At 53.5% G+C, this 68142-nt stretch overlaps 3 protein-coding genes across 14 annotated transcripts; all 3 read right to left on the reverse strand.

The window, feature by feature from the left end:
- Positions 1-21100: 21100 nt before the first annotated feature.
- On the reverse strand, positions 21101-25401 carry SMIM41 (small integral membrane protein 41). The gene is made up of 2 exons (XM_036992356.2): positions 23829-25401; positions 21101-21234 (listed from the first exon to the last, which is right to left on the reverse strand). Exon 1 carries the CDS (start codon positions 24228-24230, stop codon positions 23958-23960), a length of 273 nt encoding a protein of 90 aa, XP_036848251.1. The 5' UTR covers positions 24231-25401; the 3' UTR covers positions 21101-21234; positions 23829-23957.
- A 481-nt stretch (positions 25402-25882) lies between these two features.
- ATG101 (autophagy related 101) lies at positions 25883-31923 on the reverse strand. Of its 6 annotated transcripts, none has more exons than XM_017662136.3 (3): positions 31834-31923; positions 28814-29141; positions 25883-26741 (listed from the first exon to the last, which is right to left on the reverse strand). In XM_017662136.3, the coding sequence occupies exons 2-3, from the start codon at positions 29063-29065 to the stop codon at positions 26337-26339; spliced, it is 657 nt and encodes a 218-aa protein (XP_017517625.1). In that variant the 5' UTR covers positions 29066-29141; positions 31834-31923; the 3' UTR covers positions 25883-26336. The 6 variants fall into 6 exon arrangements, with proteins under 6 accessions (XP_017517625.1, XP_017517621.1, XP_017517623.1 ...); XM_017662132.3 differs by having other exon boundaries at positions 31817-31907; XM_017662134.3 differs by having other exon boundaries at positions 31796-31875.
- An 8080-nt stretch (positions 31924-40003) lies between these two features.
- NR4A1 (nuclear receptor subfamily 4 group A member 1) lies at positions 40004-60722 on the reverse strand. Of its 7 annotated transcripts, XM_017662140.3 has the most exons (8): positions 60524-60661; positions 56541-56659; positions 44072-44949; positions 43123-43252; positions 42691-42842; positions 42167-42531; positions 41903-42081; positions 40004-40837 (listed from the first exon to the last, which is right to left on the reverse strand). In XM_017662140.3, exons 3-8 carry the CDS (start codon positions 44945-44947, stop codon positions 40581-40583), a joined length of 1959 nt encoding a protein of 652 aa, XP_017517629.1. In that variant the 5' UTR covers positions 44948-44949; positions 56541-56659; positions 60524-60661; the 3' UTR covers positions 40004-40580. The 7 variants fall into 7 exon arrangements, with proteins under 7 accessions (XP_017517629.1, XP_036848304.1, XP_036848303.1 ...); XM_036992409.2 differs by lacking the exon at positions 56541-56659 and having other exon boundaries at positions 42167-42528; positions 60524-60722; XM_036992408.2 differs by lacking the exon at positions 56541-56659 and having other exon boundaries at positions 60524-60722.
- Positions 60723-68142: the final 7420 nt, after the last annotated feature.

Raw genomic sequence — 68142 nt, forward strand, 5'->3', positions numbered from 1 at the left:
GCCCTCAGGGAGCTGCCTTGCACATGGGCAGGAGCATATGAAGATACCCTGCCTTGGTGGCCGGTGCCCTCCAGGAGAACACCGCTCTGCTGAGCACCCCCGTTCTCCACCCACGCCCAGCTGGGTCCTCAGACCTCAAAGCCTTACACGGTCTGCAGCAAGGCGCTGAGGAGGAGGAGTGGGGGGTGGCAGGCAGCACTCCCCTCTCCAGGGAACTGCATGCTCCCCAGGCCCTGAGAAACATACCCTTTAGGTCCAGAATCTTAAGGCCCCTCATCCCCTGTTGCCAATCCCCTAAACATCTCTCTCTGAGGGGCCCATAGCAGCCCTCCAGGCTGGTAGGACCAACTCTGAGCCTGCTCAACCCACTGTCTCCATCCCCCATCTCTCCCCCATTCACCTCATGAACAGACCCTCATCCTCTTGCCGGCCCAGACCCCAAATACACCCTATACCACTATTACTATATGCCACACTATTCTGCATGCCCTACGCTACGGACTGCAGAAGAGAAGACCAGCCAGGTGGAACACAGCGGCTCCCTTCTCCGTGTGATGGGGGCAGGTAAGGAGAGAAATATCTGACTGAGTATCTGCTCCAGGCCAGGCACGTGGGGTGTGGAGGTGAGCAGCAAGTTGTGGCCCCTGCCCTCACAGGATATGACAGTTTGATAAGACATTTTGATAAGACAATTGAAAAGGAAAAGAATGGTGAGATTTACTGAGCATTTATTATGTACCAGACACTGTTCCAAGCACTTTACGTGAAGTAAAGCATTTAATTATACCAAAACATCCTCTAGTTGGGCTCTGTTATTATCTTTGCAGATGTTATAGTGGGCCGGGATCTGGCCTCTGGAGCCAAGCTCAAAGGAGCAGGCAACTGGAGTTAGCAGCTAACTCTGCCTGTTTTAAGTGTTGGATAAAGTTTCATTATCAGTGTAAAGCATTTCTCTCTTCCACCATTTGCAAAACAAAAAATGCTTCTTCCCAGAACCACCGGGGCAGCAGGGAAGGGGCATTGTCAGGTGGTGCCATCTAGGGGCAGAATTGTGCATTGCAGAGGTTTAAGCCAGAAAATGGCCAACTTGCAGCGACCCAGAGAGAGTAATTGCAGAAAATGGTCCATGAGGTTGCCAATCACCAACCACTCCTCCACCACGTGTGTGCCATTCAGAACTGTAATGATTATTGCACAGCTGATCTGCTTCATGTAGTTACCAACCAGGAGACAGCTCACCATAGAACTGTGTCACTAGCACGTTGTCATTTTATCAGGGATCCTTTTTTAGCATGAACTCATATAACTTTAAGAGTTCTGAAACCTGATTATCTAACAGAGGGCTTCCTACAGTCTCTAAACACTTGCTTCTGGAGTTAGGTAGACTTGAAACGATAACCTCACTGGGGGTTTAAGGGAGGGGGCATCACTCACAATACTGGTGACATCCTTTTCCTTCGACTGGGTGGTAGCTATGTAGATGTTCATTTTCTTATTATTTAAGCTTTTTATATAATATTTTATAAATATGAAATACTTTATTTAAAACGCATTTATTCTTTAAGACAAACTTCCCAACGTTTGAGACCAGCTCTGTACCACACCGGTGTACAGAACACCCGCAGTGACTCACAGCAGCCCTGGAGGAGAGGCCCACAGGGAAATCTCAGCCTGTAACCCTGCATCAGCCAGCCCCGGCACAGAAGCAAACCCTGAGATCTGGAAGCTATGTGCGGCTCTCTCCTGAGAATGCTGCCCCTTGGGCTACTGAAATTTAATGTGCAAAACTACAATGAGTATTTTTCTCACTTGAAAAATAGCAAGCACTGCTATGTGCCAAGTGCTGTGTGAGGTACTGGGAATCCAAAAGTGAGCTGGCCATGGCTCCCTCCAAGAGAGAGGTGACTCTGTCTTGAAAATAAGTGCTGACCATAACAACAAAAGGACCAAAGGGACAAGATGGAAAATGAACCTCAGGGACAAAGTAATCACTTCCACCTGGAAGTGGCTGCTTGGAGGAAGACATATCAAGCTGGGCCTTTCAGAGGGCTAGGGATTGGATTTGCTGGAAGGAAGAGACACAGTCCAGGAGGAGGGAATATTGTCAGGAAGAGCCCGGGAGAGGATCCACAGGTAGATTTGGGGAATAGCAGGAAGGAGACAGATTTTGGAGAAGGAATCCTGGATTCTCAGGCCGGGAAGTTGCTAAGCTCCCCATCGTGGCAGGCCTTGGAGGAGTTTAGACCAGACTGAGCAGGAGTGGGGAACCACGGGGGGTGTTTGAGCAGGAGAGTGTCCCATCAGAGCTGCAGCTGTGTACTGGGTGGTCAAAGCAGGAGCAGCTGGAGGCAGGGAGACCCTAAAGCTAACCAGCGGTCTGGCAGTATGAGTAGGCCCGTGCTGGGAGGGGCAGCAGAGGGAGAAAGGAGTCCCACCCTGGGTATACGTCTGCCAGCGAGTCTGTCCAGCATGAGAGGTCACTTGGCAGACCCTCGCCCTGCCAGAGGAGGTGAGGGTTAACCAGTTCAGAGTCAAGAATGCTCACCCAGTTCCTGCCTGACTCCACCTACTCCTCAGTCCTCCTCTCTCGACACCTTTCCTGCACCCTCCGTTTATGCACCTCATGTCATCCTCACACATTAGAGGGAGGCAGACACAGCACCCACTGGGCCTGGAGGGGCCACAAGAAAGGCTTGATGAGAACCCAAGCCCCACCCTCAGGAGCTTCATCCGCACAGGCCAGAGGCAGCTCTACAGGAAAGCTGCCATCCATAGGGAGCTTTCAGGAGCCCACAGCGCCCTCTCGTCCCACCAACAAAAAGTCCCCCCACTCATCTACCTGCTCAGGACTGGCCTCACTATAAGAGATGCATTGCTCAAATTCAAAACTTTAGTCCTTGTAATGGAGTGAATGGGGGACCCCAAAAGACAGGTCCACATCCCAGAATCTGTGAATGTGACCTTATTTGGCAAGTGTCTTTTCAGATATAATTAAGTTAAGGATCTTGAAGTGAGATCATCCTGGATTATCCAGATGGACCCTAAACCCAACAAGTGTCCTTATAAGACACAGTACCAGAGACATGGACACAGAGAAGGAGAAGCTGGTGAAGGAGACACACAGATGAAGACAGAAGCAGAGACTGGAATGAGGCAGCCACAAGCCAGCAGTTATTATTCTACTGATGCACAGATAGGTCAAGTAACTCGCCCAGGGTCACACATCTTCCTGAGTGATGGAGCTGGGATCAGTGCCCAGGTTCCTGCCTAAGCCCTGAACTGTTGCAGCGGCCCCTCCCATCAGCTAAGGGCTCACTGTTTTGTTTCTCTTGCAACATTGCTCTACTTCCTTCTTTTGGAGGATAGCCTTGTAACCGCCCCTTTCTGCCTCAGTTGCTGGGAAACGTGAGTCAACACTGGCACTCCAGTACAGCAAGGGGACTACCCCCTCATAGCCACCAGTTTTGCTTTCTTCCCAATTAAGGGGCCCTCGTTTTGTATGCTATCATTAATGATAACCTGCTTCTTTCTAGAAAGAATGTAGGAGGCAACATGTATCAAAAACATAACAGTAAGACCAACACATAGAGCTAAAATGCTGGGCTCACAAAGCAGAGACTGTAGAAGGCTGATGAGACTGGCAACAGATGCTGTGATTAAGCCTCAAGGCAGCCAGTGCAGAAGAGGAAATCTGATCTCTTACTATCTGCAGGAAGCAGGCTATTTTCTCTGTGGGAACAAAGTTTTCCCCTTATATAAATTCTAATGGAAACTGCTCACATGGGCCTTGATAAGGGAACACTGCGTGACGAAATCAACTATGTCCTGAAAAAACCTTTTTGCAAGCAAAAAGAAAATGTATTTCACGTGACTGTTGACCAACACTGAGGACACAGCCCCAAGTGATACTTGGAGAAAGTCCTCCAGGACAGGGATCAGCATGTCCAAGGACAGACTCTCCCCAGGCAGGACAGGCCAGTCAGGGCCAGAACTCAGAGACCTGGACTTGGCTGGAAGCTCGGCTCTTCAGTGCTGTCCCCTGAACCAGCTTTGATTTGTAAGGAACTGGTTGTTCCCTGAGGGCAGATTCCAGCCTTCCATGTCTGCAACCTGGCCCCCTGGCGCAGTGCCCTCAACAGCTGAGCTGGTTGGCAAGGTGGCCAGGCAAATGAATGAGTCCCGCACCCCCTCGCCTGGTGTGGCAGACGCTTCCTTTGCCTCCTAATCTCCGTTTTCCCCACCATACAAGTAGGGGGGCCCGGGCTTGCAGGGGGGTATGTGGGTGCCCACGGTGCTGCCCAGCATCCCAGGCAGCTGGGTGGCCACCTGAGTGTGGCCAACAGGATGCGAATGGAGGTCATGAGTTCAACCTCCACCTCAGGGGCACACCTTCTCCCTGCCGTGTCCCCTCCCACTGGCTGGACCCCAGAGGTGATGGAAAGTCAGCGTAGATCAGACCTGCCGGTCAGCCTGAGGACAGGAACAGAAAAAGCCTGAGACCCAGCTGGCGGGTGCTGCCATTCCTGGGGTCCTCCTGCTGGGACTGGTAGGGGAGAGGAAACCGTGGCTCCGTCTTGTTTCAGCCACTGTTATTCTGAGTCTCTGAGGCAGTAGGCAAATTGGTAGCCTAACTAGTATCCCAGGGAACACAACTGCCATCTGAGGGTGGCACCCATGGTGGAGGGGCAGGACTGTGTCCTCCCCACGTTGGCCAGTTGGACAGCAGCTCTCACAAAGCGCACCAGGCTTGGCGACTCCAACGAGGCCTCGTTCCCACAACCCACAGAGAGTGGGGCTGGGCAGGAGCCCCACGGAGGAGCCCTTGCATGGGTAACAGCCAGGTTGCAGTCAGCGGCTGCAGTGTCTCAAACCACCTCCACGTTAGTGGCATAAACAGCACCTGTTGTATTATGTCCCCAGAGCCTGTGGGCAGCCGTTGGGCCTGGCTGTGCATGAGGGAGGAGCCTGGTGCCCCAGCTGGGAGGACTTGGATGCCTGGGCTGGAATCATCCCTCTGGCTTCTTCGCTCAGATCTGGATTGAAATTTTCAAAAGCTGGTCTCTGCTGGTACCGCCAACTGGAGGGTCTATGGGGCCTCTTCACGTGCCTTCTCACAGCCTGGCAGCTGGGTCCCAGAGGAAGTGTCCAGAGAGGGGCACCCAGAAAGCAGCACTCCCAGGACCCAGGCCAGCGCCCCCTGGCTTTCCACTACCTTGCCTCAGGGGGCAGTGGGGCTGTGTCCACTGCACCCTTTGGGTGAGGCAGTCTCAATCTGGGCCAGTTTCAAGGTGAGGGAACACAGATCCCACTTCAATGGGAAGAGTATCAAGTATCTGGGGTCCATGTTTTAAATCACCATGCCCCTTAACACCATAAGTGACCCCACCAAGGGTATCCCATCAGTCAGCTTACCTTTATGATTTCAGGGTGTTCTCACATCAAAAAATAACTCCCCTTCCCACAGTTGATGCCCAAAATTCCCAGGGAGAGATTGGTTGTCTTTGATCTTGAAGGGACTTTTATTTCACAACAGGTTCCCTCTCCAGCTGCCCCTGGACCTGCGCCATAGGCCTGACCCTTGTTAGACCAGGTGTTGGTGGCTCCCCAGGCCTTTCCAGAGAGCCGCTGAGGCTAAGAAGGAGAGAGCACCTGGGCCACTGTGTTTCACTGCAAGTCCATCCTGACTGGAGGCTTGGGAAGGGGGAGGGAAGGAACGAAGGGGGCTCTAAGGTCCTGAAGCTGAACTTGGCCAATGTTGCCATTTAGCCAGAGGCTGGTCCTCTCACCTACACTTACCCTACCCCCCATCCTACACTTGTGTGTCTTCCCCACCTACGCTTTCCCTGCCCCCCATTCTACTGGCTTCTGAAAAATAGGACTGTCACCCAGCCCTGTACCCCTGAGAGTCCCCCCGGCCTTCTCATTCCCAGTTTGGTGGGCCCTCTCCCCTCTCTCTTTAAGAGCAAAGGGCCCCAAAGATCTGTTTTAGGATTAGATTCAACATTCTTTGCATCCATTCAAACCAGCCTCCTCTGTCTATCTGTTGTACCAGTAGTGCAGGAAATAAATCGTTCTAGATAACAAAAGGGATTCGACACAGGGAATTAGGTGCTTATAAAACATGGGTGGAAAGAGCAGGTGGCAGTTGGAGAGGCGGAAGTCAGGAGGCTTCCGATGGAATTGCTGAGTTCAAGACACACTAACATACCGCCACACCATCCACAGACCAAGAACCGCTGTGGCTGACGCTACCACCACAGCTACCATCACCCAGGGCCATCATGACCAGATGCTGGCACACAGAGGCCAGAACCACAGCCGCCTCCTGCCAACCTCGCTGGTCAGCAGACACAGTGGCAGGAAGACAGTCCCACTGACTTCCAAATCCTGCCCAAGCGCATCTATTTGGCAGGACTCTATGCCATACACTCCAGCTGCAAGGGAGTCCCCGAAGGGTGGTGTCAGCCTTCCTGGCCCCCACGACACAGAAGGGCACATCGAAGGGGAGGAATGGATGCTGAGGTCCAGTACAAGGCACCCAACGCAGCTGACGAGTGGGAATTTGCGAGGCCTGTCTCTTTTTCTCAGGGGTGCGGACTGCAGAACTCTGTTCTCTGGACACCTTCAGAAGGTTGAGCCTCTTGTGTCCCCATCACGGGCCCTCTGGTTTTATTTTTCCTGCCATTGCTCTGCCACCCCTAGAGCCATCAAACACCCATAGACCTCTTGGCCTTAGGAGGCTCACATACTTTCTGCTGGAAAGTGGAAGGAGATGGGGTGACTCAGCATGCCTTAAATCTCCCCCAAAGGCACATTTACCCTATATACAAATTTCTCTACTGAAGTATTTGCATAAAAGGGGATTACCTCTTCTGAGAGGAAATAGTTAAAGCCCCCACTGACTTGGACTTTCCCTTGTATTCCACTAAGGAATGCACCTAAAGACATGGGCCTTTCCTGGGAAGGGACTCTGTGCACACAGCTCCCCACCCCCATCTGCTTTCCTGCCTCCAGGCCCCCACCGCTCCCTCCCTCTCCCTCTCCCACCCGCTCCTTCCCTCGGGATCCTTCCCTTTTTACCGTCCTTCATAAGGGCCTCAGGTGTGGGTCCTGCAGCCCGAAATAGCTCTCCAAGCTTCCAGGAGTCAGCGAGGAGGCAATGCCTTGTTGCCTACCCTTACAAGCGCTGGGGAACAGGGCTTGGAGGAGGTGGGGCGCGGTCCCAAGGTGACAAGGACCCAAATTCTCCCATTAGTTTCCTTTTCAGGATTCCCACTGGAGGGAGCTAGAGCCCCACCAGTTCCCTCTCCAGCAGCTCCAGCCCAGATGAACAGCAGAGCATCCCCCAGGGATGAGAGGTTCAGAAGCATGAGATTGTAGGAAGAGCATTTCCACACTGCAGGGCACTTGTCCTGCTCCAGAGCTCATCAGGTCCCCGTGATTCTGTCCAGAAACCTTCATTTCTTCCTGGTCCCTCAGGGCCTACTGGAATCAGGAGAGGACTCTGGGCTGGACTGCCTTTTGATTCAGAGCTTCCCTATGGAAAAATGAGGGGGATTTCAACTACCCTAGCATGCTTTCGGGAAGCCTTGGGAACTTATAAGAGGGAGTTTAAGCGGGACAGACAGGCCTCCCTTACACTCACCCACTACATAAGTAATGGGGTGTGGGCGAGTGAGGGTGGCTGGGAGCACGGTAATTGAAAGTGTTCCAGACTGGAAGACACTCCTGAGACACCTCAGGCTGGCGAGGACTGGTGGCCCAGAGGGAGAGAGAAGGCCAGTGTGCTGGGGCTCAGAGGAAGGGGTGCATGGGGAGGCTCTGTGATTAGCTCCCCCGGCACAGCCTCCCCAGACTTCCCCAACAAGAAGCTGCGGACAGAGGCTGTTCCTCCCTGAGGCTGGGGGAGGGAAAGAGTGGGTGCTCTTCCGATTTTCACTGACTCCTGCAGGGGAAGGTGCTGGTGTCCTCTGGTTAACCACTGAGGGGAGAGACTGGTGGGCTGCCGTGGCCCTCAGATGCCTCCCCAGCAATCATTCCCTCTTGTCTTGGTAATGTCCCTAATTTTATTTCAGCTGTACACATCTCCCTAAGCAACCCATGTGCCTTGTGGGGAACTGACTTCTCCATGGTCCTCCAAGACCCTCCCCAGCCACCACCAGTTTTGGGGTCAGAATGGGACTATGACCCGTCTGGGCCAAGGAGACTTTTCCTGTTGGCTCCTTGGACAGTTGCTTCCTCACCTTCCTAGGAGAGCCTCCCTAAGCTGCCCTCCCTTCCTCCCTTTCTTCTGCTACTAGGACCAGGCCTAGAAGCTACAGCCCTTGGAGCTGCTGTATCCCTTGAGGCCACATGGAGGAGCGAGTCTCAGATGGCTACTGCCCCATGCCTACCTGTAAAAAGACCACAGACCACCCAGGCCCTGACCAGCTGAGCCAGAGTCGGATCATCCCTGAGGGTCATTCTTCCTCTGCATTGGCTAGTTGGTTGAGCGAATAAATCCCCTTCACCGCTTAGGCCAGTGTGAGTGACATGTGTCCTTTGCAAATGAATGCCTCCTGCTAACTGTAGGGTGCTTCTCAAGACTGTTCCCCAGTCTCTCTTTACCCTGCTCCCCAACTCCCCAACTCTGGGGTAACCTACTAGGCTAGGCCTGGGGAGTGCAGACAGGAAGGAAGCACAGCTGGACCTCACAGAGAGACAGACTAATTATCAACAGAGTACCAAGTGCTACAGTAAAGCTAAGCCAAGTGTACTGTGCGCAGGATGCAGGCATGCACTTGCGTGGGCCTGGCATTCAGTGATAAAAACCCCAAACAAGAGCAGTGTTTGAACTGAGCCTAGGGTTATGCAGATAAACAAGGGGCTGCGGGCTGCAGAACCAAGGGCGCCCAGACATGAAGGCAGGAGAGTCAACACAGGCAGGAAGCTTCATGGGGTTGGGGTGGCTGGAACAAAGGGTGCACATGGGAACAAGATGAGAGGTGCGGCAGGGCAAGTGCACCCAGGTTGGGCAGAGGTGTGCACTGGGTCAAGGAGACGGGACTTAATCTGGAAGGAAATGGACAACCAGGGAGGTTTTAGGCAGTAACATGAGCATAGAACACTGTCCGGTAGAATTTTCTGCTGTGATAAAAATGTTCTGTATCTGCACTGTCCAATATGGCTGCCACCTGCCACATGTGGCTATTGAGTTCTTAAATGTAGTTACTAAAATGGCGGAAAGGAATTTTTCAGTTTCCACAGGTGGCTAGTGGCTACAGTATTGAGAGTGCAGCTCTAGAGGAAGGACAGAAAGGGAGAAAATTTGGAGGCAGGAACACCAGTGGATATGGTCCAGGTAAGAAGGGATAAGGGCCTGAAGATGGCCAGGAAATGAAGAGAGCAGGGATATGAAGATTGTTAGTAACTAGAAGCAGGAAGTAAGTCTTGGCAACAGGCTGAGGGTGGGGAGGGAGGAAGGAGAGCCTAGGGGGCTTCCAGGGTGAGCTGGGTGATCAGACGCTTGCTGTTTCATCACTAAGAACAGGAACCCAGAACAAACAGGTGCGGAGGAGGTGACAAATTCAATTTTGGACATGTAGAAATTGGCATGCCTTGGGATATCCAAGTGATGACATCTGTATGTGGCTCTGGTGCCTAGGAGAGAATTAAAGCTGGAACTAGAGATTTGTCAATCACCAGTGGTCACAAACTGACAACCCAATTGTCCAGATTAGGCCACAGATGAAGTTTGGATTAGCTCACACCATTTTTTTTCAATGGAGCCTATATTTTAAAATCAGTAGAATTTATATAAAAATCTGGATTTCCATCTCCTCTCAAAAACCCAGAAGATCTGACACTTTCTGGCCTGAATTCTCTCCTGCAACAGTTACCTCAAGTTGCTGAGCAGCCCCTCCCTGGGAGGTGCACCCTACCTTTCCCATCTAGCCCTTGTGTGCAGTGTATTTAACTACCCCTGAGAGTTTATTTGGTAGTTGTAGTAGAATGTTTAAAGAGACTCAACAACCCCCACCCCCAACCCCAGGCCCCTGTACAATGTGGAGCTGCCATCTGTGTTTCCCCCCTTGAATCTGGGCTGCCCTCATGACTTGATTTGACCAAATGCAGCAGAGGTGACATCAAGTAACTTCTTAGGGCCCAGCACCATGTTAAGAAGCTTAGGTCTAGACTAGAGAATGAGAGACCAGGAGGAGACAGAAATACCCCAGCCATTCCAGCCCCCTACCCCCACCTGAGTGCCAGTCACAGAGTGAAGGCATTCTGGCCCCTCCAGCCCCAGCGGAGCAGCGCAGCGCCCCGCTCTGAGCCCTGCCCCAATTGCACAATCATGAGCTAACAGCAAACCCATGGTGGGGACTGATTTCCAGCCATCACGTTCTGGGGTGGTTTGTCATGCAACAATAGGGAAACAAAATGGTAATTAAAAACATGGGCTGGACAAGGTCCAGCAGGGAAAAGAGAGGGAGGACAGCACAGGGAGGGTCTGAGAGCGAGGCAAGCAGGGCAGTGGCCTGCAAGGGTGGGGCCAGGGTCTTTCTTCACAACTTTAACATTTGTCCATCATGTATTTTCTGCATTAGTTTTGATCTTTTTAAATATTGCTCTAAATATTGTTTATCTTGATTTGAGCGTTTTGTGCTCAAGGCAAGTGCCTCACTTGACTCACCCTAGTCGCAGCCTTGAGGGAGGGACAAACACTGACCCAGAGCACAACTACACTGATTGGCAACCAAGGAGGTGAGGCCAGCAAAGAGTACTGCAGAGGTAGGGAGGTGAGATGGTTTCACAGGGCCCAGGGAGGAGGGAGTTTAAAGAAAGTCAGTGGTAAATACTCCTGAGGCCAAGCCACAGCATGACCAGCACTCCAGGAGTGGCGTGGCCCAGCTCACCTGGGTGTGCCAGTGAGACGTCCTCCCTCAGTGAACCCTAACTCAATGAGAAACATGTTGTGTGAGCAATTTACAAGTCCTGTTCTTCTGAAAGGGTTACCTATCTTTTAATAATAAAATAGTTCCATGAAGAATCTGTTCATTTCCATTATTTTAGTCCAGCAACAGAGCCAATGTGACAACCTCCAGCCACACAGTGGCCAGAGTTACAACTCACAAATGAAAGTTCATGTATAACATGATAAAACATACCAAGGTAAGCTCAGACTAGGCTAGTAAGACATTACCAGTCTCTTAGCCAGTGCAGCCAACTTCCCCACAGAGCCAGCATCTTAGGCCTGTGGCTCCTTCAACTTGGCCCCTAGTTCCCATTCCTCAGCCAACAGCCCAGGCCACGACCCCAGTCTTCTGGGTCAGTTCATTTGAGGCAACAGGATTGCTGACCTGTATGGAGATTGGTCAGACCAAAGCAGACAAAACAGTTCTTTGAGGAAAGGGCTTTTCTTTGTGACAACCATGCTAAAGGAAAACCCAGCCAAGATCTATTAACGTTGCAGGAACCAAAGAACCACAGAGTACAGTAAATTTTGGGTAAAATAGCTGTGGTGAAATTGAAATCCTGGGACCACATTTGCATCCCGTATAAAATTCTTGAACATATTTGGCCACCGCTCCCTGTAGAGGTTTGTTTCACATAAGGAGTATTTCCAAAATGTGTTTTTTGGGGAAAGAGTGAATTTAAATTTAGTAATGTGGCATTACAGTCCTTGGAAAGAAAATTAACTTTTATACTGTTGTTCTGAAAAAGTAAGGGAAATGTACTATCTGAAGTGGTATGATCTAATTTTTTCCAAAGTTTTTCTTCTCTTCCAAAGGGGAAGATTTTAAGTGACATTTCCCAAAGCTTGCTTGTTAGAATGGTGATCCCATGAGATGCTTTTTTTTAAAAAAAGGGAGAAAGAGGAATAAATAATTCTTTGGTCAAATCTGCTTAGAAATCCTCCATGCCTCCCATAGATGCATCATAACCTTGGCATAGTAATGCACCTTAAAAGAACTACAATAAAGAAGCCTGCTTAACTTCATTTACATAACAATCCCCAAATTAATTAGACCATGGGACCCTTTTTTCAAGTACCACCCATTAAAGTTCCTTGGGGCTAGGGTACCATGGAGCCCACTTTAAGAAACACTGCTTTAGCTACTGGGGGAGCAAAGGTGGGACGTTATCCCTTGGTTTCTGTCCAGTGGTTTAGAAATATTCATCATTTTTCTCAAATGACAGTGGACAAAATATTATTTCTACATTTAATCCATTTCATCTATAATTCCTGTAACATTTGCTATCTGATAAAGATATTTTAAACAAAAGGATACCTTCAAAATTGGGAACTAACAGGCAGCAAACTGTTCCATTCACCACCACCTGTGCGGCTGAGGTGGCTGATTCTGCTCCCACTGTTGCCATAACCTCTAGAACCACTCCCCCAGGTACTAGGGATGCTGTTCAGATCTTCAACCAATCACACAGCTCTCTCTCTCTCCACCCAACTTGCACATTGGGGAAAAAAAGTGTGCTGATCTTTTTCTTGCAAACTAGTGAAGAGTAATATCTAAAGCATTGACAGTATTGAAAGTATTATGGAGCTATTTGATTTCTTCCCAAATCTTCATTGTTGCTAAATCCAAAAGATGAGCATGACAATATCTGGAGATGTACTAAGTGTCCCCCTTAACCTTTGCTGTCATTTCTCTAAAGCTTCTGTTCATACCAGCACAATATCATATGATCAACTCCAGTGTGCCTCAGTGAGGCACATTTCTGGGTGTTAGCACGTTTTATGCTTGAGAAAATGGAGGGGCCATAGATGCTTTTATAGTTTCTCCCTCCTCCCTCCCTGGTCAGTGCTAGACATTCATTCACAAATATATTTCCTAATGATCCTCTGTGTGCAGTGAACAAAAAGAGCAAAACACCTATCCTTATGGAGCCGACATTTGAACAGATGGCTCAAGCAGAGAAGTTCCAGCTAATATGGTGGCTCTTACCATGAAAACCAGTACAAAAAGAAGGTAAATCTACCTTTAGCAGGGTTGTTGTTTTGCAAGAAGGGGTACAAAGAGGAGGCTTTGCATAGATTGCCAGCTGCAAATGCAGAGCAGCTCTCAAAAGGGTGAAGGAGTCTAGGTGACTCAGGCAAAAGACCCAAGCAGAGAAATGGAACTAGAGTTGAAGCCCTCAGGGTTTTCCCCTGTGGGAAGCTTGTGCGGATGGTACAGGGAACGAGGCACTTGAGTCAAGTTGTCTGCACAGCTTTGGACCCCTAACCTAATCCTTACTAAAATGCACGGTGGGCCGCTAGTGAAGTTCAGTGTGTTCTGGGCCAAGGGAGAGTGGTAGCCAGGGACAGGAACAGTGCTCAAGGGGATAGCTGTCCCACTTGCTGGCCACATGTGGATTCTTGGTGGAGAAGACTGCCAGCCAACAGACCTTTGGGCCTGGGAGCTCACTGAGCCAGCATCCTGGCTTCCGGCTCTCCCAGAGTTTCCCATGGCTGCCATCATTTCCAGGTTACTCTCTGGCTTGGGGAGAGCACCTTCTTCAGTGGCTTCCTGAAAATACCTCCAAGACAGGTGCATTTTCTGGCTCCCTGTGGCAGACCTGCTTCAGCTGCAGCCTCTCACTCATTGCTCCTGTGGAGAGCAGGGAGCCCGTGCACCTCTCAGCAATTCACAGTCAGGCCTTTGCTCAACTGTCACCTTCTCAGTGACACCTTCCCTGATGACCCTACTTAAAATGCCAAGCTTTCCCCACACTATCCACATGCCACCCCCCCCCACCATTTTGCTTCTCTCCACAGCACTTATTACCATCTGCTATGGGTTGAACTGTGTCCCCCAAAAAAGATTATGTTGAAATCCTGACCCCTAGTACCTCAGGGAATGACCTTTGACCCCCAATCCAACATGACTGATGTCTTTGTAAGAAAGAAATTTAAAGACAGAGAGATGCAGGAGAACATGTGACATGAACATTGCCACATGACAATGAAGACCGGGACTGCAGCCACACAGGTGCAAGCAATGGGGCCCTGAAGAGCTCCCACAAACCAGCAGAAGCTGGGGAGAGGCAAGATAGGGCTCCCCGACAAGTTACAGAGGGACATGGCTCTGCCAACACCTTGATTTTGGACTTCTGCTGTTTTAAGCCACCCAGTTTCTGTGACTTTTTACAGCAGCCTTAGGGAATCAATACACCATCTGATACACTCTATTTTTAAATTGTGTGTATAGTTTATCATCTGTCTCACCTCCCAGGAGGCAGCACAGGGGCAGCGATTTCTATCTGTTGTGTTCACTGCTGCATCCTCCATGCCAGAGCAGTGCCGGGCACACCATGAGCTTTATAATACCAGCAGGATGAATAAGTGCGTGAACGGAGGACACTTACCATGACTCCACACCCTCTGAAGACTGGGTGCCTGGCTGCCCGTCTGCTCCCATCCCACTCCTGGGGGAAGGACAATAACCTTCCAACACATTGCCCTTTAATGCAACTCTAGTCACCCACCATGCCTCCCTACCTGAGCTACCCAAACCCTGCCCTTGAACTTTGGATCTACCGGGAACTGTCCCATCCGGACTAGCCTGGGGCTGGTCCCCAGATCTGGCTGTCCTGGGTGCAAATGCCTCCCAGAGAGCTGGAAGCTGTTTTAACACAAGAAGTCAGAACACATGGTATTCAAGAAAGACCCAAAGGCCTGTGGCAGGGGAGGAGCATAGTTCACCCACAGGCCCCAGGGACAGAAGGTGAGCTGGGCAGAGAACAGTCACCAGATGGGAATCAGAGTTGGAGGGAGTTCAGGACGGGGCCTGTGAAGACGTCATCCAGCATCTCACCTTGGGTGGGCTGATGAGCTCTGGTGGGTGGGTGGGCCAGCTACAAGGGGCAGGGGCAGGCCAGACTGACTTCTCTGCATCCCCGGCTCCAGGACCTCTCTATAGAACTCAATCCTTCATTTATGCAACAACTGTTTACTGAGCACCTATTATGTGCCAGGCATGACAGTCACTGGAGATACCAGTGAACAAACAGTCATGGGCCCTGTTCTCATGGTGCTTACATACATGATATCAAAGAACAGACACTAAACGTGGAACTAACTGCGGTGACAGGGAGACTCTCCAGGGCAATCCCAGGGTGCTGTGCGAATGCCTGACAGGGACCCCAGTTAGACGGAAGGGGGTCATGAGAGGCTTCCCTGAGGAAGAGACCCCTCAGACATGGAGGAGGAGAAGGGACCAGCCAGGCAATGGGAGGCAGGGATGGGAACAGCTTTTCCAATGCCCAGATGACATGAAAGGGTGATGAGAGACCATGTAGGAAAGGGTGCAGAGACCCAAGAGGGCAATAGCTTGCGGGCAGCGTTATGGCTCTGTCCTGTGAGCATGCTGGGGATGGGGCATTAACAGGGGAAGTGACATGACAGGACTTTCCTTCTGTAAAGTGCCGCTCTGGTGACTGGGGCGAATGGGTAGGCTAAGAAGCAACCATGGACACAGGGACTGAGCAAGAGGTGATGGAGCCAGGTGAGAAGTAAGGATGGTGGGCGGGGAAGTGGAGCAAAGCTTTCTAAGAGGAATGGACCCTGTGTGGTGACAGCTGTGGAGGGAAGGGAAAGGGGTCCGAGGACAGCTGCTAGGAAGGAGGAGGTACCAGGTGAGAGCCAGGCCACACCAGGGTGACACTCTGTGATCAAAGGCAGCGGGGAGCCTGCCTGCTCTGGTGGCCCGAATTGCCCACATGGGACTCTCCCTCTGGCTCCTAAGCTTCTGCTGCACTAGCCTCCTCCAGTCCCTCAGGTGAGCCAACCTCCTTCTCAGGCCAGGATCTTTTCACCTGCTGAACCCCTGGCAGAAACACCATGCCTAGCCCTTTGTCTGACCAGAGCCTCCTCCCGGCTCATGTCTCCACTCCAATGTCACCTCCTGGGAGAGGCTTTCCCTGACTACCTCCACTAATGTCGCCCCAGTGTCTGACCCGCTGCCCTGCGTTATTTTCTTCCTAGCACAATCAACGATCTGCAGTTACCCCAGGTATTTGCTCACACAACCATCATGTGTCCCTTCCCACCAAAGCAGGCTCTGTGGCCAGAGACCTGTCTGTCTCATTGACCAAGCATTCCCCAGTGCCTAGAGCAATGGCTGCCCGGAGTGGATGGATGGACGAATGTGGTATTCGGGAGCCAAGTTAGGCTGGGGTTGCAGGTTACAGAGCTGTGGCAGAGATGGCGGTTTAACCCCAGGGGAGGGAGTGCACCCGGGGCAAGAGGACAGGGTAAGAGCAAGGCCAAGGGCAGAATTCTGAGGAGCTCAGCAAGCAAATGCTGCAAGAAGGAAGAGGAGGTGACATGGGGCACAGCAAAGCAAGACTTCCTCAGGGGCATGCAGCTGGGGCATCTGGATTTCAGGACCCAGACCCCAGCACTGAAGTCCACAGCACCTTGCGAGTCACCCCAAGCAAGTATTACCATTATACCATGTAACTAATGAACCCAGGGAACCTGGGGTTCGGGCCCAGGATTACTCTGGAGGCAGTCTCAGCCTCTCTTCTCCTGGTCTCTGAGCTTCTTGAGGAAGCTGGGGGTCAGGGAAGCTGTGAGGCTGAGGGAGGGGTTGGCAGCAGTTGAGAACTGAAAAGCACCACCCAGCTGGGTGATCGCCACCCACCAACCCAGACACAGGCCAGGCTGGAAACGACTGAGGAGTGAGCAGGAGGGGAGGATGCAGGACGGAAAGCGGGGCTAACCCTTTGGAGAAGTTTGACTGCAAAGACAAAATGAGACACAGGGAAGTCCCTGGAGGAGCACTGGGTGCAGAGGAGGGCCGTTTGAAGGGGGAAGAAACCTGAGTGTGTGTATGGAAGTTGAAACCAGCAGAGAAGGAGCCATCAAAGGAGCATTGAAGGAACTGGAGGGAAGGACCATCAGCACGCAGGACTGTGAGAGGTTGGGAGGGGCGCAGAGGGGAGGGCGCATCCTCTGTGCAGGGGGCCCGTGCAAGGGGGGGGGGCATGCGGGGCAGGAACTGCATACTCTCGCCTGGACTGGAGGAAAGCTCCTGGCTCTGGAGGAGGTGGGCTTGCAGGTCTGGGGACAGAAGCGAAGGGAGTCTGGTCTGCAATGCCCCTCTTCCAGAAGTAGGAAGTGAGGGCATCTGAGCCCTCACTGAGTGCAAGGGAGAAGAGAGGGCAGGGTTTGAGAGTGGGGGAGGCTTGTGGTAATTCAGCATGGGGAGAGAGCGCCGGCTGAAGCAAGGGTCCAGTGGGACCCAGGGGCCACTCTTGGTGCCACAAGCTTGCTAGGGCTGTGTTCTTCACAGGCACTCAGCTGCCCAGGTGCAAGTTCAAAGAACAGAGTTGCAGCCATCCAGGGCTGAGGTTCCCTGGAGGGCTCCATGGGAAGTGTGAAGTCAGGAAGTGGCAAGCACGGGATGGAGATAACCATCATGGAATGGTTGGAAAAACTACTAAACTGGGGTGGAAGGAACTACGCAGGGGCAGGAAGGGGTTGAGGGATAGGGAGGAAGTAGAGGTGGATGAGGTCGAGGGACCATTGTGAAACTGTTTGAACGTGCGGGTTGAAAGACTAGAAGGTGTGACCAGAGAGCACAGCGGCAGCTGAACAGGAGTTTCAGAGATGGAGTTGCTCTGAGCCGTGTCAAGGTAGACAGAAGACTCACTATATGGGGGGTCTGGCTGAAACCTCAGCCCTCCCAAGAGGGTGCAGCACTCACAGAAGTCTGCTGCGGCTTGGAAGGGAAGCTCAGCAGCCATGCAGTAGGATGAAGTTCATGTTTGTTTTGTATTTTTATTTCGCCTATTTGAGAAGTGTGCCTACTAAAGCATTCACAGTGTACAAGGGGATGTGCTACAAAAATAAACCTGTCCCCTCCTGACCATGGGCTCACCAGCACAGAGGGAACCACTCTCCTGTAGGGCAGCTCCGTTTCCAAGGCTGAGGATAGCAGTGAGGGCAGCTCAGGTGGGCTGTGTGGTCCAGCAGGAAGCTCTCCCCACCCCCTTCCCACAAGGGTTGGGCTTCAGGCCTCTCTCCCTCCTCTGCACACCAGGGACTCTCCTGGCCACCCACTCAGTTCTGAAATCCTTTCTTCCCTGACTCCCAAGACAGCCACCCTCCACTTCCCTCCCACCTCCCTGGGTGCCCCGCCTCCACTCCCCCACCGGCCCCCTTCTCTCCTGCCTCGAAGTGGTGTCCTGCAAGGTGCAATGCTCAGTCTCCACCCCTGGCACCCCAACGACCCCACCCCACTTGATTTGTCCCCAAAGCTCCATAGTCTGTCTCCAACAAGGTCATGAGCCAGAATTCTCTCTGCTGAGCCCCAGCCATGGACACTAACTGTCTACCTGAGAGCCCCCTTTAGATGTCCCTGACATGCTTCCAATTCAACTGGACTCACCGGCTACCCCCTCTGCCTCTTGGCCCCCATCTGCAGCAGCCATGAATTGGTTTATGGCCACCCTGCACCTCTCTGTTTATTCCAGGGCTGAAACAGACCTAGATTTGATGAAGAGACATCCCTCTCTTTTGGGCCCTGTGGTTTGGGGTGTCTCAGCATCCCCCACACCACACAAATTCTGAGTCAAATGTATGACCAAGGCCCAGAACATTCCATACTTGCAGCATAGTACTTCAGGACTGGCCCAGTCACAGCTGCTGACTTGTGAGTTTGGTCTGAGTGACTTGGGAGATGACCCGCCTCTTTCCTGACAGATTTGAACCTGAGAGGCCATAAAGCCAACATCCTGCCTCATGTGGAGGTTGAGACTAATAACACACCCACTTACTCTGCATTTGCTCTGTGCCAGGCAAATTCACTCTACATGTGTGAGTCTCATACCATCCTCACAAAAAATGCATTAAGGAACTAAACAGCGGCAGAATCACAGAACCCAAGAATGGACTAACAGTTACCGAAGGGAAAGGGACTGGGGAGGATGGGTGGGAAGTAAGGGAGAAGGGGGAGGAAAAAGAAAGGGGGCATTATGATTAGCATGTATAATGTGGGGGGAGGCATAGGAAGGGCTGAGCAACACAGAGAAGACAAGTAGTGATTCTACAGCATCTTACTACGCTGATGGACAGTGACTGTAATGGGGTATGTGGGGGGGACTTGGTGAAGGGGGGAATCTAGTATGCATAATGTTCCTCATGTAATTGTAGATTAATGATACAAAAAAAAAATGCATTAGCTTGGCCTTGCTTTTCCCCACACTGAGGAGGGCATCAAGTCACAAAGGGGTTACCTTGCACAGGTCACATAGTTAGAGAATATGGTACCAGTGTTCAAGTCCAGCCATGTGATTCCAAGTCCTTGCTCCGATCCCCAGACCATCCTGCCAGAAGCTAACAGAGGGGAGCCAACCAAGCCACAGAAAGGAGAGGAGAGAAGCTGAGGCCTGCTCCCACTGTCTGGACCTGAGTCACAGTGGGCCTGAGGCCAAAGCCACCCCTAGGCTTTTCAGTTACATGGAACAAAAACTTTCCTTCTGCTCAAGCCAAATATCATTTGAGTTTCCTGTAAATTCAGGCCAGAAAAGTTCTAACTGATAACACATCACCTCAGTGCTATTCAGGTAGGAGCCAGGACATTGTCCCCCCTCCCCTATCTCCCTCACCCGTCACGTCCAACAAGTGACCAAAGCCTGAATCCCAAGTATCACTTGGATCTGTCCCCTTTCTGCCCACCCTGGTCTAAGCCACTATCATTTCTGCTGCTTTTGGCTGCAGCCTCCTTGCTGTGTACCTCCAGCCTGCTCCCTCACAAACCCAGCCCCCAGTTCCGTAAGTCCAGATCTTACCATGTCACTTCATGGCTTGAAACCCTCCAGGTACCTGCTACCCCCAGGGTACAGTGCACAGTCTACAGACTGCCACTCCTCTGGTCTCAGCTCCCTTCACACCCTGCTCTGACCACCCTGCTTCTAGAGCGCCCCCAGCCCCACACCCCTCTGTGCCTCTGGGCTCTTCCCCCACTTCTTTGTCTCCTGAGGGCCCACTCGGTAGCCTGCCCCTCTGTGAGCCGGCACTGTCTGCCCTTGGCACTGTGGACACTGGGCCCTTCTTACTGCCTACTTTACCTAGTGATTCTACAGCATCTTCGGTTTCGTGGGCAGCAGTCTCTTGAGCCCCCTGAGGGCAGGAGTGCTGTCCCATGCACTTTCCCATCCCCAGCCCCCAGAGCCACTTGATAATAACACTCATGGAAAGACGAATAAATGAAGTGCTCCCAGGAACGGCTGCGTGGGTAACTGGAATATACCTCTTCTCTGGGAATGGTCAGGTTCAGGGAAAAAAATAACATCACATGATAATTACAGTGTAGAAAGCCTTTTATCCACAGACACACACATAACCTACTTGATCCTCACAATGACACTGTTGCCTCCATCTTATGGATGAAGAAGCTGAAGTTCAGGAAGGTTTACAGTCTAGAATTCAGCAAACATGCTCACAAAATTCACTCTCATTTCAAAGCACCCTGGGGTGAAGCTGGACTCTGATCACACCCGTATACCACCTGAAAGAAGTGGTGTTCTTGCCCACACTGGCCACAGGGAGACAGTCAAGTGCTGGTGTGACAGTCACTGCCCCATCTCCTACCCACCCTTAGGACTGGGATCTGGGTGTGGATAGGGAGTAGCTAACACCGAGAGATGAGGGGAGAAGGGCCACGGCTGGGGTTGCTGCCGGCTAGAAACAGTTCAAATCAGAGAAGGTGCAGGGGATACAACTAATGCCAAGAGTCAGGAGCATCTGGAAACATACTGTACACCCCAACTTGTATTGCCAGTATATTTAATAACAGGCCACAGGAAGTAATGGAGCATTGCTGGGACACCCAAGACCTCCAAATGGGTGACACTGACCCACAGCCCTCAGCAGGGACAGGTCCCTGGCCTATCAACCACAGCTGCCCTGTACCAGAGATGGGACAGGGGCTGCACCCACAGAGGCCTGGTGGGCGTGGGCATGGCTAACATCTACTGCATTGGGCATCCAGTGTGTGTGGCCACTTCAGTGCTCTGGACACACAGCAGGTGCCCTAGGGGCCCATTCCTTCCTGGAGTGCTGACCTCCCAGACCCACACCCATGAGTACTTCAGGAGGTTGCGTGAAGCAGATCAGAGGCGGCAGCTGAGTGCAAGGATCCCAGTTGAGGTCCCACCACAATCCAGGTTTCTCCCAGTCTGTAGTCTGCACCACACATGGATCAAAGGTAGCAGTCCCCCAGTGCAGCAGGCTGGAGGGAGGGCTCTCTGGAAGACAGACCATGAGAGGCTCAGGAATCTGTCACAGAGAGCCACCCTATCTTTACAGAACTGAGCTGTACTATGTGGAAGCCAAGCAATGGAATGGATAAACCCCTGACCTCCCATTCCGGCTCAGGGGGAAACTCAGAGACCAGAGGACAGCTACAGTCCACCCTCTGTGGTCCCAACCTTTCCCTCAAGGACACTGCTGGCTAAAAGAGCTTGTTAGGGGTCCAGGAGCCTGGCCTCACTCCATGACACTCAGCCCACACCCATTCCCCAGGCCCCTCCTTCCATGTGGAGCCTGAGAGATATGGGGGAACAGCAACACCTCTTTCCCAATTTTCTAAATTCTCTTCCTCCCCACTCAGTGTGACAGCCTTGACCAGGGTCAGAGTTCATTAACAAACATCTCAGTATCTTCACCTAGGAACATCTAGTTCCCCAGCACATGCCACATCCAGGCTCTCCAAGCACTGAAGGGACAGCAAAGGCAGGAAGTTGAAATAAAGCCTTTTCCTACCCACTCTGCTCCCAGCCTCAGCCCCACCTGGGTGTGAGCAGACAGGATGAGGCTGGAGCACAGCCCTTCCCTCCACCAAATCTCTCCCCTGTCACTACCCAAAGGCCAATCCAAGTCATGTCCACTTGGATATTTTTTCATAAATGTAGATTCCAGCCAGCCCCTAAGCACCCCCAACCCTCAGGTTCAGGCCAGGAAAGCTGAGCCCGGCTGGCTGGGGAGCTGCTGCCAGCATCTGGAAGCCTATACCTGGCAGCGAGAAGGTATCCACCAAGGCCACTGGGAGGGAGGCAGTAACACGGGGGTTTTGGTTCCAGTCCCAGAAACCGTAGGCCAAATGTCTATGTGTGTCTTATGTGTGTATATGAAGGTTCATTCCTTTGGGGAGAGGCCATATTTTGCATCAGCAGTCTCAAAGAGCAGTGGGAAGTTGGGGAAGAGAGGAGGACAGTGCAAGAGGGGTAACCCAAGCGGGGCTTCTCACTCCCATATGCAGCCCCCACCCCTGAGGTCAGAACCAGGAACCCAGGGTCCAGTTCTAGCTGTGAATCACTTGAGCGTGTCACTTTCTTCTCTCTGAGCTTTCCGATTTGTAAACGGAAGGGTTCCATGGGGAAGGAGAGGGCAGCACAGGGTGAGAGAAAGGGTGGAAGAGCAGAATGTATCGGGCATGGGGGTGGGTGAACCTGGATACAAGAGAGGGAGGGAGTTCCCACCCCCTCCCCCAGAACACAGCAAAGGGAGGTGGGATGCCCTGCGGCCCTTATGCCAGGAGCAGTCACACACACACACCCTCACTACCCTGGCCAGCCCTCTCTCCAAGGCCATGGAGAGGGCATCCCTGAGGTGAGAAGTCCTCAGCTCAGCAAGGCCAGTGCGGCCCGGCTGTCTGGGATTAGCACTAAATCCCGGGCTGCTCTGCACAGGGATCACACGTCGTCAGCTTCACAGCTGCTCATCTGCGCTCTGCCCACACCCTGCTCACGCCATCCCCTTGCTTGCCCCTCACATGCACAGACTCCCTTCTCAGAAGGAAGTGGAACCCTGCTCTGCTCTTGGCAAGCAGGGGAGGGGCTCTAGAGTGGAAGGGGCAAGAGGGATCAGAGGCGTGCCCCCAACAAACAGCCTACCCAGGAGCCCCAAAGTACAACACTGAACAGAGAGGGACAGTGAAGGCTCCCCAGCCCAACCCTGTAGCTCTGCCCAAGGTGGCCTTGACCTGGAATTACCTTGTCTTTAGGCCACCCAGACCCCTCTCTCCAGATGGTTCCTGTCCTTGGAGAGACAGAGGCTGGAGAGTCAGATAGAGCCCCGACAGCTGGGAATTCTCAGCCCCAGCTTCCTGGAGCACTGTGTTCCTGAGACCCCCCAGCTGTTAGGAACCCTGATATCCACAACCTCCCCCGCTCCACCACAAAGCTCCAGGCTCTGTCTGGACCACAACCCAAGCAGGGACTTGGCAGGGAGGGGGCTTGCACACTTGCCCATCCCCCAGTCATCCAGGCCCCTGGCTCTGCTCTAAAACAGGACCCACCCTCCCACCCCTGCCTCAGGAGGGAGGCCACAGTGAGGAATCTTACTCATCCCTTTCCAGGGACAAGTCTTCAGGAGGGACAGGAGAGGAGGAAGCAGAAGCCAAGGCCCGGGTTGTCTGAGTTTCTGGGGCCATGTCTCTCCTCAGCCCCCCAGTGGAAAAAGCAGTGCTGGGATGCTGCTGAGCTGGACCTTAGCACGGGAAGGGGCTGAAGCAAAGTGGGATGCAGCGAGCATGCAGGGAAAGGCTGCAAAGCACAGGGAGGCCCCTCCAGACTCCCCTCCTCTTTGATCGGCAGGCTTCCCCCTCTCCCAAACTTACACAGAGACCAGTCTGTTACAGAAACAGGACTGGGTGGGGGTGCACCACTGATCAGCAGAAGGGGGAGGACTAGCCTCCTCCCTCAGATGGCAGCACACCCGGGTAGCTGCAGGCCCCACCCCCGCGGGCTTTGAGAGATTCTCAGGCTGGCCCAGAAAGGCCGTCAGTAGGGAGGTCACCTTCCGCACTCTGCCCCACTCCTGCTGTGCCGCCGGCCCTCACCTGTGCAAAGGGGGCGCAGGGTCCCCCCTCTGCAGCAGCCGTCAGAGGCGCTCTGGCGGCCCTCCCGCGCAGTAGGCTTGGAGTCCGAGAACCGCCTGAAGGCTGCCCCCCGCAAGCACAGCCGGGCGCCTAGCAGTCGTCCTCGCCTCCGCTGGGGCTACCGGGCGCGGCCTCGCGGGACATGCGCCGCTCGGGGACCAGCAGCGCGGTCAGGCCCTGGGCGCGGAGGAGGAGGCCGCCGCCCAGGAACAGGACGCCGCAGAGGACCAGCAGGGACAGCACGCCCAGCACCACAGCCTGCACGGCGCGCGGCCCCGCGAGCGGCTGGGGATGCACCTCGGACTGGTTGCAGCAGTTCAGCCAGGTGGCCCGGGCCGCAGCGCCTGCCTGTGAGCCGTTCATGCTTTGGCGCCCGCTGCCGAGATGTGCAGAGGACTGTCAGAAGTGTGAGCGCCAAAGCGGCCTGAGGGTGGGCGGGCTAAGGCTGCGACAGGGAGGGCCCCCAGGGGCGGATCCAGACGCCCTACACCCCCACCCTTACGCAGAGCAAGGGCTCTTACGTGAAGGGCTCCACCGGTGTGCACTATGGCCCAGACACGCGGGGCTGGAGTGTTTCTTCTCGTCCCAAAGACACACACAGACCCACGCATGGAATATGGCCCACACACCCAAGCAGACAAACCCAGGGGACAGGCTCTCCCTCCCCTTTGGCAAAGGAAGTCAATGGATGGCACCTGGGCATTCTGTCCCCGGGCCAGAGCTCAACACTGCTCCGTACCTGCCTGAACAGGAAGCAAGGGAGCAACTTCCAAGGATCTGAGTGATTTGTCTCCTTCCCTTATCTACCATCCCCTCTGAATCTCCTGGGGCTGGACAGGCAGGTCGGTGCCTCCGTGGCCCCACAGCAGGAGGAGATGGAGAGTGGGGAACTTCAAGGCCTACCACGCTATTCCTTTGCTTGGGCCCCAAATATACAGACCAATGAGAAAGCATAGATTTGAGTCACTAAGACTCCTGTCCTGACCTTGAGTGAATCAGTCCCCTACCTCCAGAAATCACAATGCCAAAAGGGATGGCAATGTTACTGTCCTGTCCAAGGGGAGCTTGCTGCCAGCTGCGTCTCACCACCAAGTCAGGGTGGGAATGTGGAGCAGAGTCTGGCTGCAGAAAAGTAGAAAGTCTGGGGAAGCTTGGAAGACCCTCCTGCCAAGGTCTCCTGAGAGAGCAACCTTGAGCTCTCTGTTTAAAAACAAAGTCACCGCCAGTGATCACCTCTATCAGCCAACCCCTCAGAAGGGATTAGCTGATGGCCAGAGAGAAGGAAAAGGTGGTCCCCCAGATTGCAGCAGGCCAGGTAGGAACCACACCATCAAGGACTTGCTGGAAATGGGCCTTCTGCATCTCCAAGCCCTTGAGAACCTCCCGAGTTCTCCAATTCCCCATTGCCCCAGAAACCAAGAGTAGGACATCACAAAACCTGTAATAAAGTATCACACGGCCGAGGGTGGCTTGGAATGGGGAAATGTGCAAACATTCCCAGGCCATCCTGGCTACCTACCTGCCCCAGGACCACAGCCAAAACACCCCCACCCTCAACCCCAACCACCTGTCATTTCTCCCTTACCACCACCCTCCTCTACACAGCTCATTTAGTCTGGTTATAACTTGTTCAGATATAACCAAAATGCATTGTAAAATAAGGAATAAATCAATAAAAAGCTCACAATGGAGTTCACTGACTTTAAGTATGTTTGTGTCAAACAAGTGTTACCAAAGCAATGTCCTAACAATAAGTGAGGGGCACCCCAATCTGGAAGTGTCACCAGACATCAGTCTCAAGTGGGCCATCTCTCTCCAGAGACAGAAACCCCAAATCAAAAATGCTTTCTAGTGCTCATGGGGGAGCCATGATGAAGCAAGACGAAATAATACAAAGGTCTGGGGTGTCAAAGGCAGGGAGAAGATACAGCACAATCATATCCAAAAGCAACAGGTCCTGAATCATGTCCTCATTCATGGAACTGACCATGACACCTGCTTACTGTGACATCCAACAAAGTACAAAATCAGTTTTAATATTTAATCCTTTCTACCAACTCCCCTCATCTAGAAAAATGTCCTCAACACCCACCAGTATCCTCCCAGGTCTGCCAGAAAGTGTTAATGTTTCAAGATAGAACACAAGCCAAGGGAGAGATGGCTCAACCCAAACTCACACTCTCAACTTCATTCACCATCCTAGCGGTGGCTCTTCTGTACAGTGGAGAAGGAAGGGAAACCCCTACCAGGGGTGTGGAGAGACAGTATAAGCTGGACTTGACCATCAGTAAAGACTGAGAGGATAACCAGACTGGCAACCACGAAATAAGGAAGCCAGGGATGGCGATGGCCCTTTCACGTCTCATCAAGGACTGAGAGCAGGTTCCAGAACCCCAAGGGCCTAACAGTACGAACGCCAGAAGCCAAGGTCCACAAGCCATCAAGGAGCACCCAAGGCCCCAGCAGGGCCTAGAGAGCAAGGGTGTCTTTGATGAGCCTGCGCATGGTGGTGGTGACTGAGGTCCCCAAGGCATCAGTGATCTGGAAGGAGATCTTGTAGAGGTAGGGCTGCACGTCCCGCAAGCCTGTGTCAAACACGTTGTCCACCTCCGACTGGGTGGGCATCTTGGGCAGGTACTCGTGCCTGTTCATCACCTCCACGATGTTGATGATCTTCTCGCAGAGCTTCTCACCCACCTTCTCCCTGCAGATCTGCCGCTCCTGTTCTGTGGCCAGGGCAACCACGTGCACCTTCACCGTCCACACTTCCCAGGGGATGCACTCATCTGAGAAAGGCCAGCGAGACTTCTTCTTCTGGTAGAACTCCAAGGACATCTGCCCCAGCCCATCGCCACCAGAGTTGCGCAGTGCATCCTGGGGAAGAAGGGGTGACCAATGAGCAGGCCAAGAGATCTGAGGACTTCTCACCTGTGAGTGCCTGCTTCCAAAGCCTCAGAGAATTGTGTCCTCCTAGCTTTATTAGTCCTTTAGGGAGGGCAAGGAATGAGATCCAGAGAGAGTGAAGGAGTTATGCAAAGTGACACAGCAAACTTCCAGCCAAAAATTAAGTGGTTCAAGCAAACTAACAAAATCTGCCTCCTTGCCCAGCAACTCCAGCTTTGTTCGGAATTGTTTTCAGCACTTCTTCTGGGTCATGCACTTTACACACACATCCCACTCGCTCTCAATAGCTCCGTGAGGCAGGCATATTACCTCCATTTTATTGAGGCAAAATGAGGCTCAGAGTCACAGGCCAGGGAAAGGCTGTGTACCAGGGTTTGAATCCAGACTGTCTCATTTCAAAATCCTTGCTTTTCCCCCTCACCTGAGGGCCTTCCATCAACCTCATATCCCCACCCCTTTGACCTCCTATCTTTCGAAACGGTCTCCAAAGTCACCTTCTCTCCAGCATCCCCTCCCCAGGTAAATGCTACCTGGCTGCCCCGCTACCAATTAAACACAATCCTTCTATTTATTCACTCAATAACAATGAAAACTCACAGCATCTAAAGAAAATCGGGAAGAGGAGACTATAAAGCCCCATATTCCTTAATTAGAAAGGAAGTCAAGAACAGAAGCGGGTAGGAGGGAGGGGAAAGGACAGATTGAACTGGCTGCTTCTCCTTCTCCTCTGCGAGGCAAACAAGACCATCTCATCCAATAATTCTGCCCATCATACCCATGGGGTGTGCTGGCCCCACACTCTTCCTCCTAGGGCAGCTGGGACCCCAAAGCACCTTTCCATCTAATTGAGGGCCCTGCCAAAGGGTAAGGATGCTTCCCTCAAGTCCTAAACTGCCCATAAGGTTTAGGTAAGTCCCTCCTTCATGGACAAACCAAGGTCACATGACCTTGACTGGTAGTAATAATGGCTAACTCTTCTATAATGCTTCCAGTGTGCCAGGCTATTTCAAGCACTTGACATTTTGACTCATTTAATCCTCACAATGCATATACCCAATAGGTACACGCAATCAGGTGGGTACAATTAACATCCGAGCTTTACATCAGGGAAGCTGAGGCCCAAAGGGGTAGTGGAGTCACTTGCCCAAGGCCACATATTTGCTGGGTGGTAGAGACTAGCTTCAGAGTCTGTGCTCTTAACTACTATGCTCTAAGTGCCGCTTACAGGCATCTGGAAGGCAGAGGGCTAAGTACTGTTGTCTCCCTTGAAGGGGAACCGGGAAACTCTTATGAACTTGCCCTTTCTGGTCTCAAAGGACTGGGGAGGGGGCGAACGCTGTGGCCTGGGAGATGGTCCACCCGCTACAGTGAGCACAGTGCCCAGCACAGTGCAGGGGCTCTCCAGACACTTCTGGAATGGAAGTCAGACAGACAATCCTCCATCTCTGACCCCAGAGATGGTACCTTAAAAAAATTTCCCTTTGTTATTTTAAAATGAATACACACTCATTGAAATAATGAAACACTATTATAGTGAAAAATATTTCCTGAATGAAGACAAAATTAAAAATCACACCCATCCCACCTCCTGAGGTGACCGACACTCGCAGCCTGGCGTGTCCCTCCTGCCTTTCTCCGCGCCCACACAGGCATATACAAACACGTGCCGTGCTGCCAAAGGGACACTCCACTGGACGGCAACTGCCTGGGCCCAGCAACCTTCCCTCTTTATGAGTTTCCAATGGGAAAGGCCCAGACTGGTGAAGGGACGATGCCAGGAGGAAGAGCTGTGGAGTCTGGTGGAAGGTCAAGACCCCGGGGACAGGGAGCACCCTGGGGGAATGACCACCAATGTCGCAAGGGCTCTCTGCTCTCCTCCTCCCCGGGCGCTTTTACCAGCCCCCACAACAGCAGCTCTGAACACGCCTGTGCCTTAGAACATGAAAGGACCCCACACGCCCAGAAAGGGTAAGCTGGCCCAACAGCAAGCCCACGCGGAGGGGTACTGAGGCCCATGTGCTGCCTACCATGTCACACCCTACCTTGAATTCCCCAACAACCTTGCGTAGGGCACGGTCCAGCTCCTCAGAGGAGACGCGCACGTAGGTGAAGTCAATGAAGTCACAGTCAACATCCTGGGTGCCCACAGTGCCGATGGAATAGGTGCCCTCCTTCTTGTAGTGGAACTTGCCAGTGCTGCGGTGCAGGAGCACTGTGTGCAGCACAGCCAGCATGGCCTCCTCCACCTGCCGTCCCTCCACCGACACTTCCAGCACCTCCGAGCGACAGTTCATCCTGCAGCCAGTGGCCCACGCTGGGGTGGGGGGACAAGAATAAGGACAGGGATGCTTCACCCCACCCAGGGGCCACCTGCAAGAGGAGCCAGGTCAGAATACTGACACCTTCTCAATGATCTATGTGCTCCCTGTTTACTTCCTCCCAGGCCCAGCCCAGCCCCTGCCTCCATGGCCCTTCTCTGCATTTCAGTAGCACAGACTATCAGAAAGACTCTCAGGATCAGAAAGGGGACAGCTTCAAAGTTACCAGTCCAAACAACTGGCCAAGGCTTGAATTCCATTATGACGCTCCATGCAGCTTACAGCCAATGCTCACTGGGCCACACCTGTCCAGCACTGGCCATTCAAAGGCAAGCACAGCCTGCCCTTGAGAAGCTGCCAGGATGGAGGAGAGACAGGCAGGTAAATCTTACCATAACGGTGAGAGTACAAGGTAGGAAGAAGAGAAGACTGGAGTCTGATTGCCTGGAACCTTGAATGACCAGATTAAGGCATGTAGACTCTGTCCTGAGGGAAGAGTCAGTGCCTCACTGTGTCAAGATCAAATCTGTGCATCAGAAAATTAACTCTGGCTGAAGGGCAAAAAATGGTTCTCAATTATTTTGGGGTCACAAACTGCTCTAAGAAATCAACAGAAACTCTGAAGACAGGGCTGGAAACCCTGACTGACACATGCACATACACATCAAATCTCACATAGTTCCAGGGCTATTCAGACTCTGGGGTAAAAACTTGCAGATTTAAAGCAGATTAAAAACTGGGTAAGGAGTCCAGTTAGAGACCATTAAAGTAGTGACAGTTACAGAGGCAATACAACAGAATGTGAGGGAGTGAAGTGCAGAGTGTAGAGGTTTTCATGTCCCAAAGTCCTGGTTTTAAATCCAAGCTCTCCTGTATCTTGCTCTGTGACCTTAAGCAAATCACTCAACCTTTCTCGAGTCTGTTTTCTTATCTATAAATTTGGATTGTTGTGAAAATTAAATAAAATAACATCTGTGAAACACAGGAGAGTAGTAATTAAGAACAGAGGCTCTACAGCCAAAGAGCCTGGGATGGAGCCCCAGCTACACTACAGCACTGATGGAGGGAGTGGGAAGGAAAAAACAGACCTGAGAACCAGACCTTGGTAAGTAACTGCACGAGCCCAGAAGGAGAGGGAACAGTCACGTTACTTAGCTGAATGTTCAACTTACAAATCTCCCAACAGGGAACTCACCACCTCTCACAGCAGACCATTCCATTTTTAGACAGCTCCCTCCAGTTATTCCTTCTGTTGAAGGAATCTGTGCCTTAGTGCTTCAAACCACTGGCCAGTTTTGTTATCAGGAGCCACACAGAATAAGACTCACCCCTTTTCCACAAATGAGCCTTCCACATATTCATAGGCAACTCTTTCATCCTCCCCACTCCCAGCCCTTTCTACAGTTTAAGGGTCCCCAGTCCCCATAAACGTGCCAGCCGGACATCCGATTTTACCCTCTCAGGGTCCTGGCAGCATTCTCCTATATCTGTTGCCATTTGTCTCTATTCCCATTAAACAGCAAGGCTCCTGAGTGAGCTCAGGGAAGCATTCTGTGGACAGCTCCACGATCACGCTGGCTCTGCCTCTCACTGGGCAGTCAGTCCGAGGCTACCTGAACTAGCAGGTATCGTTTCACAGGTGTTGTCTTGTCTTTTCTCTCCCTCTAGGCAGACGGCTCCTTGAGGGCTGGGGCTGTGGCCTACTCCTCACTGGGAATTTAGTACCTACATCCTAGGACAAACTAACTGCCCAACTCATCCTGGCCCAGGAATCCCAGGGCCTTCCAAGGGTTGCTGGATTGGTTTCTCCTACACTCAGGATGAGCAGGGCTCTCTTGCTCATTGCTGCCCTCCAAGTTTAACTCCATCCAGCAGTTTCCCACCTAGAGATTCCCAGCTCTGCTGCAGCTCCTCTCTCTTCCACAACTTCTCCACTCTGGTGTGCCCCCACAAAACCTTCCAACAGCCCACACATCTCTTCACTTTTGCGCCCAGTCCAGGCTCTTCCCTCATTCTCAGCACTATTCTAGGCTCCAGTCCTCTAAGGCCAACCAGTAGCCTCCTTCCCATAGCAGCCACCTCTGGTCTGTGATGAGCTTGTCTATTCTTCACCCTCACCCCCGCCTCCGGTGAGCAGGGAGCTGTTCACAGCGAGGCCTGATTAGTCTCGTCCCGCTGGTCCCCCCAAGTCCAGATCTGCAGAGCGCAGGGACGGAGGCTGACAGATGCCTGCTCTCAGAGCCAGGCTGGAGCCCAGGGCACCCCCACCCCCACCTTCCGCGTACAGGCTGGAATGTGGGTCACTCAGGCACGGATCATGCCCTTCCTTCTCCCCTCGCTCAGGTACGACCTCCGCAGATACGCCCCAACATCCGCGCGCGCGACCGAGCCCAAGAGGTGGACTAAAAGCGGAGGCAGAGAGTTAACTAGGATCGTCATCAAGAGACTCAGAAGCAAAGGTGGAAAGCTGGAAACCCGGACTTCCCCGCGCTCCCGTTTCTCCCACAGCCACTACCCGCGAACCTCCACGTCCAGCTACCAGCGGAGGCGCTGACACCTCAGCGGTCACAGGGGGCGGCGCCCCACGCCGAGCCTGGCTGGACTCGGGCGCTCCCGCCGGCCGGGGCAGCGCCCGCGCGGCACAAGACAAGGGGGCGGACTGCTGGGACGGCCCCTTACCACCCCAAGCCCCCGTCAGGAACCCACCCGCCACGCAGCCGCCCTCACCACGACCCCCAAAGCACCGCGGCAGGAGACGGCACCGGCACCGGAAGACCGCCCCGCCCCCAGCGACAGCCCGGCTGGTTCCACTTGGTCTCCTGCCTCCAGCGAGGGCGCCAGCACGGCTCGCCGAGCTCCGACGCCACAGCAGCTGCCCACATTATTTTACACTCGCGCGAGCCAACATATGTAGTCATATACTACTCTGTAAAAGTGTGCCTCCTTTTCATTGACCTTCTCTCTGATCTTAAGATTTGACGGCAAGAGGTATCCCCCTCTTTTGGACGAGCCCATTCACTCCCACCACAGAGAATGTTGTTTCGGCTGGAACAACCCACTTCCGCCATAGAGATGAGAGGCCGAGAGAGGCCACACGAGCTCTCTGCTGCCTCCCTAGACTGAAAGGAGGCATCAGCGACTAGCCAGCTCCTGAGGCGGAGACGTGGTCCCCAGGTCTGGCCTCAGAGAGCTGGAAGGAGCACAAATTCCCCAGGATGAGGGGCATGTCAGGTGGGAGTTGCCCCGGGGATGAGCCCGGCCAGTGTGCTGCATAACGCTAGTGGATGGCAAAATTTAGGTTGTCCAATATGAATAATAGGATCCTTGTCCCCACAAAAATGCTGTTGAAGAGGGCTTACTTAACCTTACTCTGTGTTACCTTCATGCAGAAACACTGCTTGGTGCCGTACCATAGCCGATCTGGTGGCAGTTCTTGTAACGCTTGTAATTCTGCCATTGACGCTGTGCGTGCCTCTGGACATCACTCATCCTTTCTGATTTCCTTCTCTGTAACTGGGGAGATGTTGTGAGACTCATATGAAAAACCTCTGCGGACTGTTAAGTGTTGTACGAGTATCAGTGCATTTTTAGTGCTGTGTAACTTCCTGGGAGTACGTTTGGTTTTCCATGTAAACTAAGCACAGGACCAACAGGTTTGTTGCTTGCTGTGTAAATACCCACAGAGCCTGGTATACCCCCAGCTCCAACAGCAGACACTCCTGAGTTGTTTACTAGGGGATTAAGATGCTTATTTTCCTAACACGCACTTTCTCTCCCAAAATTATAATAGATAACATTTATTGAGTGGAATGGAAAGGCTGATACCAATGAATCGGAGGAGGTAGTTCAGAAATTGATGTTGGGAGAGGTTAAGTAATTTGCCCGACGTCACCCAGTTAGTGGCATGGCCTGAAGCTGAGATGCAGGGCTCCTCACCACTACAGAAATTCTCTTTCTGGTATCTCCACCCTGCCGCTCCCCATGCACTGTCACTCTTGAATACACCATTCCCAACACCTGCTGCCTGGTGGGGAAAAGCCTTGATTAGTTAGTAGCGTTTGCCAATTTTCTACTATGGCTGATTTAAAGCTATAGGACATCACTGAATGCACAATCTAGAATGAATGAAAGATTACATTTTGATCATCAGAAGTACAGTCAGCGGTCTATATACCAGTACAGGCTGGGGTCCAGCATTGCACTGTCGTCTACCCACCCTTTAGGCTGCCCCTCTCCCACCCAGTCCTAAACTCCCCTACACAGTTCCCTTTTCTGGCTGACACCCCTCTCCTCATCTGCTCCCTGTCCCCTCTCCTTCTTCCCCACAGTTCTGCCTTTGTGCAGCCTTGGTCTCTGGTTTATTTTTGTCCCAGGTGCAGATACCTCTCCCCAAGCAGCCCCAGAGTACCCCGGGGACTGGAGAAGGAGAAGACTTCCTGCCTTGCAGAACAGCAACCTCTTCTGGAGCCTGCACTTAACCAGGAGGGAATCAAGATAAAATATTGAGATGGGAGGGTCTGTGAGGAGCCAAAGGAGGGGCACCCACGGAGGTTAGAACCCGCCCTGGGGAAGAGGAGGAACCAAAGCCTAACTCCAGGGCCTGCCAATGAGTGGGGGGAGTGACTGACCCCCTCCACCTGCTGACACGCTCCCTCTTACCACCCTTCCCTGTCACTGACATTATCACCACTAGCAACCACTGAGCCTTGCTACGCACATGCCAGCATTTCACAGGCACTATTGTGTTGATTTCTCCAACTACCTTTGAAGGTAAATATAATTTTCCCCCAATTTATTAGTAATGAAATTGGTGGTAGGCTCAGTCATATGTAGCAGCTTGCTTTGATAGCTAATTGTATGTGTCATCTTGACCAGGCCACAGAGCACCCAGTAATTTGGTTTAACATTATTCTGGGTGCATCTATGAGGGTGTTTCTGGATGTGATTAACATTTATATGTAGCCTGAATAAAGCAGATTGCCTTCCCTAAGAAGGGTGGGCCCCATCCAATCAGTTGAAGGCCTGAATAGACTAAAAGGCTGCTGACCTTCCCACAGGGAAGGGGAACTCCTTCTTCATGACTGCTTTCCAGTTGGGACATTGGTTTTTTTCCTGCATTCAGACTTTGAACTAAAATACCTGCTCTTCTTGGGTCATGAGCTTGTCGGCATTTGGAACTATACCATTGCTCTCCTGGGTCTTCAGGGTACTAACTGCAGATCTTGAGACTTGTCAGCCTCCATAATGACATAAGCCAATTCCGCAAATATATATATATATAAAGCCTTTCCTGCCTGAGGGTGAGGCTGAACCATCTTATCTCAGGCCCAGATCAGATGCTGGCCAATCCCTGCTTCCTCTTACCTCCCTGAATCCTTACAGTGCAATTCTCAGCGCACCTCAGGCCCTGGGTCCTGTGCCCATGTGGGTCATCCTGTCGGGGAGGGAGGGACTTGGCAAAAAAAGTGAGACTGTGTAGAATGATTTCTCCCATCCTATGCAACAACCCCTGATAAGCAAGATGTAATTGTTCATTCATTCATCATTCGTGCCACTCATGTGTAACTGTCCATTGCCAGGCCCATGTCATACTGAGGTATACATGTCACAGTCCTGACCTTCTGAAAGCTCAGAGTCTTGCACAGGAGATGCACCTGGGCAAGAGAACACCACAAGTGGTCTGAAAGAAATGGCAGCGGGTTTTGCAGGGACCAGAACTGACCAGATGGAAGCTATTGCTGTCATCCCAGAGAGATGCCTGTGGCCTGGAATAGGAAGTGACACATTTAGAATGAAGAGGAGTTCCAACCTGCTCTCAGCAAGTTGGGAGGTGACTGGGCACCAGAAGAAAACTGGGACAGCTGCAGACAGCACAAGATAGCAACCTGAGGAGATGGGCAGGAAGGGGGTTTGGTGATTCCAGGAAGAAGTGGGGCTACAGGGAATTATTCTGTACAGGGAGACTTCCTGGAGAAGGGTAAAGGAAAAAGCTGCAGGGAGAGGTCGCTGAGGGCTGAAGCTAGAAACCAAGGTTTCTGTGGCAGGAAATGCAAGGACAGAGGGAGCAGACTTCTCAGCCAGAGCCCAGAGCCACTGCCATGAAGGCAGACAGGAGACTAGCTGAGGCCCTCTGAGCAAGGCCTGCAACAGAGGCCTGTGGAGGGACCTTGAAGGCCAACCCAAGACCTTGGGAGTAGGCAGCTGGCTGGGCACGGTGAGTGTGGCCTCGGACGGCCCCCACCCCAACCCTAGTGTGTGCCCAGGGCCCTGCAGGCCACCCCCAGCCGTTCCAGAGCTGACCCCAGTGGCGTCACAGGGAGTGACTCAAGCCCCAGCAACAACAATGAGTGGGACTGACGTCAGGCTGGGGGCTTCTGACAGTGACCAGCTTGGCTGCATAGCTGGCACCCTGCCTGCTGACCCTCTCACCCGAGCCAGGCCATGCGGGTAAAGAGGACCGGCTATTCCTTTCTCACATCTGCCCCCAACCCCCAGCCGGGATCCTGGGCAGGGCTCTCCCACCTCCCACCCTTTCTGGGATGTCACTCCCACCCCTGTCCTCTGAGGCAGAGGAAACTGGTTGGGTGTCTGAGAGAGAGGCAGAGAGTGTGAGGAAGAGGCACCTCCCAGCCCCAACTTCATTACGCAGCCTCTAAACCTGGGCTGGAGGGGGCATGTCTGCTGCCTGTTCTCCTGGGGGACATGGGGATCTGTCCTTCCTGTGTGTCTCTTTCTCTAGGAAGATCTACATGTTTGTCTCTCTGGCCAAGTTGGGGTAGGAGTGGGGCTTTATTTCTGTGTCTGTCCCTCAGGGGTAAGGGATCCTCTCTCCATCTTGCAAGGTCTGTGTATCTGTTCATTTGGGAGGTACTTGTGTATCTCTGTTCTTCGGGGCAGAGGATTCTGTGTGACTGTCATTGGAAAAGGAGCGGGCAATTTACCTACCCTGGGAAGGGAGTCTCTCAATCTGCCCCCAGGGGCTGCTTTCCTAGCCCTGGTTTCTTGTTGAGCCAGGGGTATCTCTATCTGTCGTTACCGTGTGAAGTTACCTCGAATGGGGTCCAGTCTTTTTGGCCTCTCCCATGGCTGGGTTCCCTGAGTGTGGGCCCCTTCCTTCTGAAGTCCACACTAGGAGGACAGCAGCAGTCAGCACCCTGCCTGCCTCACTTACAGCTGGGCACTGCTCCCTGCTAACGCTGCATGTACCAGGACAGGCCCTCCTCCCGCTGCACTCCCCTTCCTGGCCCAGCTGCCACCTCCAGCCCCCATGGTCATGCCTGAATTGGGGCTGGACAGTGCCAGCGCCTGGGTCAGACCTTAAGGAGACCTCAAGTGGCCCTCCCAGCCTGGCAGGGTCAAAGCCTAGCAGGAGGCAAAAGGGAAACAGGGTGGTAGGGAAGATCACGTAGGGGTGAGGGGCAGCAGGCAAAAGCCAAGGCCAAAGCCTCCAGGGCCCCATAGCCCTCAGGCCAGCTCTCGAGTCCACACGGGGACCCTGGAATGCTCCTCTTGCCCTCTGAATGTCACTGGCAGTGTGGCGAAGGAGATATTGGTGTGGGGGTGGGGCTTCTGCTCAGCCCTACACTATCGCCTTCCTGCCCTCACCACTGGAACCTGGAGGTTTCAAGATGCCACTAGCCAGCCTAGGCCTTACCTGAACAGCTCCTGGCCTGGGGCCAAGGCAGCGCCTGGCAGAAGCCTGAGCCCGGAGCAAGGGTGGAGGCAGACATTTGGATCTGGGCTCTGCCTATTCCAGGGAGGACAGAGTAGTTGCTGGCTGAGTTGTGGGGCTGCAAGGCCAGGCCCAGGCAGAGCTGGAAGGATGTACAGAGGCTTACCCCTTCAGCCTCATCTTCTGAGGAGGCCCAGTAGCCCTGGGGTCAGGATTTGTGTGTGTTTCCGGATGAGGGTTGGGAGGCAGCGTCTGGGGCTCATCTAGACTCAAGCTGAAAATCCCTGGGTCCCCCAGCATTCCCATGAGGGGGACCCAGCACTGCCCTCAACCAGGACATACCCAATGCAGCTGCCTCACAGCCATAAAAGAACATCACTAGCACCCTGCTGACTGTCTGGCCCCCACACAGCAGCCCCCCACCTCCGACAGGCTCTCTCACAGGCTTCCCTATGCAGCCACACAGCCAAGCTGGCCGGACACACAGAGCCAACAGTGTGGCATGGTTCACTTCAAGTACAGGGTGGTTACCCATGACCTCCAGGAGCTTCTTGGCTTCCTTGGGACCAACCCTTGCCACCTGCCTCCATAACCAAGTCCTGGCAGCCAGAGCCCAGGTATGGGACAGCTTCTTCCATCCCAGGCCCCAGGGAAGGGCCATCAGGCACAGACCCTGGGGTACAGCGTGTCCACTCAGACCCTAGACCTCAGAGCCAACCCCAACTCCAGCCATAATGGCACCTCTGGGCTGGAGAAGGGACCAGGGCCTCTGGGCACAGGGCCCAGCGTGGGTGGGGTCAGGGGAGACAGGGAGGCAGGCTTCCTGGGTCTCCAAGTGAGGACAAATAGCAGGCTTTGAGGCCTCGGAAAATCCTGCCCGGGATTCCAGGCCCTGCCAGCGTCACTGCCTTTTGACTATTGTCCCCGTCGGAAACGGGCCCAGCCCCCGGCCAGCCTGGACAGAGCAGCCATTGTGAGGCCCCACCAGGCTCAATGTCCCCTTGTTTGCCCTCCCGGCCCCTAGCAAGACTTGGAGGCCAGTTCTTCCAGTTGCTCGGTGGAAAGAAAGGGCCTGCCTCCAGGCTCCAGCCCTTGGGCAGGGCAGGGCGGGGCAAGGCGGGGCTGGAGAAATCAGCTCCTCACTCGGAACCTCAGTTGCCAGTTCTGGAAAGGAGCCACCATCCATGGAACTTATTTTATTTACAAGGCCCTGGGCAGGGAGACCTAGTGGTCAAGTTAGACCCACTCTGCTTAGCCACTTAGAAGCCAAATGACCTTGCGAAAGTCATTTCCTTTCTCTGAGAGAATTCTCTTCTTTTGTTAAAACAATAGCTGTTATTTATTGACTGCTTGCTACATGCCAAGCACTGTTTGAAATCCTATGGATGCATTCATTCATGTAATTTGTTATAGAAATTTTATGAAATAGGTACAATTATTTTCCTCACTTATAGATGAAGACACAGAAACACAGACAGGTTAAGTAACTTAGCCAAAATTCCACAGCCAGTAGGAGCCAGAACCAAATGAAATCCAGGCAGTGTGCTTCCAGAATCCTCGTTCTTTACTGCTTTGCTGTGTTGCCCTCTAGTGAGATGGGGATAACTACACTTTCTCTTAGTGGGGTAGAAAGGGTTAAAATAGCAACTGTCACAGGAAAAGAACCTAGTAGGTAGTGGAACATAATTATGTGGTAGCTATTATTACTATGGGGCTTAGCTATCTATAGGGACCAAAATTCTCCAATGCCCACCCTATTCCCCTACTTAAGCACAGAAGTGGTCCTTCTGCCTTCCCCAGGGGCCTGCCCTGTGCTCCAGGTCTATGCTAAAGGGAGGGATACGAGACAAAATGATGCCAGGAGGGACTAGGCCCAGCCACAGTTGGTGGGATCTTTTCCAGCAAGCTCTGCTCCTAACCAGAGTACTGCCAGCAGATTCACCTCCCCACTGAACAGGTGGGGAAACTGAGGCTCAGTGAAGAAAAGGCACTTCTCAGAGAGCAGCATGGAGTTGGAAGCAGGGCTAAGAATGCAAGCAGGTCTCTTGAAACCGACCTTGCCAGGTTTTGGTACTGCAACAAAGACTTACTCACAGGGGGTGGTGGGGGTGCTGTCACAATGCACAGGGCCCAGGGCTCCCAGCTCCACCCACGTGTGGACCTTTCAGAAGGCCTAGGGCTGGACTGTCTTCTCAGAACCAAGTGGGGCATGTAGTTGAGGACTCCTTGAGGAACCCTCAGGCCATGACTGGAGCACTGGGGAGGCCCTTGACTCTGTCCTACTCTGTAGCAGAGCCCTATTTTTTTCAACTTTCATCCAGCAGGGGCTGCCCTCATCCAGCCAGTTCACAGGGGCCATGGAGGTGGAGAATCAGGGGTCCTGAGTCAAGGGTTGTGAGGAATGGGTGTGAGGAGCACTGCTTTCAAAACTCCTTCCAGATCCTTGAGAAGGAATAGGTGTGGCTGGATGGGTACTAAGGAAGGGGGCAGGACGTTGCATGGCAGGCAGTTACCCTGGGCCTCGGGTTGGGGTCGATCTGGATTCATGTTTTTCAGAGTGGCACCCAGACCACCTGCATCACAACACCTGGATGATTGGTAAAAGTATAGATTCCTGGATCCCACACCTCACCAAATGTGTCCCTGGGGAGTAGAGCTTAGGAATATGCATTTTAAGCTAGCTGATGAGCTTGGGGGTTGGAGAACCTACATGGGAGCACTTGGGCACAGGGAGGGACCTCAGAAAAATCATCTTGCCAGGAGGGCAAGGGCTCCCAGCAACTTAGATCCTGCTGCTGGGATGCTTAGGCATGTGAGAAGGTCGAAAACAGGGATGGAGAAAACAAACTTTTGAGTAACAACAGATGCCACCGCCATTCTGGACAGCCCTGTGCCCAGCTGTGCTAAGCACCATGCCCACTCTGTTTTACAAAAATGAAGCTGAATTGGAGACCGTTGCACCTAGTCAGGAACATGACAGCCAGAGCCCTGTCTTACTCCCCGTCTAGTGGGCCTGCACTGTAGGCCCCACCCACGAGACATGAGTTCATCAACTAGTCTGAGGGTGTCACACACCGTATCATGAAGCAGGTGCCATTATTTTTATCTACTTGCAAGAGTAAACAGAGGCCTCTTAGCTCATGCTGGTAACATCCAAGATTTATCCAAGATCCCTTCTATCTCTATGTAGTTAGGGGATTGGGGAGTGAGGGGAAGAGCATCAGAGATGGACAGGATCCCAGTTTCAGCTACATGTCTATTTTTTATTCAATATATTAAATATATTAATCAGAAAAGTCACATACTATAAATCCAGGAAAATACACAAATATAAATGTCAGATTCTGTCATTTGTCTTTTTCCTAGAGTGAGTTTATATACATGTGGAAGGAGGGGGGGAAGAGACAAGTTGGAGGAGGTGGGTAAGGCTTGCCCCAGCGGGTAGGACCCATGGGACCCACCCACTCCCAACCCCCACTCCCATCTCAGCCTCTTCCTTCCTGTATTTACAGCAGCATTCAGCTTATTTACAGCATGGTGGTATGTGTTAAAAACTGTTTATCTTACAAAAACATGAAGGCCAGGGCTACGCTGTGGGTAAGACAAAGAGTAGGGGTCACCCCCAAGAATGCACCTCCCTCCTCCAGGGCATCAGCACCCTGCCAACCTCCCAGAGTAAGTGCAGAGGCCAGCCAGTCTGCAGCTCAAGCCCAGGCCCAGTGTGGGGGGTGCTCCAGGGACCCATGGGCCATGGGCTAAAGGCACGTGGGGTGGCATATGGGCATGCATACGCGGTGCACACATGTTCCCAGGCTGGGGTCAGAAGGGCAGTGTGTCCATAAAGATCTTGTCAACGATGGGTGGAGGGGGCACCAAGTCCTCCAACTTGAGGTAGAAGATGCGCTGCAAACCCTGGGTGCACAGGGTCCGCAGCTCAGGCAGCTTGCCCAGCAGGCGCGATAGGCAGCTGGCCGGCTGGGACTCGCCTGCCACGGCAGAGACATGCTCCTTCAGGCAGCTGGCGATACGGTTCTGCAGCTCCTCCACCCTCCGTGGCTCCTGCAGCCCATGTCGATCTGTAAGAAAGGTACTGAGTTGACCACCTATCTGAGCGCCAGCCCACCCCCAAAACCCCAACCCCTGGCCACCCCAGGTGGCTAAAATGCTGCCACTGGCCACCCCTCACGCTCCTCTGGCACTTTATAAAAGCATGTTCACACACATGAGTCCATTTCTGAGCCCCATCAGGAGCCTATAGGACAGTAATAGCAATCCTCCTCCTCATCTTCCAGGTGAGAAACTGAGGCCCAGAGAGGTTAAATGACTTCCCCAAGGCCACAAAACAGGAAGTCAGTCTTAACCAGGTTTTCTAAGCCAGCGAGTTTTCTTCTAGGTGGTTCCTAGAAGCGCTGGAGTTGAGCAGGTGTTTCAGAGGCCACTTCAGGAAAAGCTGGCCTCAAAACCCACCACTTCCTCATCAGCCCCAAATACCTTGGGTCTGTCCTCAATAGTTGGGTCCCCTGTGAAATTTAAGTGAAAAAGGGAGAGGGGCAGATTCTGGTTCTTTAAAAAATAAAAAAAGAGATCTGAAAACCTTCACATTTAACACCAAAAAGACTATCCTACATCATTGTATTTATATAAAGTATGCAGCAGACACAGCTAACCTGTCAGAGGTCAGGACGGCAGCCACCCCTGGGGAAGCTGGTGACTGGAAGGGGACACAGGAGGGGTTCTGGTGTATTGATCATGACTGCTTCTTGATCTAGGGGCTGGTTATATGAGTGTGCCTAGTTTGTGAAAATTTATCATCTGTGCACTTTGCTGTATGCAAAATAATCAGGAAGATTTAAAAAACAAGCTAAGTCCCTAGGCCACACATGCCACCTACACTGTCTGGGTCTTGGCTAGTCTGAGACAATCCACAGACTGGCTTGACCTTTGCCATCAGATGCAGCTGGGCCTCAGCTCCAGCTTGGCCGCCTACAGCTGTGTTGCTCTGAGCAAACAAATGCTTGCCCCTCTCTGCAACTAGTCACCCTCACTCCCAACATGAAGGCCCAGGAAGTGCCAGGCACCAGCCCACGGAGGGCCATGACCTTAAGCCCCAGCCCCCAACTCCCTGGGACTGGCCTGCTCACCTGTAATGAGGACAAGCGCAGAGAGGCAGGCGAAGGCAGGGACGTCGACAACCAAGCTGTGCAGGGACCGGGAAAAGGCCAGAATGCTGTCAATCCAGTCGCCAAAGCCGCGGGCACACTGCAGCCGGTGCAGCACCAAGCCAGAGCAGAAGATGAGCTTCCCCTCGGCCGGCTTAGACCTGGTGGAGGGGGACGCAGGAGGTGGTCAGGGGGCTCAAGGGCAGGGTGACAAGGGAGGGGCCTAGCGGACTTCAGGCGGCTCACCGGTAGGCCAGACGGAGGATGAAGAGCTCCAGGAAGGCTGACTCCAGCAACAGGTCCTGGTCGCCTGGAGACAGCTCGGCAAAGCCAGGGATCTTCTCGGCCCACTTGCGGATAACCTCCAGGGAACCTGAGAGCAGGTCGTAGAACTGCTGCACGTCCCCAGCATCTTCCTTCCCAAAGTGGGGCAGCACCAGCTCCTGGAACTTGGGAGGGTAGTCCGATGGGGTCAGCACCCCAAGAAGGGCCCCACGCCAAGGCCACTGTGTCATACACTTGGATGCCAGCTCCGGGGGTGAGAGAGGAGCTGAGATTCCGCCCATGCTTTTGCTTGCCAATTCCTGAATATTAACCCAGGGCCGAGGCTGCTGGAAAGAGCACATTTTTCTAATTGGCCACCTGCCCAAGGGGTACATTTTTCCATCTGGTCAGCCCAGAGGACTTCTCTTTTTTCAATTTGTCAAACTGGGGTGAGGCCTTTCCTAACATGCACAAAGGCACTGAATGTGGGATGGGTGGGGCCTCACCTTGGAGTAGTCCAGTTTGGCTGTGCTGGGCCCTGAGTCCAGGTGCGCCCGGACCAAGGAGGTGAGGAGATTGGCAGGGGATGCATCTGGGAGCTGCTTGGGCTTTGAAGGGAGCCGACCCCGCCGTCCCTTCAGGCTGTCTGTCCGGACAACTGCAGAGAAATGGGCAGGGGTGAGGAAGGGAGGGCGAGACCCAAAGAAAGGACTCAGCCCAAACTGTGCACACCAACTCTGGGAAGTACTCAAGGACCTGGGGCCCCCAGGACCCAGGGGACCCTACAGGGACCACATCCCCATAAACCAGGCAGGTGGCCCAGAGGCGGGGTGGGAACAAGGCATGCCCTCTGCTACAGCCACCAGATGTCTGGGGGACCCTGCCTGCCCTGCCCAGCTCAGGCTGGCCAGTCCCACCGGCCTGTCCTAGCCACCCACCTTCCTTCACCATGCCCACAGCCAGGCACTTCTGGAAGCGGCAGAACTGGCAGCGGTTTCGCCGCCTCTTGTCCACAGGGCAGTCCTTGTTAGCCAGACAGATGTACTTGGCGTTTTTCTGCACTGTGCGCTGGAGGGGGGGCAACACGGAACAGGCTGTCAGGGTGCGGGGTGGGGCGCGGGACGCTCAGGGGAGGGGACCATCCAGATCCTGCTGCCATCCTAGACAAAAGCGCTCTCTGTTCACAGCTATTTTTCTAACATTTGGGTGGCAGGGGAGGGAGAGATAGAGAGGTGGGGGTAGGAAGAACAAAGTCTCGGGGACACTGGGAAGGTTTCTGACTCGAGAGGAAGACCCCCCCAGGACACAAGATTAGGGGTTAGGGGCTCCCTGGCAGTCCAGACACCTGTACTTCTTAATGTGCCTGTGTCTGCGTGCCCCCTTCCCTGGGGCAGACAAGAGAGCTGATGAGGGGAGGGGTAGGACGGGAAGTGAAGCAGGCACCCAGCACTGGGACAAACACACAGCCTGTTCCCAAGTCCACCCCCAGCCCTCAAGCACCGAGCCCTCTTCTCAGATCCTTTCATCTCATGCCAGGAACATGAGTGCCTGGGGCCCCCTTCCCATCAGGACCTTGAGTCAGGGGAGGACAGGCAGAGGAAAGCCAAAGGTTGGCCATTAGAACATCCCCTCCTGGACACCCCTGCAGCCCACACTCTCTGCACATACCTCACTCCTCCTTCCATCACTCTGCAATCCCATTGGCCCCGCATGCCTCCTGCCATCTATGGGTCCCCAGGAAGGTGGCCCACCTGGCAGGCCTGGTCCCTTCCTAAAGGGCAGGACTAATTGGGAGGAGAACCCAAGGGAGGCTACTACAGACCCCACTGCGATGGGCAGCCAGCCCTGCCACACTGATAAAAGCCTGGGCCCAAGGCAGCCCAGTACCTTGAAGAAGCCCTTGCAGCCCTCACAGGTACGGACACCATAATGCTGGCATGAAGCGTTGTCCCCACATACAGCACAACGGCCCTCGGTTCCACCTGAAGCCCCACTCCGGGCCTTGGCTGAGGTCACAGGTGCATCCAGCATCCCTGGGCCGTCAAGATGTGGAGAAGAGGGCACAAGGACCGGGAAAGCCGTCGGCATGGGGTAGCTCTCTCCCTCCCCCAGCTGGTGGGTGGCTTGTGAGGGGAACAGCTTCAGGGGGCTTTGGGCCAGGTTGGGGCTGGGGCCGGTGTGGGGGCTGAAGGAAAAGAAGGCTGGCGGCTGGGGAGGGCCAGAAGCCTTGGGCAGCTGCTCTGTCCATGCCCGCAGGCCCTCATAAGTCTGGCTGGGTGAAAAGGGACCGAATGAGCCATCCCAAGGAGAGAGCTGGGGTGGCTGGAAGCTGGGTGTGGACGGTGATGGGGCTGAGCAGGGGCTGCCGTAGTAGTCAGAGCCGCTGGAGGACAGGGTCTCATCCAGTGGGCCATTCAGGGTGCCAGGGTAGCAGCCGTACACTTGGAAGTCCTCGAACTTGAAGGAAGCAGAGGCAGGGGAGGTGGCCGAGGAGGAGGATGTGGAGGATGCCGAGGAGGAGGTTGAGGAGCATGGCTGGGCTGTTCCCGGCAGCTGGTAGAGGAAGGTGTCAAACTCTCCTGTGTAGCCATCCATGAAGGTGCTGAAGCTGGGCAAGGCAGTGGGGGCAGCGGGGGCTGCCTCAGGGCTGGCCAGGTCCATGGTGGGCTTGCTGAGCTCACGGATCAGGGGGTCACTTGCCAGCTGGTCATGGGGTCCTGGGCTTGGTGCTGGTGTTCCATACTGGGCTTGGATACAGGGCATCTCTAGAAAAAAGAGGAGACCAAGGGGTGTGTGAGTTAGCGGGAGAAGCTGGAAGGCTGACCTCTAAATATAGGCCCCCAAATAGCCAGGTGGCAGAAATCCCAGGCAGACATGGGACACTGAGGTGTTAGCACCACATCCCACCTTGGAACCCAGGAATTCTAGCCCCCAACTAGAGAACCAGCTTAGCCTCCATGTCACAAAGCCCCTGGGCAGTGGTCCAGCAAGAGTGGGCTTAGTCAGAAGACCAGCCACACCCAGGCAGCCTGGGAACCCTAGGGAAGGCAGCCAGCCAGCCTTTCTCTGTTGAAACAGGGGAAAGCTGTGTTCCTCCAGCCCCCTGCCCTCCCTCACCGGGTAAGTGGTGGGTGGAAGAAGGGTGGGTGGGAGAGGCAGCCAGGCAAAGCCTTAGCTCCATCCTTGGGAGCAGATATGTTGTTCCTCCAACCTGGCATTTCTGGGAATATTCCCAGGCATGGCCCAGCCTCTACAATACCCACCTCCTCCTCCCTTAATAGTGCCTGGGAAGGATATTCTGAAAACGGAAGAAAAGCTGGGAGTGATGGCCCAGCTGCCTAAGAAAGTGGCCTAAGCAGCAAGGAGCCTGTCCCCTTTCCTCACCCCCAGCCCCACCCTACATACTGAGCAAAGCCTGCAGATCCCACAGGCATCCCAGTTCTGCCATCTGGGGATGGGCACCCACTATGTGCTGCCTGGGATGCTCCCAGAAACAGAGAGGAAGAGAGCCCAGGCCTCCTCACCGAGTCCCCTAGCTCTGCAGGGGATCTAGTAACCTGGCTCCAGATATTTAAAGGCCATATGCTCGAGGGAGGCCAGGCAGGGGCAGGAGGGAGGTGAGAACAGCCCCCTGGACTTCAAGGAGAATGGACAATCCCTAAGAGGAATTTTTCTGCTACCTCTAAAGCTCTTTTCCCTGTCATTTTTATAAGTGAATGTTTAGGAGTCAGGCAGAAGACTGGAAGTGGCTATGCAAGGAGGAGAAGGAGCCTATGGGTGGGCACATGGGAGGCATTCTGCGCCTGCCTGGGTGCCTCCATGAAGGAGAGTCTGTGCCCTGCAGGATCCAGGAGCTCAGACAAAGGGGCTCACGCCCGCCGGACCTGAGGAGCCTGAAGGAGCAGAGAGAGCATCATTCAGGGGAGAATGTTAAGTTCACACACCGACTGAACATAAACACGGAGGAGGCTCCAGGGCAGTTTCCCATCTACCTCCATGCCAGGGGTCTGCATGGAGACCCAGTGGCCTCACCAGTCGGGGAGTGGGGGCTGAGTAAGACACCAAGCTGGAACAGACAGTGCCATCATCAAGAGGGGGATAGCAGAAGGGTGCCAAGAGTGGCACCCCCTCCTGGCCAAGAGCCTAGTGAGTCCTCTGGTTCTAGCCTTTCTCCTACTTCCGTGGGCTCAGGGCAGCTCCAACCCTGACACCCACAACCACCCCAGGCAACAGCCTCGAAGCTCTGGCTCCAGCCACCCTGCAGCAGTGGACCCCAGCAGGTAGCACCTGTGAGAGATGAGGGTCGCCTGCACTAGGACAGCATGTGCAGGAATGGTGTTGGGGTGGAGGAGAAAAGGTGGCAGCCACACACGGCTGGGCATTCCAGCTTTACTCAAATCCTGTTTCTCTACTTGGACGTCCCACATCCGGATCAACACCAACCAACCTATCCTCCACCCCCCTTCGTTCAGGTACTTAACAACACAAGATATGGACCTACACCTAGACACAAGGTGGAGGTGACAGGGAGCAGTCACACAAGGAGGAGGAAGGGGCGGGGTTGAAGGAGGGAGCGGGGAGAATCCGGCTTCAGGCAGGTCCTGGCAACAATGTGGTTTGCACCTGTTATGCTGAACAAGCCTCAGGCTGCACCCTACCTGTATAATCCAACGGGGACTATTGAGGGAGCAGAAGGTGGGGGTAGGGTGGCGCACAGGTGATCAGCAGTAGGGCTGGAGTGTGAAGCTGGGGGGTTATTCTCCAGGTAGTACCCCACCAGAGACTCCGTTAGCCACTCCCATCCAGGATCCCTAAGGACCAGGGTTTCCATATACTCCCTCCCGTCCTCCCTCCCTCTCTCTCTCCCCCTTATACACACACACACACACACACACACACACACACACACACACTCTCTCTCTCTCTCTCTCTCTCTCTCTCTCTCTCTCTCTCTCTCTCTCTCTCTCTCACTCACTCACTCACTCACTCACTCACTCACACCACGGGATCCAAGCTATAGCTAAACAATCTTCCCTGTACTTCCAGAGACCTTGCCCTGTGCCCCTAAGACTCCTTTGGTCCAGCACAACCAGCAACCCCTCCACAGCTGAGCCACCAACGCGGTCATTTCCTTCAGCGATCCAGAGGTCTCTTAATAAAGTTCAGGCATAAACTTCAGGCTGGGGATCTCTGCAAACTAAGCCACAGTCTCTGAAGTGTTAAGAAAACAAGTAGGGGCATTGGGAGGGGGCTGACAAGCTGGGGGAAAGGAGACTCAATCATGGCAGGAGTCGGACGGATCCCAGCAGCTGAAACTCTATGTACCTTTCCCCCCACTGTACTGAGACCCCCATGAACACCTCCTGACAAAGAACCGTGTGCCCACTTGGGCACCCTGGGAGACTAAACTACAGCCAGCCTCCTATTGGACAAGTCCTCATCCTGACGCCAACCGTAACCCCCTGCGGGTTCCACCTTGCACGACACTCCTCCTCCCCCCAGGCCTAGTGAATCGAGTCTGTTCTGGGTCCTCGCCCCCTGCCCACCGGTCCTCCCCCCCAACGCTAGCGCTGCACCCTACACCCGCCCTCCTGCACGCTGACCCTACAACATCCTTTCTGCTCGCGCGTACACCCTTCTCCTTCATGCAACACCCCTAAAACACAAAACAGAGCCCTGCTGAGATGCACGCCTCCGCGGGGCACCTACCCGGCTGGTTCCTGCTCCCCCTGCCCGAGACCAGCGTCCCGAGTCGCAGCCTGGTCCCGCGTGCGCTCCCACAGTAATACACACTCTCCCAAGGTTCGCAGCCTCCACCACTGGGGCTCCCCGACCGAGCCCGACCCTCCTCTTAAGCGCTCCGTGACGCACGCGGAGGGGCGGGGGCGCCACTGACGCACGCGGCCCGGCGAGCTTTGGCCATACAAGGGCGCGGGGGGCGGTGCGGTTCCGGCGGGAGGAGGCCAGGGGGAGGCGCGGGGACGGGGAGCCCGAGGGGGCGGGGCGAGAGGGGGGCCCGGAATGTCTGCGCGCGTGACGCACGCGGGGTTCCATTGACGCAGGGAGAGCGGATTGTTTGATCTATAAATAGTTGCCTCGCGCCCGCCGCGCTGGCTAAAAATAGCAGCTCGCGGACTCCCGAGGCTCCCCACGCCAGACCCAGGACCCAGCCGGGGGCCCCCAGGTCCGAAATAACCGGTTCCGAAGGCCAGAGCCCGAGAAGAGGGCGCTGTAGAGCCACGGCCGCGGGGCTTCCCCAGACGAGGATCTCCTCCGGCTGTTCCCGGGAGCCACGACTGCGCCCAGTGACTCCGGCCCCCTCCGCGCCCAGCTTCTTCCCAAGCCCTCCCTGGAGGCCTGGGAGTTCGCCTTCTGCCGCTGCTGGTTGGTCAGGGCAGGCTTGGGGCCAGAGTGGACAACTCTGGGACACACCCCGGGGAACCTGCGCCCCCACCTCAGCGTGGGGCACCGCCTGTGCACTTGACCCGTCTTCCCCAGCAGGTCTCATGCTGAGGTTGCTCCAAGGACATCAGTCACAGCCACCTTCTCCCTAATTTTCTACCCCCAATTTCCCATGCAAAGTACCTTCCGGAGGGCAGGGATTTGCCAGGCCCCAGTTGGGCCAAAGGGCCCTGCTCCACACGCTGAACTTGAATTCTCACCAGTCCGTTTCCCAGTCTCTTACAGAGCAAATGCACTCTAGTTGGGAAATTACCGAATTTCAGAACCGGGTGGAGCCTGAGAGATCATTTGGAATTGTGTCAACTCTTCCCCATTTTATAAATAAACAGGCTCAGAGAAATAATGGCACTTGCTCAAGGTCACACAGCAAGGTAGTGGCACACTGCACGGAACCCAGGGTCACTGCATCTCTAAGGGATCTCTTCATGCCCTCCCCTGTCCGTGACTACAGAGTACCCACACTCCCTCCTCACCCCTGCACCTGTGGAGAGGGCGGCTCTGACCTGACCCACGCAGCAGAAGGAGCCTTGGCAGCGTGTACCAGGCTGCAGCCACCTGGAGTTTTCTCCCACCTTCTGCCCCAAGCCTGGGGAGCCCTCACCCTTTAGGTAAGAGGGGAAGGAAGAGGGACTAGTATTTATTAGGAGAAGAGAGCCCCCCAACACACAGTGGGTCCCTAGCCAGCCCCCTTCTCCCCTGTAAATCAACATGAGGAATTTGTGTTTTCTTGGTGCCCAAGCCCACAGCCCCATTCGGATCATCCTGCAGCTCTTCCTTCTACCCTTGAGGCAGTTCCCACTCCTCACCTCCCGTCTCAGGTTTCCCATACCCTTGTCTCCAGCTCCCACTTCTGCCCACCCAAAGGTCCCACCAGGACCTCCAACTTCAACCATTCCAGACAGAGCTTGTCATCTCTGTACTCCCTGCCCTCCACCCCATCTCTGCTCCTGATGCCCCACGTGCAAATTTTCATCTTTTCCTGAAGTTCTATTTTGGAACATCTTTGGATCCCTGGTTTCTACTACCAGCCACAGCCCATGCCACACTGATGCCTGCAGGCAGCAGACCAGCCAAGGGAGGCCAGAGACTTCCCCTTCTCCTTGCCCACACCCACTAAGAAAACTGCCCCTTAACCAGCTTGTTCTCTTCGCAAATCCCACTGTCCACCTCAGATGGAGCAGTCTTCATGTAACACAATCTCATTCCGTGATCTGGTCAGAACTTGCCCCAGCTTCCCCACTGCAGCATAAAATCTCAAGGTGGACCAGTCTTCAGAAAGCTCTGGCTTTTCCCAAACCATTTCCCAGAGACCCTTGAAGGCCACCTGGATGAAGGTGAAGTATGAGCAGAATGTGAATGGGATCCATCCAGGATCCCCACCCCACCTCGGCCAAAGTTTTGTTTTTCTTTGTTTTGGGCTTTTGCATAAGATTTTGCTTAGAAAAAGAAAGGATTCCACAGCTAAAAAGGCTTGAAACCACTGATATAATTCATGTCCTCCCATTCTGCGTGTTGGAAACCAAAGGCTCCCCGAGAAGCTGCACGTTGCTCAGGAGCACACAGCAAGCCTGGCTGGTGGAAGCAGCTCCAGCTATATCATGGGCTGGCTTCCCACCTGGGCCCCTACCCTGCCCTGGGATGCCTTCCTCTGAAAATAAAAACAAGTTTAAATATGTTAGCAAAAGAGGATTAGCCAGGTCAATGTTCTTCCCTCCGTCCCTCACCAGCAAAACAGGTGCATTACCTGTGGCTTCACCAATCTGTGCGCACTCAAGCCCAGCCTTTACAATTCTTTGAGAGTTGAGGTAGCCTTAAGCCCTAGTACCCTCCTTTCCTTCCCACTGCCTGCCACCGATAAATAGCAAAACACCTTCCCTGTCTTCCTTTGGGGTCAGCCCTCCCAGGAGCCCCAGGGAACATTAAGTGTGGCAAGCTGCCCAAGGCCCTGGCCTACATTTCCAAATCTCAGCATTTAGCCTCTAGATCTGTGCCTGCAGCCCAGGCCCCATCCCCCTGGGATGTTCAGGTTTGGAGACTGCTATCTGGCTGCCCCAGAGGCCGAGGGAGGGGGAGGCACCTGCAGCTACCACCCAGCCAGGCTTGTGGAGGCAGGGGATGCAGGGGGGTGGGGTCTGAATGCACTACACTCTGAAAATAAATACAGAGATAGGCAGAGTCCCTCTGTGGAAACTCAGCCAGGGCCACTCATTCAGGTCTCCATGTGGCGCACCTAGCCTAAGACAGAGGGGAGAGAGGCAAGAGGAGCTTGGGCCCCCAGACTTCATCCCTGCTGGCCAGAGGCCCTCTGGCGAGCACAGCTTGAGGTTCTGAGGGGCATGGAATCAGGCTAAGGTGGAACTCTGGGGTACAACTGATGCAGATTTTAGGAGACCTAAGGCATAAATGGTCCCAGGCTGGAGAAAGAATCCCAAGGAAACCCCCCCAAAGTCCAGCCTTCAAGAGCAAGGTCAGAGTGAACAGCTCCCTGTTGGGGAGGTGGGGCTAGGAGGGGACAGGTAGCAATGGGAGCGGTATCCAGAACTAGAGGCAAGGACCAGAAGGAAAGCAGGGAGAGATGTTTTATTGGAGACAAGAGAGAACTGCCCCCATAGGGCTCCCACCATCTGCCCTCATCACCCACCTCCCCCCTGCCCCCATATAAGAACCTTGGGTTAAACCTTCCCACTACCCGCTGGACACACTGCTCCTCTTCCTCCCTGCTCTCCTACTCCTGCTGATCCTCCTGCACATCAGATCATATGCCACCCGTTGGTCCAGCCTAACTCTTAATAACAAGCACCTTCTCACCACAGGGTGGGTGTCATGGTGAATACCAATCAAGGGCCAGACCTCAGTCCAGGGTACTTCACATGGATTCTTCCACTTAGCCCTCTCCCCAACCTTCTAGGTTTAGAATCACCCACATTTTATAAATGTGGCAATGGAGGTTCAGAAGCAGAACTGAAACTCAAGTATACTAACTCCCAGTTTTGTGCCCTCAACTCTGAATTCCAGAGACTGTGGCTTCTGATCCTGTTGGCCTTGATCCTTGTAAGTGCACCACAGAATCAGGTACACACACAACCTATAAACTGCTATAAATAAATAAAAGTGGCACCTGTAGATACAGCTGTGCAGTGAGGGGTCTTCTCTGGAACTGAAGCATTCCAGGTCCCAACCTGGATTTTGGTAATCTGTGGGTTCACCCTGGAAAAGTCATCAAGCTATATTCCTAAAATTTCACACCTATGATTTGTGCCCTTTTTTTTATGTATGTTTTCAAAAATAAAAGTGTATTTTAAAAACTGCCATGCCGATGGGAAAGGCATATTTACTCAAAGGGATGCAAATGCTGCTGAAATTTACAGACTACAAAGTCAAATACATTTCTGAAATCACAGAGAAACAGTGGCTGTTTCTCATTATGTATTTATTCTATCAACACATACTCAGAACCCAAGTACAGTTAGGAGAGGCTACAAAACCTGACATTAGAGAGGGTCCTCAGAAAACAGTGTGTTTTCTGAACTACTCACTAGGCCCCTACCCTTCCTAGTCAAATCTTACGGGGCCCAGTGACTTATCATGTGCTAACTCATCACTCCCCCACCAACGTGTGAACACAGGGCCAGGCCCTGCCTCCTCCATCTTGGCAGGGGACCATTCCTGTATCTTCAACAGTGAGTACCCCAGGGCAGGTCCCCAAGCAGCCAATGTCCATCATCATTCCCCAGCATAAAGGGTGGGCCTGGAGTTGGGTAAACATGGGATGGAGGAAGTGGAACTGCACAGCCCCCTTCCCAGGCCGCTCACCCGTTTGCCCCCCACTTCCCTTGCTGAGCAGAGGGCAGGAACTTGCCCTACTTTCACCAAGACCATTCCCACCCATAAGCCTCCAAACCCTTCCCTTCCCTCAGGGTGGGCAGAGGGAATGAGCTCTGCCTCCTCCTCCCTCTGAGAAATGGCCACGGGAGCTTCCCCTCTTCTGCCCCAGGACCTACAGACAGTCCTGACCCAGCCACTTCCTCTTCCTGCCCAGGCAGCGGACAGGGGGATTTATGCTGTGAGCAGGGAAGCAAGGCCTACTGCCCCAGGGGGCTTCCCATAGACAGCTCTGGGAACTAAGGATATAGGGTCAGGCTCAAGCCTCCAGTTCAGATCTCTTGGCCCTTACCGCGGGCCTACCATCATCAGACATGTTGTTTCCTCCTGAAAACAGGCTCCCAAGGATGCAGGAAGGTCAGCCCCTGCCCTCACCTCTCATCTCAGCCTCCATCAGGGGCAAAAGATGGAGAAGCTCTCAGAGGCATCTCTGACCAGGAGCCAGCAAGCCTGGCATGTGACCTGGGGCCAGTCCCTTGCTCTCTCTGAGACTGTTTCCTCACCTGCCCAGTGCAGACCTCATGGTCCTGGTCCTGTGAGAATTCAGTTCACTAAGGGAAGAGGGAAGCTCATCAGTAAAATGGTGCACTGCCTGGGGTCCTGGACTCTAGGGACCTGCAGCAAGATCCTGGGGTGGGCAGGGGTCAGGCAGGGAAAGGAGACACCAGGGTCCTCAGTTCACCTGGGAAGTCAGTGCCCCTCTTCTTCAAGAACTAGAGATAATCAGTAACCCCATCCCCGTCTCTCCCCACCCAGGGCCAAGTGAAAGGAAATGAGAGTGTGCCCAGAAACGTGGGTCCACCCGGCCAGGAAAATTCTAGACATCGTGTGCAGCAGGTGCTCAATTAATACTCAGGAGAAAGCTTTTGAGTTAAGCAGGTCAGGCCTCTCTCCACAAAGATTACCTGTAGTCCAGTGATTTCTCAACCCTCATCCCCCTCTCACACCAGAAGAAATTAACATACAGCATAAAGGAATAAAATCAGGCTTCAGGAAGAAGACAGAGCTGGAAAAAGGCAGACAAGATCATGAGTGGTTCAGGAAAGGTTGGCCCACGCCTCATTTGCAACCTCCTGAAATCTCTTTCCCTTTCCACAGCCCTCAGTCTGCTCAGCTCCTGGCCATCTCCTCCTTTCTCCACCCTTGGAGGGTCTCCCGCCACCCTGCAGAAGACCAACACCCACCAAATTCTCCTGCCCCTGCCCAAGGTCTCCACCCAGCCTCTTTGGGCAAAATCTCAAATTCCAAAATAAAACCCTCCGATAACGAGCCCCAGCCGGAAAGACTGATGCATTTTCCTATTGTTAAAGTATTTTTAGTCACAGGCTCTGGATTCGTTTAGAGACTCACGTTCAGAAAGGGAAAAAAAAATTTTTTTTCAAGAACTGAGAAGGAAAGCACAAGAGCCTCCCACGTAAGAAGCTGCCACTTATTCCATGCTGGCTGAAGCCCCTGGCCTGGGGCCGGGGGAGCATGTTTGTGGCAAATGGTTGGCGGACCTGCCAGACCTTGCTCCAGCTCTGCTTCTCAGGCAGCAAAAGCAGCTGGGAAGCCAGGCAAGAAGAGCAGGGCAGGGCCTGAGGGCTCAGGGAGGACAAGTCCTGGGTTCAGCCCCCTGGTACCAAACAGCTGCGCTCTATTGAGGGACCAGTGCTGAGGTGCCCTGATGGACACCCAGCTCACTAGCGTCCTTCTCCTGCCTGACAAGGCTGGTGCCTCATCCAGACCAACTGACAGGAGAGCAGGATCGAGATCCTGCTGGAAATCTCTGAGACAGGAGAAAGATGGACCACCTATCTGTTTCCACATCTCCCAGTTCTCAGTCACAAAGTCTTCCCAAGTCCAACTTCCATCATCCTACTGGGGTCAAGCCTTTACTCTCACTCCTCAGGAGGGTCAGCCACCCTTGCTTCCTCCTCCTTCCCTCTCCTCTCAAGCCCCCTAAAACCACGACATAGACAGTCACAATGGCAAAAGATTCAAACAGCCCAGCCCCTGTGCCTTAGTTTCCCCATTCGTAAGACTCACCAACTTCCTCCTCACGATCTGCTTTGACTCTCAGAGATCCTGGACAACCTCACCAGGGAGAATCGGGTGGTCGGGGGCTCTTCCTGGCAAGCTCAGGGAGCCCTGTGGGAAGAGCCCTGACTGCCCAATCAGCCCGTCCTGCCCGGCTGCTCTGTGCACCAGCTAAGGAGGCTCAGGACATGGAGCTGTCTCCAAGCCAGCATGTCCTCCTCTGTTTATATAGCTGAAACCAGAGCTGGCCTCTGGGGACAGAAGGAGATGCCTTGGGGCCCTCTTGGCTGAGGTCTGACTTTGGCCCAGGTCGACAAGAGCCCAAAATAGTCAGCTGACGGGAGCCCCAGCATGAGCGTGACCCTGGCTCAGGCCCAAGCCTGGCAGACAGGTGCCCACGTCACAAGACCAGCAGCTACAGCACTCATGGGCCTCAGTTGGCAGCTCCTGAGGGTGGCCTTGGCAGTGTATCTGGCATGGGAGCCCCACCCAATCAACCACCATCACCCAGACAACAGGATGAAACACAAGAAATTCTGCCCATGGGTGCCCCTGTGTATTCAGAGGGGAGGTTGGGCAGGTCTGGGCTGTGCATAGAGGCGAGGGTCAAGTGGAGGGAAAGACACCTGGTCCACTGCTGTCACCTTCATTCACGTGCTTCTCAGTCCAGATCTACCAGGGACACCTGCCTCTCCCACTTCTAGTAATTCCTACCCCTACCCCCAGTCCAAGGTTGGTGGCACAGAGCCTGCTGCCCGCAGAAGGCCGGGTGCACATCAAGCACAGCCCCAAAACAGGAGGCCCTGCTTTCCAGGGCTTCCCCTTATTCCATCCAGGCTCGGACTAGACACCCCATCCTCCCCATCCCAGGCGCCTGTCTGGGACTCTTTGCACCCTAAACACCAACTCCACACGAGGCAACAGTGTTTGACGGTCTGGGGGAGACACTGAGCCAGCTCCTTCATGCAGGGACCTCTTGAGGCCTGAGGGGGGCTCATGCTCAGAGATGGCCCTCTGTTCTGGGGAAGGAAGAAGGGAATCACCAGGTCCCTGTCTGGGATGCCAGGTTGATCTCCAGCTCCCTCAGGCAAACACGGTAACTAAGACCATGGGCGCCCTTCGCCCCATCCCAGTATCTCAGGTCCTAGGGAAAGGCCTGGTGGAAATTCCATTCCCACGTTCCACCCATCACCCACAAATCAGCTTGTGCCTTCTCTAGAGCATCCTCAGACAAGGAAGGTGTGTCTTCCACCACCAACCAAGCCTCTGGGCTTGCCCGGATTCCAGGAGACTTGGATTCTAAGCTTCGCTCTACTGTTCTCACTGTAGACCTTCTCATCTCTGTAACTCAGTTTCTTCCTCCATAAGAGGATGAGATGAGCTAGATGGCCAAGGATTCCTCTGGCTTTGGTCACAAGTCTGGGATTTTCCCTCAGGGATGTTGGAGGAATAGTAGAGGGTCTGTCCCTGTCCTCTGTCGGATCCTCCCCATCCATAGAGGAATCTCCACATACCAGACCCCACAGGACCTACAGGCCTGCCATAGTGGGGAGGGGGTGGTCCCAGCCTTCCCTCTGTGCATTCCCCTGGTGCAGTATCTACACCCTAGAAACAAGCCAGCTGCCTGTCTCCCATGTCTGCCCCACCATGCTCCTAGCCCAGCCTTGAGCTATCCACCCCCAAGCCATCAGTTTCCTATAACCAGGCACCTGCTGTCTTGGGAGCAGCTGCCATCCCCCCAGATCCCTCAGCCTAACCTGCTAAGAAAATCAGGCTTCCCCCTTCCCCACCCCCATATTACCCCACCACTGAAGAAATCAGATCTCCCCACCCTGAGCAGAAGTTTGCCTGCCATCTCTGCAGGGGATCCCCTCCACCCTCCAAACCACATCCGCTCTGGGCAGCTCCTACCCACCTCTGCCCCTCCCCCACCCCCAACTCCACCTGCTTGGGGGCCCCAAGGGTGTACAAAGGACAACAGCAGAGCACTTACCACTATGGATGGACCCACAGACCTTGCACAACTCTCAACCATCCCTTGGGCCTTCAAGGCTTGGCAGGAACAGGGACACCAGGGAGGGGCAGGGGCTGGCCTCTGTCCATGGTGGAGGCCTACAGAGGGAGAGTCAGTGTAAGTGAGGAGAAACCAGCCAGCAGAGACAGTCTCTGGAGACAGCATAGCCAGGGAACACAGGAGTGGGAACAGGGGCAGGACCCAGGCTACAAGGCGGGATGAACCAAAGACCTCTCTGGACTGGGCATCAGCGCCTGCTGCCCACACTCCCAGGGATGAGTGGTGTGGCCAGGAGTTGCTGGCAGTATCTGGGGCACCTCAGAGTCATGGACATACATGCCAGTGCCCAGTCCCCAGCCTCACACCCCACTCCTGGGTAGGAGGTGCCTTAATCCAGCTCTCAACCCCCCAAAGTACACAAAAGGGCATTTTGTACACAGAGAAAAGGGAGTTATTATGAAGACGGAGCAGAATACCTCTTCTATCCTTAAGTGGCTACAACTTGGCCCCCTGAAGCCTCAGAGGCCCCCACAGGGACAGGGGCTCCATGCCCCCATGTCCAGGTAGCCCAGCCTTCTAACCAGAGCAATGGGGACCCTCAGGAAATCTTCTGTGAAGGGACTCCAGTTCCAAGACAAGAAGGCCCAGCTTGGAGTAAAATGATTAAGAGCCTGGATGCTGGATCCCAGATGCCCCAGAACAAATCCTGGCTCCATCACCTGTAACTCTGGGCAAGTTACATAACCTCTCTGTGCCTCATACTCCTCATCTATCAACATGGAATATGTGACTAGCATCTCCAAAATTTACAACCATAGGGTTCCCATCAGGCTGAAAATGAGTTAATAGTGTAAAAGACTTAGAATAGTACTGGATACGCATACGTGCTATCATTACTAGGAAAACCTAATTGAGGACACATAAAAACCTGACCCTGGTTCCTACTCCAAGCCACTTCCAGGCACCTGGCCTCTACTTCTGCAGCCAATTGTGTGTGCCACCTCTCCAGCCTCTTCAAGCTCTGCCCCTGACCCGTCCCCACCAATGCCAAAGCCCCCTTCAGCCAGGACACCCCAGACCCACATCTCTCTTTCCCTTTTCCCACCCTTATTCAACCCTCTCCTCTCTCAATTGGGCCTGCAGCATGAGGGCAGTACCAGCCAAGGCTTGATCTTTCCTGGTTATTGGGTGGACCCTTCGGGCTGAGATGAGGTCTGGGAAAAAGGGAAGCAGATGTTCCCGCGCTGGGGGTAGAGGGAGGAAGGAGGCCCCCAGAGGGTGGGTGCTGGGCTTCCTCACCCTCCTGACCTCTGCCTCAGGCTCCATGGCTAAGGGGAGCTCCTCTGGTCCATGGTACCCAGATTCTCCTCTTACAGAGCTACCAGCACCACCCCGAACAATGTCCCTGAGGGTGTAATGGGGAACAGGGAGTGAAGGGCACAGGTGAGGAGGGGAGGGCAGTCTGGAACATCAGGGGGCTTCCAACCCCGAAGAGAAGGCAAAAGCAGGCTTCAAACCTGCCCAGGCCCACAGGCTACACCTGCTTCCCAAAATGACGCTGTCATCCTTCCATGCTCCAAAAGCAGGTCTGCAGTCAGGCCCTATCCCCACCCAACCCTACCCCCAACCTTTCCCCTTTCTCCATACCAGCCCACAGCTGAAAAGGAAGAGTAGGGAGGGCCAAACACCTCCTACCATGGTCAGGCCCAACCTGGGTGCCGAGATCTTCCCTACCTGTGTCTGAGAACAGGGCTAGAGTCAGGGACCCAGATGGTGTCCAAAAAGTGACTTAAAACATCTTAGAGCAGAACTCTGACTCTATCTCCTGTCCCAGATCAAAATTCCCTCCACTACAGCCATTCCACAAGTATTTACTGAGGCCTTATTGTGAGCCAGGCAGTGAGCCACAAACAGTGGGAGACCCAAGGAGTAAACCAAGATCCCTGGACCCAGGGCCATTAAGATGGGGGAATGAATCAAGGTCAATTACAATCAGCACTGTGCAGAGGGCAAACCCAAGGCTGTGTGTGCTTGGAGGAAGGGAAAGTGATGCCCTGCAAATGTAGCAGGAGCATCCAGCCAGACCTCAGTCCAGCTCCCACTCCCCCTCTTCACTGTGTTCCAGCCACAGGGGCTTTCTTTACCCGCTCAGGGCCTTTGTGTTGACTGTTCCCTCTGCCAAGAAAGCCATTTCCTGGCGTGTCGGTATGACTAGCTCCTTCTCTTCAATCAGGTTTCCATTCCAATCTCACCAACTCAGAGAGCCTCTACCCCCACCTTGCCACGTTAACCTATTTTTATTATCTCCATAGGACTAAGGCTGTTCATTTGCTCAGCTGTCTGTCTCTACGAGTGCAGAGTGTTCAGTCCCTAAAACAGAGCTCTGCACTAGCAGGTGCTCAGTAAGGATTTGTGGAACAGGGAGGAGAAGAGGACTCAGGCACACCTGCAGCGGAACTGGGCTGGGGTGAGAGCCAGCTAGTCACTTGGCAAGAGGGGGGGAGGACACTGCAGCTAAAGAGCTGTCCCTTCCATCTGGAGGCAGATCCGAAGCCTGAGGGTTCGTCCCTATGATGGGTCAAACCCTGAGTCCAAGAGCCCTAGCCCTGGACCCCAGAGAGCATGGGTCCATCCAAAACCTCCTTCTTCCCTTCCTATCAAGTATTTGAGTCTTTTCTTAGCTAAATTCCTCCTGACAAAGGAAGATGGCAGACAGACCCTCTGCAGCCCCAATGACCTCCTGGATATAAGCTCTGCATTGGCCAATGTCCCCACCCAGAAATGGGCATATTACTATTATTACAGTAACAGCAGCAGCTAATATCTATTGAACGCTATGTGCTAGATACATTACTAAGCACTTTACATACATTTTCTCATTTCAGTCTCACAACACTCTGAGGAAGACATTATTATGAACATTTCACCAATGAGGAAACTAAGGCACAGAAATGTTAAGCAACTTGCCCAAGGTCACTCAGCTTGGAAGTGGCACAACTGCTATCAGAACCCAGTCAGGGAACCCAGAGCCAGGCATCCCTCTTCCCCCTTGGACCTGTTTAGTGCTTAGAGGCCTCAGATGGCACACAGCAGTTGGTCCTGGGCTGCTCGGCCTTTGAGCCACACACTAGACCTGACCTCCTGAACTAATTTTCTTCACTCCAGTACAGGCCTCAACATTTAAAATCAGTCACATTCATCTGATAAGTCTTGGTTCATTCTTCTGCCTGCTGCCATTATTTGGCATATGACTTTATGGTACTATGCACTTGCCTCTCCTCTCAGCTCTGGGCCACTACAATGAGTCATTGGCTTCCCTTCTAAGGCTTCACCCAAGTCACTGATCTAAACACTCACTTGGAGTGGGCCTAGGACCAAGCCCAGAGCCACCATTGAAGCCCCTGTCCAAGCTGTTATCAGCCCTGGGCCATCAGCACTCGTTGGGCATAACCGTTGTGAACCTATATACCTCTGTCCCTAATATTAGCCCCAAACCCGAGTCACTACTTCACTGTAAACCACTGTGAATACCACCTCTGCAGCATTTCTAATCCCTGACTCCAGCAGACCCCTACAGGCTCGGTTTCTTGTCCCAGTCCCACGAAGGGCTGGGCAATTCCGGTCCCTCCCGGATCAGCGTCCTGGCAGCGGGGCTCCCGAACTCCTGGAACCCAGTCCCCGCAGCCGGCGGGGAAATGGAAGGAATTTCTCCAGACTGGCCACCTCCAGCGCCCCTCGCGGGCCAAACCCCACCCTTGGAGGAGAGAAAGGGCTGGCCGCCACTCTTGGGGGCTGACTCTGAGGAGGCAGGTTCCACTGGGAATCCAGTCCCTCCTCCCACAGCCCCGTTTCCAAGCAGGGGTCCCAGTGCGACCCCAGCGTACCCCGGTGCACCCCAGAGACCCCATTCTACCTGGGCCTGTCCCGGGGACCACCTCCACGCCTCCGCAACGGCCCCTTACCTGGCCCAGCGATCTCGTCTCGCCTCTCCACCCCCGCCTTCCGGGGTCGCGCACCGGCCGGCGGGGAGCTGCTCTGTACCGCAGCGGCGTCCATGCCGGGAGGCCGGGGGTCGCCGCGCCGCACTGGGCCCCCTACCAGTTCCGCCGTCGCCGCCTTGCGCTCCTGCAGCAGCGCTGCCGCGGCTCCACGCCCGCCGCCCCCGGGAAGGCCCCCGCCCCGCAGTTCCGGCCGCGGCCGCGCCCCCGCCCCCCGAGCCCGGGCCGCCCGCGCCGAGGTCCCAGGCCCGGGCGCGCCTCCCCCGGCGGGCGGGCGGGGACCGTGACGCGCGCCCATTGACGTCTCCGGAATCCCGGCGGCGGCGGCAGACGCAGCCTCTTCAATGGGGCTAAAAATAGTGGCGCCCGGAATAGCGCGAGCGCCCCGCCCAGCCCCGCGGTCCCCTCTCCCCAACACACGCGCCGCACGCCCCGTTACATAACCGGCCTCGCCGCAGCGCGGCCTGGAAGCTGTTTTTCAGGTGAGGGTTCTGTAGCCTTGCTAACACCTTCCCAGACGGCAAACCTAGAGCTGGATTATAACTCTATTTACCCGGGGTTTCCCCGGAGGAGGGGGTGGAAAAAGTGAGGCCCAGAGCGGCACGGCCGTGGCCCAGTCACACGGCAACTAGTCTGCTTCTAGAGGACAGAGCCCCGGCCCTCTGGGCCACGGCACCCCCACCAGCATCGCTTGGCCTGCATTCCTCCCCAAGAACAAGAAACCCAGGTATCAGGGTGCTCAACTTCCACACAAGATGGCAACCAAGACAAAGGAAGAGGACTTCTTGGGAGGGTGAAATTTCTCCCGAAGGGAAGCATTCCTAGAGGGCAGGGGCAAGGCCTGGGCTCCGGCTTCCCTGATCTGGCTGCTCCTGTCCTACTACATGACTGAGGCCAAGTCACTTCACCTCTCTGGGCCTCAATTTCCTTACCAATAAAATGAGAATGCCAATATTATCCACCTTTTCTGGTTACCAGGAGACTGGACAGCTGGGGACGTCCCTTGTGTACAGTAGGCCCTCATCATTGCTATCTCCTCCTCGTTCTCCAGGAGTCTGACTTCCCCAGTCCACCCAGGGCTCAGTGCAGGAAGTACACAGAGGGTCAGCACAGTGAAGCCCTGAGTGGCCCACCCACTTCTGACTATAGTCTCCAAGCACAGACTTCCCCAGGAAGAACCTTCCAGGAGTGGGAGTATGTGGAGAGTTTTCCTCTTCCACCTGACTGGGACACTGCTTGGAAATGGGAGAACTATCCTGTCCTGAGCAAATCCCTCTTCCCCAACAGTGTAGCCCACTCGGCCTTGGCTGATTCAGGGATGTCAGGCCAAGGCTGGACAGTGGAGATGGGATTAGGCTGGGTGGGGTCAGGGTACAGTGTCTGCTTCTGTACTGCCACACAGGCAAGGCCTTTGGGGAATACCCTTTAGGCAAGACCCAGTCCTATGCTGTACCAGCCACCAGTCCCTATGCATTTTTGCAGCCACCTTAAATCGCAAGCATGCTATCCAATTCCCAGCATACCCACCAGACCCCACGCAACAAAGAATCTCTTCTGCATTCAAAAATCTCCAAAAGAGGCCCCACACCCCCACTCAGCCCTCATTCCAGGGGTCACATTCTTCTCCCCACCCCCAGAAATCCTTTTCTGGACCTGTCCTAAACTGCTGCAACTCAGAAGCCCCTTTCTCTCATTCTTCATAAGGATCCCAAGAATCTCTGGTTTGTCTCAAAATCACCATCTCAGAACCTTCGTGTTTCTCTCCCAGAGTCAAGTATCAGGCCAATATAAAGAAACCAAAGCTTCAAAATTGGCAAGGTAGGGGTCCTGGAACTGGTCCTCACCTCTCCTATCCCTGGAGTTCCTTCCAAATGGGCTTTTAAAAGAAGCTACTAGCCACCCACCCTCTGCCCCCTCTTTTCCTTTTCCAGAAACCTAACTTTTGAAATACATTTTAAAAATATTTGCCTGTGTAGGAGAAATACATTTATTTGGACAGGAAGGTGTAAAAAAAAAAAGGCTCAGTTACCAGTTTTTCCATGAAGTCCTCCAGCCCAGAGGTCTCTCCCTTCTATAAATACTTTAGCACAACTTGGCTTTATTATACACTTTCCTGTTTTATAATCAAGTAAAACATATTAAAATATGTAATGCTAAAACACACAACCTATGTGGCTCATGACAGCAGTGTGAGATGGTAGGAGCATAGGCTCAAGAGCCCTGGGATTGACATGGTTCCAACTATTACCAACTGTGTGACTTCAGGGAAGTTATTCTCCTTCTCTGGGCTTTAGTTTCTTTCTTAGAAACATGAAGATGATTAACATACTCATTTCACAGAGTTGTTGTGAACAGCACATCTTTCATAGCAGATATAAAGAATGCAGCAAGGAGTCTGGTATGTAGTTGCAGACCTGCCATTCCCGTACAGAAGGACTTAGGGGGAAGGCAGGGCTGGGGACCCCATCTTGAAGCTGCACAGGCTAAGCCCTCACCCTAGCTCTGCCCAGCTAGTACATTTTCTCAGGGGCTTGAGGAGCTGCACGGATTATGGGGGCAATGTCCCCTGTGAGGGTCATAACAGATGTCCAATTAATTTCAGCCTCCTTGTTGTCTCTTTGACCCAGGTCACCAGCTAGTTCAGTGGCCAAGCCAGGACCACAGCCCAGGTCTTCTGGCTCCCAGGCCAGCGCTCTATCCACCATCTTGTTCCTTCATACCTAGCCCCTCTCCTTTCTACACAAATTCCAGGAACTACCACACAGCCCCTACTACAGATGGGAAACTGAGAAGAGAGTAGGTCAGCCACTTGCATGGCTCAGAGCTAGAACTAAAGAGGAAAACAGACACCTTGGCCAGTGCTGTACCACGTTCTGGGAAATTCTTAAGCAGAAGGACAAGATCTTGCCTCAGAAAGCTGGTTCCTAGTCTGATGGGGAGGCAGGACCCAAGAATAGTTATGGGAACATTGCCAGAAAGTCCAAGAGGCAGCCTCCAAGAGGCCTATAGCTAGCACTGGGCTGAAATCTAGAGGGTTAATCTGGGAGGCCTCCCTGGGGAAAGAGCACATGGGGCACAGTGTAAAGGAACAGACAGACTCAGGCAAGGCAGAGGGAAGGGAGGGCATTACCCAAAAGAGAAAGGCTGACCTCAAAGCTCATCAATATGGAGTGGGGACAGGGTTGAGATCCTGGGGGTGGAAAGCCCCAGTCAGGGCCCAGGACTACCAGCCCTACTAGCCAGACCTTAGTGGTCTTCCTCATATGCCCTTCCATCTCACAGTAGCAGAAACCCTTGATTCAACTCCACTCAGTCAGGAAGACACCATTCCACCTCACCTCCACCCTTGTCCACTGGGGGTAAAAGGTTGTCAAGAGGGTTCCCCAGCCCATTTGTGCCCAGAAGGGGCTCCCCTGCCCAGGCCCTGGCCCTCAATAAGGGAATCCCTTCAGGGTTCCCCTCCTCATCTTGAGGATCAAGAAATACCTGGCTGGGGCCCCCCACCCCTCCCTAGGTTTGAGAGCTATTAAGGGGGAAAATGAGGGCACAAAGACAGGGCCTTCCTGGGGCTGTCCCAGGAATCAGGGCCCTTCCACAGACAACACCTGGAAGGGGTTACATGCTCTGGATTGAACTGGGATGAAGAGGCCAGGCTGGGTGCTTTTGCCAAGTGCCTCCACATTTGCTCTTCCCTGATTGCCATGGGAGGGTGTCAAGGCCAGAACGAAAAAGTGGTCAAGGTCACCAGGCTAGAAGTGACAGAGCTGGAGTTAATGCCAAGCTTTCCCCTAAATCCAAGCCAGGCTCTTTATTAAAACCAAATGGAGATCCTCTGTAACTTTTTTTTTTATTACAAATTCAAACAGGCTTGTTGTAAACAAATGCAAAAGGTTACAGAAGTGCGTGATTTACGGAGCGAGAGGCCGGTAATCCACTCCCAGAGGAGTACGATTTGGTAATCTGGGGTCTGCTTCCAGATTTCTCTCCACGTCGCTGTAGATCAGATCTGGCCCGACCGGCCCGACCGGCCCTCCCCGAGGACCGGGACGCTGGGCCGGAAGGAACAAGGCAGGGCCCCGCCGAAGCGCAGCGGCCTCAGCCTTGCCCCACGCCACGCTCCCTGGGGTGGACGCGCTGTCTCGCGCCCGGCTGGGCAGAGCCGGGTGGGGACGGGGGAAGCCGCTACGTCACGAAGCGGACTGGAAGAAGGCAACGCGGGGTCCAGCCAGGATTCCATTACATCACCGGGCGGCGCCGAGCCGCCGCAGGGTAAACACCGCTGAAAACCATTGGCTACCGCGCTGCCCTTGTAACCAATAGCATGAGAGTATGCAAATAAGCCATTGAGTGCTTCCTTTGGGTATGGTGCCTGCATATAGACGTCTTTGAGAGGATGGGGGCGCCCCGGGATGAGGAAAAAGAGGGTCCTGGTTTGGGAGCTGGTTTGGGACTTGCCATCCCAAATCTGGTCCAAAGAGGTCTGTAGAGAGTGGAGTGTAATTCAGGGTAAGCATCTTTAATTTTTGAGCTATCCTTGCTGTTAGATCCCCATGTCTTGGAGATTCAGTGAAGCTAAGGAATGATGCAAAAACTATTTAGGTCAACCTGGAAACTAGCAGAAGGAACAAATACGAAATAAAAAGATACAGAAAGCTGGGACATAGGTTGGAGAACACCGAGGTCAACCCTCACCCTAGGGACACGTCAAAGAACAAAACAGATACAGCCCCTGTTCCTCCGCTTACTTAGACCCAGTAGAGACTAATGTTAAAGCATCTTGCAAATAGTAATTAGTGCCACAAAGAAAGGATGACATGCAGGATGTCAATGAGACATTTAATGGGGAGCTGTCATTTAGAAGTGGGGTGGTGGCTAAGGGAATGCTTCTTCAAGGAGGTAATTTTTTCAACTGAGGAATATTTGGACGGTGGTGGGGAAGGCCAAGTGTTCCAGGGAGAGGTAATGGCAAGCGGGGAAGCCCGGAGGTGAGAAAGAGCTTGGGTCACTGGAGCAGCAAGATAAGGCAAGTGACTGGAGCCCAAGGCCTGTGCTGTGAAGGAGACAGGGCTTAAGAAAGGGGAGAGGGATAAGGAGGGTAGGGAGGGTGGGGAAAGAAAGGGCCCTCCCTGCTCAGACCTTGAGGTTTGCTAGAAGTTGCCAAGAACTTGGGGTTTACTAAAGTGGAAATAGGTAGAAGTTTCTAAGTACTGGTCTCTAAGGGCCTGCTGCTAACCAGCAGGCAGCTGCCCTGGGGCCTGTGGGGATCCAGGCTGCCAGGGTGGCCAGATTAGCTGGATCTTGTGTGCTGTCATGGTTGCCAAGTGACACTGCTCCTGCCAGCAGAGCCAGCTCTGGTTATGGATGACGACTCCCAGGTGAGCACCTGGAGAGACATGGAGGCAGGCAGGAGGATCCTGGAGGCCAAGCCCTTCTCCATAAGGCTTACCTGGCAGCGGGGTGGGTTTGCCTTAGCTTTCAGGCCTACCTTTGGGGCTGTCTCCCCTGTGCCTCCTGCCTGGGCTCAGAGGTCAGGACCCACAGACACACACAAGATGGCAGAGGCATGGGCAGGGACTTCCAGGAAATACTGCTGTAAGAGTCTGGAGGGGAGTCCTGACCCCCAACTTGAGCACCAGGAACAACAGCAAAGTGTGTGTGTGTGTGTCCATCTGATCATTGAGCAAGGAATCTATCATCAGGAATATGGGGCAACTCACCCTCTTTCTATTGCTCTTCTGTTAAATTTTCCATGCTTCTCCTACTGGGGGGTTCCTACCTGACAGAGGGCTCTGGAGTCATAGAGTAAAGAGGTCCTAACTCCCTGAGGATGCCCCTTCCACTAAAGGATTTAGGGGAGAATAATTAGGTGATTTAACTGTTGAATAAAGCATTAATATTATGTTTTTTGGGAGAGGTTTTGTTTGTTTGAGGAGTAGGTATCTTTTTTGGGGGGTATCATTAATATACAATTACATGAGCAACACTGTGGTTACTAGATTCTCCCCATTATCAAGTCCCCACCACACACCCCATTACAGTTACTGTCCATCAGTGTAGTAAGATGCTATAGAATCACTAGTCTTCTCTGTGCTATACCACTTCCCTGTGCCCACCCCCTACATCATGTGTGCTAATCATAATGTCCCTTATTCCCCTTCTCCCTCCCTTCCCACCCATTCTCCCCAATCCCTTTCCCTTTGGTAACTGTTAGTACATTCTTGGGTTCTGTGAGTCTGCTGCTGTTTTGTTCCTTCAGTTTTTTCTTTGTTCTTCTACTCCACAGATGAGTGAAATCATTTGATATTTATCTTTCTCCACCTGGTGTATTTCACTGAGCATAATACCCTCTAGCTCCACCCATGTCGTTGCAAATGGTAGGATTTGTTTTCCTCTTATGGCTGAATAATATTCCATTCTGTATATGTACCACATCTTCTTTATCCATTCATCTACTGATGGACACTTAGGTTGCTTCCATTTCTTGGCTATTGTAAATAGTGTTGCGATAAACATAGGGGTGCATATGTCTTTTTCAAACTGGGCTCCTGCATTTTTACAGTAAATTCCTAAGAGTCAAATTCCTGGGTCAAAAGGTATTTCTATTTTTAGTTTTTCAAGGAACCTCCATACTGCTTTCCACAATGGTTGAACTAATTTACATTCCCACCAGCAGTGTAGGAGGGTTCCCCTTTCTCCACGTTCTTGCCAACATTTGTTGTTGTTTGTCTTTTGGATGTTGGCCATCCTAACTGGTGTGAGGTGATATTTCATTGTGGTTTTAATTTGCATTTCTCTGTTGATTAGTGATGTGGAGCATCTTTTCATGTGCCTGTTGGCCATCTGAATTTCTTCTTTGGAGAAGAGTCTGTTCATATCCTCTGCCCATTTTTTAATTGGACTATTTGCTTTTTGTTTGTTGAGGTGCATGAGCTCTTTGTATATTTTGGGTGTCAACCCCTTATCAATATGTCATTTATGAATATATTCTCCCATACTGTAGGATGCCTTTTTGTTCTGCTGATGGTATCCTTTGCTGTACAGAAGCTTTTTAGGGGAATAGGTATCTTAAAGGCACAGAACTGGAATAGAACTGACCGTAGCTCTTAACAGATGATCACCACAAACCAGGAGGCCGCCCTCCCATGCTCCTGTTAGTTTATAAAAGTCTGACCAAGGTGCTCTCAAAAATAACGGTGTGTGTGCCTGGTGTCTGTGGAGGGGCATGTAGTTCTGCCCTCTCCAGTGAGAATGTGTGGGTACCATGTTAGATCCAGGGGCCATGAGTGTGGTGACAGAGTGCGCTGTGACATAGGTGGCAAAGGGATGGGAGTGGAGTACAGACCTGCAGTAATGGGCCTGCAGCATCCAGTGGCCACCATTCCACTCCCAATTTCTCAGGCTCCTTTTGCTCTCCACTCAGGGCCCGTAGCAGAGAACCCAGAGAAGGGGAAGTTACGAGTAGAAAACCCAAGCACTTTCTCTGGGCGATTCTCTGGCTTCCAGCCTCCAGGGAGGCTGCAGTGGGCATTGTGCAGCTGTAAGCTGCATTAGCCACTCCGGCTTGTGAGTGGGATGTCCCTCAG

The sequence above is a fragment of the Manis javanica genome, chromosome 10 (genome assembly GCF_040802235.1).
Source record: "Manis javanica isolate MJ-LG chromosome 10, MJ_LKY, whole genome shotgun sequence".
NCBI lineage: Eukaryota > Metazoa > Chordata > Mammalia > Pholidota > Manidae > Manis > Manis javanica.

What these genes read in the sequence shown, in the direction of transcription:
- SMIM41 (XM_036992356.2), bottom strand. Translation starts at nt 24,230, where the DNA reads ATGAACGGCTCACAGGCAGGCGCTGCGGCCCGGGCCACCTGGCTGAAC.
- ATG101 (XM_017662136.3), bottom strand. Translation starts at nt 29,065, where the DNA reads ATGAACTGTCGCTCGGAGGTGCTGGAAGTGTCGGTGGAGGGACGGCAG. An exon ending in AGGTTGTTGGGGAATTCAAG is followed by an intron (nt 26,742 to 28,813) that starts GTAGGGTGTGAC and finishes CTTCTTCCCCAG; the next exon opens with GATGCACTGCGCAACTCTGG.
- NR4A1 (XM_036992408.2), bottom strand. Translation starts at nt 60,617, where the DNA reads ATGGACGCCGCTGCGGTACAGAGCAGCTCCCCGCCGGCCGGTGCGCGA. An exon ending in AGACGAGATCGCTGGGCCAG is followed by an intron (nt 44,950 to 60,523) that starts GTAAGGGGCCGT and finishes TCTTTTTTCTAG; the next exon opens with AGATGCCCTGTATCCAAGCC. An exon ending in GCTGCAAGGGCTTCTTCAAG is followed by an intron (nt 43,253 to 44,071) that starts GTACTGGGCTGC and finishes CCCCCCCTCCAG; the next exon opens with CGCACAGTGCAGAAAAACGC.